We start from the raw sequence: 72,089 nt of genomic DNA, 5'->3' as shown, positions 1-72,089 counted from the left end.
TCTGAACTTTTACCAGCAAGTGGCAAATCATAGACATTTTTAGTGAAATAATGTGAAATTTGGTTGCAAATGCAAATGATTTTCACTCAATGTAGTAGATGGTTGTGCATAGAGTAAAAGATCGATCTAGGTATTTAAGAATCAAAATTGTTCAAATGAAGATGCATCAGAAAATCTATATTTTTTCCTAGTCCTACCAGTTACAATTGTGACCACTTTCACTGACTTAAATTTTGTAAATGCATGTGGTTCGTTTCATTGGGCAATGAGAGTAAAAAAACATGTCTTCACTTAGCAGGGAAAAAAACGTGGGAATTGAAAGAGTTCTGCTCCTCACATAAAGTGATTGTATATGGCTTTAGACGACTTATAAGTTGTATGGACTACTTTTGTGCCTTTTTTTGGGGTCCTTTTTTGACAGCAGTGGTCACTGCCTGTTCTTGTATAGAAAAGAGCTGCGTGACGATGCTTCAAAATGTTTCCTTTTGTGTCCATGTCGCCCTCCAGTTATAATGGTTGCTAAATCCTTCAAAAGATCTTTCAGAATAACAAAGGGTGGTTTTCTGTTTTCACATGCAGTGGAGTTATTTATCTTTAGTGCTGTTTTGGAAGCCCTGAGGGCTATCCTGTGTGGAAAACACTTACACATAACATACCTTAGGAATACCACAGTAGAAGCAGCCAGATGTAGGGGGGAAAAATGCACTCTTGAAGCCCTACCTCAAACGACATAAAAATCTCTTCATACTCAAATTCAAAACCAATCCGTCCAAGAGAGTGTCTGAGAACGGCCAAGCCAGAAAATCCATCAAACTTTTAGATTGCAGCAGATTGTTTGACCTTATTTTGACCTTACTGAAATTTGAGTTTAAGCAAATGTCTGAGCATTCACTGAGCGAGCCATTAGCGGCTTCAACTGGGGAAGTTTTCCGCAGAGGAACAGGTTAATGTGTGAGGTGTTTAGAAGCCAGACCCCTGTGCGGGTACAGGACAGGAAGTCCGAACTCAGTGGCACAAGGGCAGATCTTTGGTACATAAACAGTGTTAAACACCAACTTAGTCTGGCATCCATAAAACCTAACAAGTCATTTGTTAGAAAGGAACATAATAATCTAATTTATGGAGCGAGCTGATTAGAAGGCAGTTACGAAAAAAATGACCGCAACATGCTTGGCTGGGAAAAAACTTTCTCACTGCTCCTCAGCGGTTAACAAGAGATTTAATAGGTGCTTTTGACAAAGTTTGCCTTAATGCTCTTTTATTCAACCAGAGTGTCAAGTTTAGCTTTGTTGTTAAGTAAAACCGGATTTGTCTTAAATATGCTAACTTCAGCCCCTGAGGTATTTACCAGTAGTCAAGTGAAATAATACTGCATTCCAGAATTACAGTCTTAGATGAAGCAAAACCTGGGTGAGGTTGCCTGCAGTGGCTTGTTCAATTATCAGTCGCTGATCTTCCCACACCCAACCTATTCAGCAGCTCATATATATCCTCCTCCACATCTTCCCATGATATGGTCTTCACCTTAATCAAACTGGCATGGAGAATCTAAATAAACAAAAAATAATCCAAAGTGGCTTATTCCCTTTTTCTTCAATGACAGCTATTTCGGATGTGATCTTCAGTCGCCACACACCCACAGCCATTAGGGGCCGTTCACACCAAATATATTTTTGTGTCCGTCCATACTGTTTTCCAATTTTTCTAGGTAAACATAGATGGCACTGGACAGACGTCTTTAATCCTTGTGCTGCTTCTCACTGTTTTTTCAGTGCCTCGCACAGGAACAGCATGTTTTTTTAGACACCGTGTCAGGTTAAACAATGTAAAAGTTTAAGAGAACTTTGAGACACTTGCAATATATTTGTTGTGCTGCATCTTTCAGCGACTTACATAGGAGTGCTGCATTATATTAGAAGCCACGTCAGGTTAAAATTAATGTAAACTTTTAAAAGCTGACACAAGACCTTTTTTCTGTTATATGCTGCGTTGCGTCTACATTTTTTTTAGCAGGTGATTGCTGTTGGTCTGAATGGTCGTTCTTTGACCGCTGTGCCACATCTTTTGTTTATCCAGAGTCTTGCGTAGAAGTACCGCGTTTTTTAGATGCCATGTCAGGTTCAAAAGAACTTCAACTTTTAAAAACATGTCCCAAGACACCTGTGTTCTGTTATATTCATTGATCAGCATCTAGCTTTTTAGCACAAGCACGTGTTCGGTCAGAATGGATATTATTTCACCGTTGTGCATTGTTTTTTCAGCAACTCACGCAGAAATGGCAAGTTTTTTTTACACATCACGTTAAAAAGAATGTAAACTTTTGAAAGTACGTCTCAAGAGACTTGCGTTATGTTATCTTCTGCAGGAGCACCCCATGTCAGCTTACAAAAATTCTATTATAAACACGTTTCAAGTGCTCCGTTATATTCGTTGTTGAGATGTTAATGATTAATCGAAACTCGGGTTAATGATTTGATCGATTTAGCTTATTGATCATCGATTAATACATTTTGGGACAAATACATTCAGTAATCATGCCAGCATATGTTGATACAGTCTATACATTCATCCACCGCTAGAGAGTGCTAGCGCACAGCATGTCATCTTCTTTGCATATTAGAAGACGAAGCACTGACGAAGATGAAGCAGGCTCAATGTAATCAGTGTTGTTTTCTGCATACACCATGATAGTGTGTTAAAATGCAACATGAAAACAAACAATGTTGATATGCTGGTCTTCTTTTCTCATCCCAACCTATAATTACGCCAGTTTAAGCCGGGAAAGCACATTCAGCGGACATCTCGCCATCACCAGAGAGACGGTATGTTATGTCGGCTACACGGTTTATGCAGCATGTTATGATTTGACTTAATTTCAAATAAAAAAAATAAGTCCAAAAGGTCCGAAATATCCCATGATCCACAACGTGTTTTAATGAACTCAAATATGTATATAAGTTATATATATCTTGTGTACAAGTTATTATTAACAGTAATCAAACAATTCACCAATTCGAGCTAAACATAGCCTAAATGTATAAAAATACACTGAACTGAGAATATTTTAAGAGCAAAATGCCAATGCTAGCATTTCTTAAGCGTATTCATTTAAATTATTGTGGCGAGTTGGGCATGGCCGAGCGACGTCTGTAGAGAGCGAGTCCGGGAGAGGAAGAATGGTTAGGATTGACACCTGTGGGAAATTATCTTTTGCAGCTGTTCTCTGTTTCAGTGAAAGCTAGAAGGGTGTCCAGACAGCCGGATGAGAGAGAGAAAGACACACAATGCTGATGGAGTGTGATTCTGTTTGGGATGAAAAGCCATTTGTTTGTGTGTTACACTGAAAGACTGTTGTAAATAAAAGTCTCACGTTGGATTGTTCACCCGGCTCCATCTTCCTCTTTCAGAGTGTTACAGAACCTTGTCATAATTGTATTCAAACAGTAGGCTACATGCGCATATTATTGATGTATTGACGTTAACGATTAATCAATTAATTGATCATTAATTTCCACAACAATCGATTATGAAGACTAGTCTGAAAATGGACATTCCTAATTTTTTGTGCTGCTTCTACAATGTTTTAACGCAATAATGCGTTACATTTTAGCAGCCCCTTATCCTTTATTTGCCATAAGAACAAATAAAAAGACTAAGATCATATTTGGAACAAATTCATATTTGGGGGGGGGGGGGGGGGCAGACAGAATTTTGTCTGACATGAAGACAACCAAAAAGATAGAAAGTGGAGCACAACAACGTGAGTGCAACTGACAGAAGTTGAAAGGGTCACTGTGGCCCAACATGTAGCAGCCATCTTGGTTTCTTTCCAAGCCATACTTGAGAGCCAAGAGAAGAGGGCACAGGACCCAGGATGTGGGCTGACTCAGCAGTGTGGGTGGGCTGACCCAGACTCTCTATATGCCTTGGCCTCCGAGGATAAATGGGCATCAGACTATGTCTATGCTTATCTATTCCTACTTAACCTCTTTTGTCCAATTAGTCACATTTCAGTTAGTTTGTGTGTATTATTTTTCATAATTTAGGGCTCAATAATAAGGATTTTTTTTCTGCTGTTCAGACTTTAACTGGCCCTAATAAGGCATGTATTTTATGCCAGAAAAAAAAAAAGGTATTATATATATATATATAAAATTACATTTGAACTAATAAATATTTAGACAGTAATACTCTCTTGATAATGCATTTAAATAATTTAAGTTGTACAATTTAAATCATTGTACAACTTTTTTACTGTAATACAAAAAAAATGACGAGACTCATCACGGAAAACAGTGGAAATAGTCTAGTAAAAGTTAAACATCCAGACGTGTTACGGTAATTAAAATTGGGGAGTAAAATATTCTTAAGTGTCCTGAAACTTCACAATGTGAAAAACATTATAAATGTAGGCTACATTTTCTTTATGCCAAAAATTTGAAGTTAAAGATGAATGGACATATTCTTAACAGCTTTTGTGAGAAACACACATTTGAATCAATGTTCAGTACATTTAAAGAACAGTACATTTTAAGAAGTTTGCAAGGAATAAAAACGCAAGTCACAGTTCCTTTAACTGGCCCATTTCCTTCAACTATGCACGAATTTGGATGAACAAGAAGCATCGTGCAATTTAGCAATCTTGCCAGCCTTTTGCTTAGGTTTACCCAGAGATAAATTGCTTGTAATTCAATCTGTGAAGAGCTAACTTGATGAAATGTATCCCATGGAACTGCTTTCCTGGCAAAACACACCATATTACTTTCTCATGGGCAGGCAATTCAGCAGCCAGATGCTACTCTCTTGCACTAATCTGAATGTGTGTTTTTAAACAGAGGAATAATTGGGCCAAATTACAAGGGAAGTAGCGTGCTAATGCACAGCTCAGTTGACCAGGAAGTTTACTTCAGTCCATGAACCTCTCACATCACAAATTCCAAAGGCATTAGTTTCATGGCTAGTCAATGCAGGTACAGTTATGAATGAACTAGTACACATCTCATATTAAGAAATCAAAGAACTTTGGCAAAAAGGTCAAATGAAAATTTATAAACTATATTTTAATAGAAATTCAAATCTCTAATTGACTACAAAAATGGTAACAGTGATAGGTTATACATTTGTAATTATGCAAGCTTTGGGAATCTCCTCTGTAAGAAAACAAAATCTAAAATAATTTCTTAACTGTGATTGCTTGATTACCTCTTTTTTTTTGGGACAATGAGGTACAGAAACAGTTAAGGTATGAGTTACAGTATAAAAATGCTAAACAGTCTATCAACTCCTAAAAGTAACCTGAAAGTAAACCTGAGGGTAAATTAATTATCAGGATTAAAGGTGAAGTACATAATTTGTTTTGTGCTTAAATGCTTTCTCCTTTAACATCTTAAAGGGACTAGTTCACCCAAAAATGTAAATTCTCTCAATATTAACTCACCCTCATGATATCCCAGGTGTGTATGACTTTCTTTCTTCACCAGACTTAAATATTGATCTTTTTTTGCACCAAAAGTGATCGTATCACTTTAGAAGACATTAACTTAACCGTTGGAGTCGTATCGATGACGTTTAAGCTCACTGTCTGTGATTTCACATTCACTTGCATTTTAAGGACCTACTGAGCCAAGATGTGTTCTGGCGAAGAAATAAAGTCATACACACCTGGGGGTTCATGAGTGTGAGTAAACAATGAGATAATTTTTGGGTGAACTATCCCTTTAACATACAGAGACATATATATATAGTAAGTCGCATGTAATTTAATTTCCCTGAAATGTGTCAAATCTATGGAGCCCCTTTTGGTACTTTTCCACTGCATGTTACAGTTCGACTCGCCTCAACTCTACTCGCTTTAGGTTTCTGAGCTTGCATTTCCACTGCAGTTTAGTACCAGATTAACGTGGGTGGGATTATAGGCTGATCGTCATAGTTGCGTCGCCTCTACTGCCGTGACATCATCTTAAACACGACACAAACGGATCAAAACAATAACACGACCGCTAGCTGTTAGCTACTAGCTCATTGTGCTGCATAAAGCAGTTGTTGCATGTTGATTTTACACAAGTGTAACAGTTAAATTGGCCTGGTTGTTTTAGAAGCAATCTTCCAGTAGCTGGTCAACTAAATAAAGTGAAGCTTGAACATACCATCCTCCATCTTGGATCAACGCCAATCCAGGACACTCTCCCTCCCATGGCTCGCCGGTTTAGATAGCGTCCATTTGGTCGAATCACTTCCACTTTTCCTTGATGGTTCTGTAGTCATTTTTACGTTTTTTTTTTTAACTTTCCCTACACTGTTGGTGGGTCCGGTGGTAGTCGTGTGCGGCCAACAGCTGATACACTTCCAGAGAGACTTTTTTGTTTCGCTCATCGCTAACGAGTGGACCGTCTACTCCTCGTTTATTGACCATAGCGTGGTTTTGCGCACAGCCATTTATTTTTTCACAATTCTAAAGTCACTTGAACAAATGATACAGTTATCGCTGTTGCTAACTTTAAAACTAGCGGGTTGATGTTGCGTATCGAAAATCTATTGACGCTGGTAGTGACGATTCTCCCTGACCAATCAGTGATCTGCAGGATTTTTACGTCACATATAGTATCTATCTATCTATCTATCTATCTATCTATCTATCTATCTATCTATCTATCAGGTACCAGGTACTATCCACAGTGGAAAACCCCAAAAAACCGAGCAGAGTTGAGTTGACTCAAGTTGTACCGTGCAGTGGAAAAGCCCCATTTGAGGACAGGGAGGATATGTACTTTATATCCTGAAATTGTTTTGCATTCAGCGTTCCCTTGCTACAGGTTTGCATTCTGACTAAATGTTTTGAGCTCCCTTACAATAGGTTCTGCTCCCTCACATTCATTTTTGCATTCCCTTGCAATAGTTTTGTGTTTCCTCACAATTATTTTAGGCTCCCTTGCAATAGCTTTATACATCCCTCATGAAAATGAACCATGGTTTTTACATCAGTAACCACAGCTGAACTATGGTATTTAGTTAAACCATAGTAAATCGAATTTAAAAAAACAAAACAAGAAAAATCTTTTAGAAAGCCTGCAGAATTCTTTTGAAAGTTTTTCTTACATCAGTTTGTTCTTATTTTCATGGCAAGTCATTACTAATGCCTGTTAATCGATTTATATAAATCTACAGTAGGGATTGGCACATGAAAAGGAGGGAGGAAAGGGGTCTGTTTGTACGAGAGGCGAGCAAGGAGGTGTGAGTGGGGGTTTTGGAGAAGCAAGGGTTATCGACAGGCAGAGCGCAACGAATAGCTGGCGCCAGACGAGCTCCACAAGCCTGGGGAAGATTTAGCACCAAAGAGAGCGGAGTGTTGCTGCGAGTGTGTGTGTGTTTGGGAGTGTGTATGAGAGGGTCAGCCTCTGAATGCAGTCCTGTTCAGGGCAGATTTCACGGCTGGCTGATCACAGGCGTCCATGGCTCGACCCTCGCGACAGCTGCAAGGCCCTGCCGTCATGCCCGCTTGCCCCCTCCTCCCTTCTCCGGCACAAAGGGGGTCCTGCCTGGACCAGCGCAGACTCAGCACGGCCCGAACCAATGCGCAGTGGCTGACAGGCTATGGCAACTGTGTGAGGTATGCATGTGTCGTATTGGAGGGGGGTCATGGGGTCATGCTAATGGACCCAGTAAGCGGGAAATGTAGCAGCCTCCCCTGTACAGTTCGAAGGGTCCCATTCCTATGAGATTACTTGTCTTTCTTCTCTCGATTTACTTAGCCCATTTGTTTTACTAGCATTATCTCCTCTCTTTCTCTAATCTTTCATTAAAGACTTTACTCCATCTGCATATCCTCATGCCCACAATTGGCCTTAACCATAAAGCTCCTCATTCCCAATTTATCCAATACACAAATGCAATGGCCTCTGCACAGGGGGGGTTAAACTGTGTCAAAGTTCTCAGAAGAAGGGCTGGTGTCATGGACAGCTAGACTTATTGTGTCTCATCAATGGGGCAGAGCACCAATGAAAGATAGGATGATAAAGATAGGTCATTAATGGCCAAAATAACTGGTAAATGATGACACACATTGCAAATGAGTGGGAACAATCTGAAAAGTGCTGATTAACATTGGATCTAACTTCACACAAATAAGGTTAATAAACGATTTTAGGCTTATTAACTCTAATTCTAATCACACTAATATCATGCAAACATGTGTAGTGTTTATGTCTTGTGGCTAATGTTTATTTTCAGGCCTCATTAATATTTATTGTACTAGTAAGTGCTGTAAAGACACCGCAATTTTAGCTTTTTCAGTAGAAATAATTTCTTCTGGTAATCAACTTTACACCACAAATATTGCTGATGTAACTTGATGTAACTTGTTTTGAATCCGGAACGGAAGACACAAAAAGACCCACATAGAATCTGAATGCCATAGAACTGAGATAATAATATTTAGCCTAATTTAGGCCTAATTCTTTCATCTACAAACAGAAAGGTAGTACACTCAACTTGGTTAAACACATGTTACCCTGTATAAATCCATTCCACAGAATTCAGAAGATTTTCTGCCAAAATCAGAGCAGGAATAGCAAAAACAATTGCAGATTCTCTCAATGGTCTGTCTATGATCCATCTCTACATTCTGACCTTATCCATCTGGAATTAGTTTACTTTCAATCACTAGCTCTAAGAGGAATTCAGTTGGCCCTTCGCTAAGCTCCGCCCCCCCCTGGTTACGGTTGCTTGCTCTGACAAACTCTGCAGAACTCTGCATAGGAATGAATGGGAGATAGCCGTGAATGACACAGTTTTTGGCAAAATATGCACATAAACGTACGTGGGCTGGAATGAATCATGACATTTTTATCTAAAGCTTTTTGTAAAAGAAACTACACTGTTAAATTACACTGGAATAATAATTTGCCTTGATTCTGATTCATAATCACTTGAAAAGTCCAATTTCCAGAAAACAGGGTGGCTGAATGGCTGATATGATACTGATATATCACATATTTTAACATAGCAAGAAAGATACATAAAATTGCTAAAAAAAAAAAAAAATTTAAAAAAAGTTTTATTAACCACAATATTATCTCCAAATTTCACACAAAACTTTAACTTTGTAAATCTTAAAAAAAGATTGTGTGTTTAAAATGGTAGATAGCAGTTGCTTCAGATTTTTGTTTAGTCTTCCATTTTTTGTTATAATGTTTGCACATAAAATATTGTTAATGTTTTAGGAAGAAGGAAACAATAGTGAATGTTTGGCTGAAACATTTATTTATTTATTTATTTTTCTCCCCTTTTTCTCCCCAATTTGGAATGCCCAATTCACATCATGCTCTAGGTTCTCATGGTGGCGTAGTGACTCACCTCAATCTGGGTGGCGGAGGACGAATCTCAGTTGCCTCCACGTCTGAGACAATTAATTCATGCATCTTATGACGTGGCTTGTTGAGCACGTTACCGTGGAGACATACCGCATGTGGAGGCTTCATGCTATTTTCCGCAGCATTCACGCACAACTCACCACGCGCCCCACCGAGAGCGAGAACCACATTATAGCGACCATAAGGAGGTTACACCATGTGACTCTACCCTCCCTAGCAACCGGGCCAATTTGGTTGCTTAGGAGACCTGGATGGAGTCACTCAGCACGCCCTTCGAACTCACAGCTCCAGTGGTGGTAGTCAGCGTCTTTACTCGCTGAGCTACCCAGAATCCTGTTTGGACGATAATTGAAAAATTATGAATATCGCCCACTACTGTTGTCATTTTTACCAATATTATATTTGTATTGAACAAAGTTGTTTATGTTATGTTTCCTGTATAATTTACATCATAAGCTGAGAGATAATTTCTTTCATATGTAAGCAAAATGGACATCATAACTGAAATATACCCAAATTAATCTGAATCAAATCAAGTTATAATTCGAATCAAATAATAGTAAAATCGGTATTGATACCAAGCCCTGTTTTTAAGATCCAGCAGAGGCTTCTATCAACCGGTCATGTTGGCAGTGGACAACAGATATTTGTAGTGGCCACATACAGCCAAGACTACTGGGCGAATATTTCCTCACCCAATTAATATTCATGAGACAAGCTAGAGATTATTTAGCAGAGATGGGGCACTTCTATTAAAATGAATGGGAGTAATTGGAACGCCCAACCAAAAAGCTCTGAGTGCCCAACAGTCAACGGATGTAGAAAGGAAGTCCTGCCTTACAGGTAAAAGAGCCAATCACCTTTTAGATACAGAAATCACCTGTCAATCAACTCGAGAACATGCATGTGCATTAGCTGTATAAGCTGGGAATTGTTTTTGGCGAAATACGTGGTACAAAATGATCATTCATGATTCCATTATTGTCATATTTAAACGCTGATTTGAAAAATTTTCTTTGATCTTAATCTTGACCAATCATTTTTGAGATTTCAGTCTCTCTCCATTCAAGTAGATAGGAGCTGCACTGGCATGACTGGAAATAGCCTCCCAAGAGCATTCCAAAGATGGCTGACTTGCTAAAAAAGACATTGGCCAAGCTGATGAGGTTTATAAATTTCCCCTCTACAAATGTACATAGGTTTCAGATCATTCCTACACCCCTAAATGGTGTTATGAAGTACAGACAGTATTGACTAATTGAATATCCGAATATTGTGATGCATTGTATAAGCATACATACAGTATAATAGGCAGTTTTCGAATTCCATGTTTCGGAAATTGTAACATCAGACAACTTGTTTGCAGAGCACTTTTCAATAATCATACCGAATGGCAGGTTTAAAGGTTTCAAGCACCTCGATACAGTGCAATGGCTGAATTTAAGCTGACACATGCATTCCATACTCTTGGACAGCCTGGATGGGCCGTGAAAGTGGAAAGAGGTGCAGGTAGCTGAGTTTCACTGCTCAATACTGGGCTTATTGTCCTGTCTCTGTGGGAAAGCCACATTACTTCCTTCAAGGGTGATTACCAGGAAACTTAAGATGCTGTATCAATGACACTTCTCATGTTTGCCGCAAGAACACAGAAATCTGCCCCTCATGTCTACACACGTGCACTACAGAACACATGCACAGGGATACACACACACACACACACACACACACACACACTGTTTACACCTGGTAATAATATCCATTTCAGGTGATTTGCTTTCGTGAATATGAGTAAATTGGGATTAAAATGTACAAAAACCTACATACACCCCAGATTTGTTCATTAAACGGGTGTATGTTAGTGAATTCCAAACATTCGTAAATGGGGGCGTGTACACATTTGTTCACAATTATCATAATCCACACCCATGAAAACGGCAATAAGGAAGGCACCAGACTTGCTAGTAAATGCTTTTAACATCTAAGCGGAACAGTAATAAACATTGCATGAAGTTTTTATGAATGAAGGGCATTCACGTCATAAAATCTTGATTAAGCAGACACAATAGCGTCTCCGAGAAAGTGAGGAACTTAATGTAATTGCATGTTTTTGCTGTCATCGGAGGCTCTTTTGTGAATCAAACAGTCCAAGAGGTCAATACAAATAGTTTAACATGACATAACACATCAATTCACACCGGCAGGAGGATGTCCACCACCGTTAACTTTCTCTGGTTCTGTTGAGCACATCGCCAGCATCATTGGTGAAATTCTTGGGTAAATCATTATGGTAACAGTGACATAACTCCCTTGGAACTGGAAGAATCTTAAGAAAATATAAAGCTACACTATGATTTTTTGTTTGAAATGAACATAATTGAATTAATGATCAAGTACTCCAACAATCTGTCTTCCAAATCATGTTTTTGCCATACCCTATTTTTTTGCCTCACCCTAATGATTTATATTTTAGAGCTGTCGGGACAGATCTCTGAGATCTTAAAGGACAGGTCATATATTTTAACGGACCGATAGTTAGTCAGGTAGCTCTTCGGTAGTTCATTAGATAGCCTAGCCAGTCTAAAGGGGCCTTTTATTATGGATTGTGGTACTGCAGACCTTTCAGTTTCATTTTCGACGAAGGAAGTACAATGGAAAATTTTTACTTTATGCTGGTAACAATGCCAATCTTTAAATCAGTTTCTACCTTGGTCTATTTGCCTGCTAGCTAAGTTATAATAGTTTCCACCATTTGACCTTATCTGATATGACTAGCAATTATTATGTCTATGTCATCGTTGCCTTACTTTTGTAATGCTATTGATTTTAAAACCATTGTTTTCAGTAAGTCAAAACAACAGCAGAAGATTTGCTATTCATCTGCTCATAAGACATATTTTTCAGATATCTTTCTGCCTTTCTTTATTGATTGAGGGGAGAGGGTGAGTTTTGTTGTCATTAGTGACATTTGCTCTGACAAGATGATCACCTGTAACTATGGTTACACTGGTACTCCTGAAACAATCAGATATATCTGTGCAGAAGCCCAACTCACATATAAACCAAAACAATGTTCCTTATTCGTCGACCGCTAGAGGACCAAATGTATCATAGTGTAGCTTTAATGTAATGCTCGAAGAATAACTTTTATAGCTGTCAACTAATAAAGATTTTCAAGCTACGACAGGGAGTGGGCATTTTCTATTATTCTCCTCACCTCACACCTGCCCTTATGGTTTAACAGCATTACTATTGGCCATACAATATCAACTTAAATGTATTTTATCGATCTCTACACTGAATATTGAAACATAAATTACAGAGCTCATATCAAATGAAACCAGTCACATCAGAGGGCATACATTTGTTTGAGAAAATCAAAACACAAAGTGCTCCTTTTTACCCCATGCCACTTCTGCTGGAAAAAATCATTTACAATTAAAGAGGCAGAGTTGGGTATAAGCTATACTTAAGAGAAATAAATGCAAGCATCAAAGAAAAAAAAAAAAAATCAATAAAAGGTATATATATATATATATATATATATATATATATATATATATATATATATATATATATATATATATATATATATATATATATATATATATATATAAAACAAAAAACAAACAACAAACCTATTAAACTGATTTGTTAAGGTTAATTTCACTAAATAAATTATTAGTTATTTGTAATACTTATTTAATTTATTTTTATTGAATATGTTAAGATGTAGTCATGGCAGTTTGCCTGAAAGAACACAAACCATTTGGATGGTATGCACACAATTCATGCTTGGTCAGGAACAGGTGCAAACACCACAGGAGTGGTGGTCGCATAGTGGGCTAAAGCACTAAACTGGTAATCAGAAGGTTGCTGGTTTGATCGCCACAGCCACCACCATTGTGTCCTTGAGCAAGCCACTTAACTCCAGGTTGCTCTGGGGGAATTGTCCCTGTAATAAGTGCACTGTAAGTTGCTTTGGATAAAAGCATCTGCCAAATGCATAAATGTAAATGTACATTTTGTTCATACCAACTAACATTTTGAAAATTCGAACACTTTCATGAATCCTATTTAGAGCAGATGTCAGATCAGCTTTACGAAAGATTTACAAAAAAATTGTGTTTGAATGCATTCCAACAACAGTGAAGGAGCGCCTACTTGACTCTCAAGAGTTTTCTGTGCTAGTAATGGCTTAAAAAGCAAATATCCGTCCAATCTGAAAAATGTCTTGCACATCCAAAGTTCAGTTAATACAGTTTCTTCAATACAATATTTGAGAATTCTACTTGTAATGTCACATATGTGCTTTGATTAAAATAAAAGTATAATTAGAAGAAATATTGTGCCAACAATCCCTCAGTCACCATTCATTTACATTTATGCATTTGGCAGACGCTTTTATCCAAAGCGACCTACAGTGCACTTATTACAGGGACAATCCCCCAGAGCAACCTGGAGTTAAGTGCCTTGCTCAAGGACACAATGGTGGTGGCTGTGGGGCTCGAACCAGCATCCTTCTGATTACCAGATTACCAATTATGTACTTTGGACCACTACACCACCACCACTACATTCAGTTTCATTAGTGAATGAATGTTACATTCTGGTCACTATTTAGAGATAAACATTCTGCCTAACATCTCCTTCTGTGCTCCACAGAAGAAATTAATGTCACATGGGTTTGTAGCAACATGAATTTTCAGTTTTGGGTCAACTATCCCTTTAATACCAGGTGTAAACAAGGCCTCACATGTACACACAAATGATGAAGAGCAACTGTGGTTTATCAATTGGCCCAGGTGTGAACATCCATTCTTACAGTGTGGCCTACAGATACAAGCTGTTGCTTCTCAGCAGGGAGGCAGATAAGTCACTCATTCTGATAGGGCGAAAGATGAGAAGATGAGAAGGCAAAAGGTCGCCATTATCTTGACTACATAGTGGGAGATTACGCAGCTCTGCTCTATTATCGCTCAAACCAGCCTGCATTTGCAGTATACTGAGGCTAAATGACTAGTTCAGCAGGATGCAAGAATCAAACGTGAGCTGCATTGGTGGTTTGTTACATAACAGGGTGCACACTTGCAAAGTATGGAGAAGTCAAAAAGTGTTTTGATAGTCTTTGGACACAGAACACTTGCTCAATTAAATCAACCGCCGCCACATGCAACAAAACGTCTTTATTTAGAACAAAGGGAGTGTGTCTTGATTGTCGCACACTTGTTGCTTCTGGCACGGTAAATACTGATCTCTAGTGGCGGCTGGAGTAACAGCATTGTGCATGTGTGAGCCAGAACAGTGCTGACAAGGACTAATGGCCCCCTTTGCAGCTAATGATTGAGCTACTGCATGTAGACAGCTGCTGGGCAGTCTCTTCAAATGCCAGCACTGACCTCGTCTTTTGAGGATGAGAGAAAAAAGAAAATGAAAAAAACTCCCTCTTGTTTTCCCTCTCTCTCTCTCCCGTCCCTGTGTATATAAGTATCACTCTTTTGCTATTCAAAGCTCATCACCCCATTCCCGTCCTTTATCTAGACCTGCTTCTTTCTGGCGTATTCTTCTTCTCACCTGTATGCAAATTGGCCAGCATTCTGTTTCATTAATATGGGAGAGGTAGGGTGAGATAGCAGCAGATTGCTTCCGCTGCCGCAGAATGTTTGCCGCACTTTGGCCACAAGTTAATTTATTACTGGAGCGTTTGGAGCGCCTGGCGCACAGGGGATGTTTGTTAAAGATCCTTTTCACTCCATTCAGGCGGCCGGAGCGCAGCGCTTTGAACCCCAGCTATTCCCCCTAAAGAGTGCCCATTCAGAGAACGCAGGCAACCTGAGGAACGAAGTGAAGGGGCACAGAGCCTGAAAGAAAGAAAGAAAGAAAAGTCTATTGAAGGGGTCATCCCATGTGTTTTTTTATTATTTTAATGTTCCTTGAGGTTATATTATTGAGATTATTGAACATATTATTGAGGAACCGCTGTCAACAAATGCTCTTTTTGCAGTGAGGAGGAAGTTTTGAGTTCTGAAACTTACCATATGTTTCTATAGTACAATGTCCTCTTATATTTTACAACATCAAGGAAAATTTGATTCCTCATGTAATGACCCATTTAAAGGAATAAGTGTCTTGATGCAAAACCCCCTAGTAGTAACATTACTGCAAAGCACGGCCACATGTGGCTTTTAATTTAATACAATTCTGGCAACAGCATTATGACAAAAAACATCAATGATCATTTAATAGTTAACAATTTGAATATGTATTACTGTATGTAAAGGGATTAATGGAAAGGAGGTGGCGAGAACTGGCTTGACAATATAAATAATATTTTAATTAGAAACGTAAACAAAAAGACAACTACACAAAGGTGTCGGACATCCGTCCGTAAATCTCTGTCTCGGTCGCACTGCAGCTTCCAGTCGGCCTTTATCACTCACTTGAGGCTTGATTAGGGGCCGACCAATATTCTGACCAAAAAGAAAAACATCTGACCAACTGCTAAACACCTTACTGTCAATGGTCCACATCATCGGTGGGTGTGACCTTGACAAAGAACTCCAATTAATGCGGTTTACGTTCTTCAGTCAGTCAAAGTCAGACACACCGATCTCATGACCTCATGTGAATTCTAATCATAAAATGAGGCACAAAGTCATCGATAACACATTTTTATTGTCACAGTAGTTTTACATGTCCTCTTGAGTGTCATCATATTTAAATGTACTTCTAAACGCTGTCCCACAGAATGTTCGCACTTCGCAAACATATACCATTGCTCAGCTGTTTCGAACTTCTTTTTACCCCTAAACAAAGAATGAATAAGAACTTCTATAGAACTATATCGGGGCCTTAATAAAGACAGAGTCTATTTTAATGGGAAATTGGAACGTCCAACAGTCAACGAATGTAGAAAGGAAGTCCCACCCTAAAGGTAAAAGAGCCAATCACCTTTTAGATAGAGATATCACCTGTCAATCAATTCGAGAACGCGCATGTGCATTAGCTATACAATCATTTAGTGTGATCTGAGGTACTGAGTTGTTAAAAGAAGATTTACAATACACTCCTTTATATTTTATTTCTTCATTTAATGTCATGTATTGTTTCATAATAACTCTAATGTGGTAGAACACAATGTTTGATATCTTCAACAAAAATGAATGTAATTTAGTGTGTGTCATTTATACATCAATGTTGATGATTAATAACAGCTGCACTTCAATGCGAAAGCTCATTATCGTGTTGCAGGTGATTTAGTCAAAAGTGTCCCAATGTTCAGTGGATGAACACCCTTGCCATTGCCCGAATTTGTGCTCACAATTTACTGATTTACGATATTGCGAGCTAGGGAGCTAATTAATTAGAACGTGTTTGCTCGCCTCCCTCTGACTGGGTTTCCTGATGGTTGCGGTCCCTTGGTGTGTATATGGTAACTCGCATTTTGACAGATATTACGGACATTTTCAACCTGTCCCTCTCCCTGTCTGTAGTCCCCACATGCTTCAAAATGCCCACCATTGTGCCTGTACAAAAGCAAACAAAAATCACTTGTTTAAATTACTGGTGTCCTGTTGCTCTGACCCCCATCATCAGCAAATGCTTTGAGAGGCTAATCAGAGATCACATCTGCTCTGTGCTGCCCACCTCTCTGGACCCATTGCAGTTTACCTACCGCAACAACCGCTCCACTGATGATGCCATTGCATCTACACTACACACTGCTCTCTCCCATCTGGAACACATATGTGAGAATGCTGTTTGTAGACTACAGCTCAGCATTCAACACCATAGTGCCCTCCAAGCTTGATGTGAAACTCTGAGCTCTGCGCTTAAACAGCTCGCTGTGCAGCTGGATCCTGGACTTCCAGGCAGACGTCAGGTGGTTAGAATGGGCAGCAACATCTCCAAATCACTGACCCTCAACACTGGAGCCCCTCAGGGCTGTGTTCTCAGCCCATTCCTGTATTCCCTATACACACGTGACTGTGTGGCAACACATAGCTCCAATGCCATAATTAAGTTTGCTGACGATACGACGGTGGTAGGTCTGATCACTGACAATGATGAAACAGCCTACAGAGAGGAGGTGCACACTCTGACACGCTGGTGTTAGGAGCACAACCTCTCCCTCAATGTCAGTAAGACCAAGAAGCTTGTAGTGGACTTCAGGAAGAAAGACAGAGAACACAGCCCCATCACCATTAATGGAGCACCGGTGGAGAGAGCAGCTTCAAGTTCCTCGGTGTCCACATCACTGAGGAACTCACATGGTCCGTCCACACTGAGGCCGTTGTGAAGAAGGCTCACCAGTGCCTCTTCTTCCTGAGACAGATGAGGAAGTTTGGAATGAACCAACACATCCTCATACGGTTCTACACCAGTACTGTAGAGAGCATCCTGGCTGGCTGCATCACCGCCTGGTACAGCAATAGCACCGCCCACAACCGCAAAGACCTGCAAAGGGTGGTGCGAAATGCCAGACATATCATCGGAGGTGAGCTTCCCTCCCTCCAAGACATCTATAACAGGCGGTGTGTGAAAAAGCTCAGAGGGTCACCAGAGACTCCAGCCACCCGAGTCATAGGCTGCTCTCACTGCTACCATCAGGCAGGAGGTATCGCAGCATCAGGACCTGATGGTAGCAATCAGACTTTTGAACACTTGATCTCTCACAATCTACATCAGCATTGCACATTATTAATCTTATATCTCACACTGGACTGTCATAATTATATTCTCCTCAATACAACTACTGTATATATATTTTTTATGTACTTTTTACGTTTTATTTATATTGTATGTGCATTCTATATTGTGCGAATTGTTTACTGTACATTGTATATTATTGTTGTGTAATTATGTGTACATTTGATATGTAAATTGTGTTGTGTAAATATGTTGTTTACTGTAATTGGTATATGTCTCGTCACAAGACTTTCATCTACTGTTGCACTTGTGTATATGGTTGTGTGACAAAGTGATTTGATTTGATATTTTTTGAGTGTGGGATTTGAGTATGGTTGAATGTAGTGTTGGCTTTCTCTTTCAGACACCTGGAATGCAGTGGGCATGGCTGACGTTGTCTAGCGGACTCTGCCTTACTCTTTAATGAGGAAAGTTTTTTCTTGGTTTCTGTTTTTCTTTTGTGTATTTTGTTTTGTTATGGACTGATCATTTATTGGATCTATAAAGTGACCACTCCAGTCCTGATGTACATTCCTGGCACACTTGAAATCACCATTTTAACTGTGTGTTTATTCTAAGAGTTACTATTTGTATTAACAAGAATTGTTTCATGCCTCATTGCTTTATTATTCTATGCGGGTTATGAGATTAGATCAAAGCGACCATATGCATTGGGTATACTGGGGTCCTTCTTCCCTTTTTCAGAAGGTGGCATAGTTGTCCTTAAGTGTTCAAGTAGTAGTGCTTATAGCCAGCACAACATTTCTGGTGCTGTCGGCAGTATTAATGTTGATCTGAGCATTATTATTTATGTGTTGTTGTTTTCTTCTTTTTTTTGCTTACCAGAAACAGTGGCTGGCACCAGAAGACTGTAGGGGAACAGTTGATCTTCCTCTGCCGGCCTATGAAAAAGACATTTACAACTCGATTGATGATATTTTAATTGGTTTGTGATTAACTGTGTATTTTGTGATATTTTTGAGCGATTTTGTTCACTATGAGTAATGTACAGGAACAGGAGGAACTTTTAACCTTAAGGAAAGAAGTACAAAGGTTACGTGTCTTGAACGAACAGCTTATGGGACTTTATGGTTTGACTCACCTCAACTCTACTCGCATTAGGTTTCTGAGCTTGCATTCCCACTGCAGTTTGGTGCCATCTCAACGTGGGTGGGACTATAGGCTGATCGTCATAGTTGCACCGCCTCTACTGCCATGACTTTATCTTAAACACGACACAAACTGACCAAAACAATAACACGACCGCTTGCATGGTGATTTTACACAAGTGTAACAGCAGAAGGGAGGTGGCAAAGTGGGGTAAAGCAAATAACGGTTAATCAGAAGGTCGCTGGTTCGATCCCCACAGCCACCACCATTGTGTCCTTGAGCAAGGCACTTAACACCAGGTTGCTCCGGGGCTTGTCCCTGTAAAAAGTGCACTGTAAATCGCTTTGGATAAAAGAATCTGCCAAATGTAACAGTTAAATTGGCCTGGTTGTTTTAGAAGCAAGCTTCCAGTAGCTGGTCAACTAAATAAAGTGAAGCTTTCAAGCGGAGTATAAAGTTAACATAACAACACATACCATCCTCCATCATGGATCAACTCCCGTCCAGGGCAGTCTCCCTCCCATTGCTCGCCGGTTTAGGTAGCGTCCATTTGGTCGAACCGGCAAGCGGAGAAAACAAGCCGCAAAAGAGAAGCCCCTGTGTCATTAAGTCTTTTGTCTGGGAAATTTTTCTTTATGCTATGTAGTAATAAATTACAACAGCGATGGTCATAAAACGTTTACAAAATAGGCACGAGTGCCTATATACTGGTAATACATAGATATTTGATTAGCTATTTATGCCGACATCACCAGATTATATATAGTGCAGCAGGTGAGCTCTGTTTACACACACACTCGTGACTATTTTTACCCTTCACGCAGTGCGCAATATTTGAGTGCTACTCACGAACAGCATCTCAGATGTAGATGCTCAAAAGAATGCTTTTTTTTTACCAGAATTTTAATAAGAAGCTAATTAAACTAATGTGAACTTGCCTACAAACAGACACACTTACAGGAATTCCTGGAGAGTTCAGAATGTCAAAATAAAAGCGTAAGGTTTTAAAAGTTAAAGGTGCACGATTGAGATTTATTAAGTCAAGTCAAGTCAATTTTATTTGTATAGCGCCTTTCACAACACACATCGTTTCAAAGCAGCTTTACAGAAGATCAGGAATTAAACCCTGTCAAAGTTACAATCTGTCCTTGACAAATCCATTGCCCGTTCCCCTAAACCTAATTATAAGTTTACAGCAGAGGGTTTGCCTATATGTCTGCGCTGTCATAAACCTGGGTATGTCAATCGCCAGTGTCATCAAGGTCAGAGGACACAGTCGGCTAGCCAGCCCATTGAACAGCACTCAACCCCAGTTTCAACGCCTTCCGAGACAGCACACATCTCTGCTAAATCTTCAGGTATAAAAAAAAAAAAAGTAGAAATAACTTATGACAAATTAACAATGTTGTTAGCGGTTCTAGTCCAAAAATATCACCACGATTGATGGGTAAATGCCCTGTAGTTGGTGGAAGTTGGTGTGAAATTCTTGTTGGGCACAGGATCCATGGTTACAACAATTACTGTGTTTTCTTTTTTAAAGAGTCTTTCCATAACTGGGATACTTTTAAAATTACGTGATTGTGGGTGACTAGCTTTGAAGGCTGCAAATGGCCTCGATATCCCATACCTAGGCTATTTGGAATTGGATATTAAGATTTTGGGTAGAACTATTCCAAAAGTGTGGCATTTTTGTAGTTAGGTATTTTCCATTCTCCTTTAGTTTGAAAAAGAAAGTAGTACATGGGCTTTTGAGGACAAATGTTATAGGGGACTGTTACTGGAAGTTATATGCTCAACAAGGGGAGAATTTGTGGGGATGGGTTTGGGGATAAGTTGGAAGAATGTCCGGTTGTGTCCGAGAGGAGGGTCAGAGTTTTAGAAAAATCTGGTTCATTTATACCAACAGGTTCATGGAAATTTGTTAAGGTTACATGCCCAAAAGTTCCACACTGTCCTCACACCTCCATGCTGCTGGAGCCAGGTGGCTCTAATATTGCCCCTGGTTTATTATTGTCCCCTTCATTAATAACTGTTAACAATGGGGTGGCTTATGTACCAGTGGTTATGTGAGGGTTAAAGGGGCCACGGTACATCCAAAGCAGGTGCTAGGCACTGTGCATAGGGTTGCTGTAGTAGCGGATCATTGGGATTTTGTGGAGACAGAGAAAGAAGTGGCTTACATATCACAAGTTTAGGTTCAATCAGCTGGAGAAACTGTGAGCCCTGTTTTTGAAGCAGTTGCTACCTTGCAGTGGCCTGGACTTTCTCCAGCTGAGGAACAGCAAGTTAAAGATTTATTAAGAAGGTATAGTCAGGTGTTTGCAAAGGCTGAGGGAGATTTAGGCTGTACAGATATAATTGCTCATGAAATCCCCTTATCGATGAGACCCCTGTTAGGCAAAGGTATCAGCGAATCTATCCCACGCAGTGGGAAGCTGTTAAATCTCACATTAAACAGCTCTTTGATAAAGAGGTCATAAAAGGAGAGCAGCAGCCATTATGACTCCCCTATTGTACTAGTGCAGAAAAAAGATGGAGAACTCAGAATGTGTGTCGATTAGGGGTTTAACAGTTCTCAGTAAAAAAAAAAAAAAAAAAAACTTTGTTTCGCCAACAACGGTTCGGTAAGCATTTGCTCCACAGTTCATCTCTAGTTTAATAACGCATCTGGATCATACAGTTTGGCAAAAAAAATAAAAAAAATAACCTGTTTTGACTCTGTAGAGGGACACACTCCACTTGTGTTTCACGTAGGTCTACAGAGAGAAGCTGTCCTATTAACTGTTAGTATGTCAAATCAGTTGATGACATCACAGTTCTGCACACGTTAGTTTTCAAAATGGCAAACGGAGACAGCAAGCCGCAAAAGAGAAGCCCCTGTGTCATCAAGTCTTCTGTCTGGGAACTTTTTCTTTACACTATGTAGTAATAAATTACAACAGCGATGGTTAAAAAACTTTTACAAAACAGGCGAGAGTGCCTGTATACTGGTAATACATAGATATTTGATTAGCTATCAGATGTAGATGCTCAATAGAATGGCAATGGAGGTGTTTTTTTTTTTTTACCAGAATTTGAATAAGAAGCGAATTAAACTTCTGTGAACTTGCCTACAAACAGACACACTTACAGGACTTCCTGGAGAGTTCAGAATGTCAAAATAAAAGCATGAGGTTTTAAAAGTTAAAGGTGCACGATTGAGATTTATTAAGTCAAGTCAATTTTATTTGTATAGCACCTTTCACAACACACATCGTTTCAAAGCAGCTTTACAGAAGATCAGGCATTAACAGATGATAAAACTAATGTCTATAATGTCGATGAATCATCATTGTGTAATTAGATAAAAAAATTGTGTAAATTACTTAAAAATAAGTAATTAAATAATAATTGTACTAATAACCCCAGTGAGCAAGCTGAAGGTGACTGTGGCAAGGAACACAAAACTCCATAAGATGTAGATTAATGGAGAAAAATAACCTTGGGAGAAACCAGACTCACTGTGGGGGTCAGTTCCCCTCTGGCTAACATCATGAATACAATGTAAATATTAATTATGTATAGTTAAAGTCATGGTTTAAAATTATTAAATAAGTGTATTACTATTATAATATATTATTATCATTCGTTTACAAATTATAATAATATTTAAGTTGAATTCTCACACTTAATTTTAATTTTTTTTAAATGTATAGCTCCCTTAAATAGCTTCGCTATAATTCCCTAAATTCTGTTTCAGTATATGGTAGAATGATTGTAGCTTAAAGGAAAAGCTACAATCATACGCTAAAGGATAATCATACACTACATGGATGGGTTAATCCCTGTCACACCCTCTCTGTGTTTACATCAGCGTCTCCCACAGAACACGTTTACATAAGCGCCCTCCCAACTCCCCATGGGACTTCGGGGCTCAAGAATGGGTCAGCCTGTGCATTAATATGGCCTAGGGTTGTGCCGATAGACGATGATATCATAGTTCGACGATAGTCAGAGATATCGCCAATAGCTGATGCCTTTGATAATATCAAGACGATATTTGGCTCGTTTTTCCATTAATGTATTATTATTATTATTATTATTATTATTATTATTATTATTATTATTAATAGGCTATTATTATTATCATCAAATTAATATTACAATTAATTTGTCCTGCCATATTTTCACATCGACATCACTGCATATAACCGACACTTGCAACACCGACACACGCGTCTGAGGATTATAAAAATGAAACATTGAAAAAATTTTAAAAACAGACTACAAAACTACATCCCACCTCATAATTAAATTGCAAGGTGATAGACCTATATTCACAAATTATGTCATTCGTCTGCATTTTGTTTTCTTTGCATAGCACATTAGCATAAAATTGTAATGATACTAATAATAATACTAATAACACTGCAATAACAAGTTGCTGTTATTATAATATGATTAAAAATGATATAACCATCCATACCTCTGCAGTGTGGTTCTCCGGGATGAATGTCATTGAGACATTTTGCCTCCAGTTTCCAATCCTCCGAAATATAATGGACTGTCACAGACATGTGACATGTTTATGTTTGACAACATCTGTGAATGTGTGCCGCATTCAAATCTTTAGTTCCCTCGTTTTATTGTACAGATCGGGGATAGCAGTGTTGGTAAGTACTTGCGCCCTGGCAGCTCGTACTGTTTGTCAAAGGTTTGAAGCAGCTCTCTAAAACTCAACTGTATGATAGGAGACCATCTCCTTTGCGATATTATTGGAGACCGCTGCTGTTCACTGTGCCCACATTTCACTGTTTCGTTTGTACTTCGTACTTTTTGCAAAAGCTCCGATGATAGATGGCTGACTTCGATCTTTGCCGACCACAGCTTCTCTTGGTGCTAGCTTAGCAACATCAGCATGATGGTGGGCACGCAAATGTATATATAGGGTTGAGACTCCTTCACCGGCACAACTCTCGTGCAAAGTTTGCAAATTGCCTGTGTGATATCCACGGGCTCGCCTTTTGCGTCTGGTTTAAAACCGAAATATTGCCAAATAGGTGACGTGACATTTTCTTTATATTTGTTCGCAAAATGATGGGCAACGATAAATGAGCAAATAAGTAAATTATTGACCCCCCGTGATAATATTGTGTATTGGCTATCTCACAGGCTGATTCGATATGAGGTTTTGGGTAAGAAACATCGCCCATCGGCCCTGAAGTACCTTAATGCACCCCTGAGCACTAATAGCAGTAGTATTACAGAGACTATTACATAACTATACAGTTATGTATTTATTAGGGCTGTCAATCGCTAAAAAATGTTAATCAAATTATTTACATGGTATGCCGATTAATCAATCATAATTTTTCCATTGTTTTTAATTTGATAACATCTTTCACAATACTTCAAGGAATTCTAGTTTATTCCCTAATGAAAGACGTTGAGGGACTCATACACAACTATTACAAAAGGTGCAAACATTCATTGATGCTCAAGATGGCAACACACTACATTTAGAACAAAAGGGATGTAAACTTTTGAACATTATTTTGTCTTGTGAAATATGTAACTGTTACATTGTCCAATAGCTTCATCAGGGCAGTACAAAAAAAATAATAACAACAATGTAATGCTCCCTCTTATTTAATTTTTTTAAAAGATACATATGAGGGATGCAAACGTATGCACTCAACTGTGTAGTGTGGCAGTCCGTTTGACAAAATATTTCTCAATCAATCAATCAATTAGAATTAAGTATTCAGAGAGCCACTTAACAAGATAATATTTATATTCAATTATTAAGTGGTCCACGAAGACTTCAGTAGGCTACTACAACTTCACTCACTTTTATAAATGTTTGGCTACTTCACTAAATTCTTTCCAATCACCTAATTTAGAATAATAATTTGAAACTATTGTTCTCACTCCAACACACAGTCTGATATGAAACTCAAAGACACATATACACACCGAAGCAGCTGCTGCTCACAAAAGAATGGGCAGCAGGAAGGTGTGGGCTGAGCAAGAGCTGAAGAGTGTTGAACTTTCTCTCACTCATTGTCTCACACTGTTATTTCCCACCCTTACCCTCAACCAGGCCTGAACGGGGAGCGGCCAGGTGATAAAGCAGCACCTGGCAGACAGGTGTTCAGGACAGTCTTCCAGGGGTCATGAGAGATTAACTGCCCCGGCTCACCTGAGCAGAAGACAACATTGGGCAGGTGCATCTGCTGGGGCCACCATGCACACGGAAAGTCAAAAGGGCCCGACACTGAGGGGACAGCCATCTAATTACAGTTAGGGAGGCGTGCAGAGAGGGCGTTGAATTGCAGCAGTGGAGGAGAAAAGAGGAGGAGCGAGAGGAGTGGATGGTCCAGTCTCTACATGTCAAATCGGGGGACCCTTCTTGATCCGACTGCATTGTGTGGGTGCAGTGACACCCTCTTCCTTTCTTTGCCATGCCCTGACAGTGGGTAAGTTTGGAGGTTTGCTTATTACAGCAGAGCCTGGCCATACGTCTCCTTAATTACAGCCTGGAAAAGGACTAGGGTTCGGGAATGGGGTCCAGGTGCTGGGCAGGCGAGCAGAAAGGGAGGAAGAACAGAATAAGGGGCATCATTAGAGCTAAATTAGGCAGACAGCTCGGTGTATATATACAATTGAAGTCAGATGTTTACATACACTTAGGTTGAAATCATTAAAACTCATTTTAACCACTCCACACATTTCATATTAGCAAACTATACTTTTGGCAAGTGATTTAGGACATCTACTCGGCACAAGACACAAGTAAGTTTTCCAACCAAATTGTTTACAGACAAAAAGCAAATCAATCCCAGAACAACAGCAAAAGGACCATTGTAAGTAAAGAATCTATATCCACAGTAAAACAAGTCCTATATCGACATAACCTGAAAGGCTGCTCAGCGAGGAAGAAGCTCTAAAACCACCATAAAAAAGCCAGACTACAGTTTGCAAGTGCACATGGGGACAAAAGATCTTTTTGGAGAAATGTCCTCTGGTCTGATGAAACAAAAATTGTACTGTTTGTCCATAATGACCATCGTTATGTTTGGAGGAAAAAGGGTGAGGCTTGTAAGTCCAAGAACACCATCCCAACCGTGAAGCATGAGGGTGGCAGTACCATGTTTTGGGGTGCTTTGCTGCAGGAGGGACTGGTGTACTTCACAAACATAATATTAAAATTACAACAACAATAAAATGTGTGTGTGTGTGTGTGTGTGTGTGTGTGTGTGTGAGAGTGATACACACACACACACATTTTATTGTTGTTGTAATTTTAATATTATCTTTCACATAAGATTGATCTTATGATGATTTCATCAATGATGCAACACGTTGCGAGCTGCAGACAGCGGGGGTGAGAGACGAGCGTCTCCGTGTTAGAGTGCGCAACAGCCAGAGGAACACACACACACACACACACACACACACACACACACACACACACACACTAACACACACACACACGCAACAACAGTTTTAGTGGTTTGATTGAGTGAACCACACTTTTTTATCCAGTTTCCTTTTCAAAAGAGTTTATTCAAAGTACGTTACATCTTTCTCCATTGCAGCATCACTCCTTTTATACCCGTATGTCCGGGGGAGTGGCATGCAAATTCCACACGCCAATTTTCATTGGCCTTTTCTCAAGATCAGAGATGTCTGGGCTCCCAAGAAGCGACCTCTAGTGTCAACTCAGACACAACATTGAATGAGTGACAGATAGGGAACCTGACATTTTTTAACTTGTGGGTCCCCATGAGGAAAACAGCTTATAAATCATACTAAATTCTGTTGTTTGAAAATGTAAAAATGCAGAAAGTTTTCTGTGAGGGTTAGGTTTAGGGGTAGGGGTAGGGTTAGGGGATATGTGTGTGTGTGTGTGTGTGTGTGTGTGTGTGTGTTCACTAGGTAGCCAGTGTGTCATGACAATCTTTGAGAGCGACAACAGAACAGATCATATCTTCTTTCTATATTTGGCAATAAATATAGACATTTCACAAAAAGTAATATTTTGATTAATTAGTCATTAATTATTTATTTATTTATTTTTGCAGTGGTATATAGCCTACTTTTAAAAGAGAGGATCTAAAAAAAACATATACTGTACAGGCCTATATATGATCATTATTTTAATATCACAGTTTTTATTTTGCAAAGAACCACACTTTCACAATAATTAAGCTATATTTCTATTAAAGTTTTATTTTATTATTGTTAATTACATATGCCATAATGTATTAAATAGCAAATTTAGCATAATCTACTCACCTCATTAATATAAAAAAAAGTTATAAAATCTTTTATATTTATTTTTTATTATTAAATAAAAACAATTATGAGTGCGGCCCTCGAGGCAAAAGGGACCCTGCTTTCCGGCCCCCCGGCTTTCCAAAGTTAAGTACCTCTGCTCTAGCGCATCCTGGAGCTCGCACCCTCACAGCTCTCCCTCTCTCCATAGACAAGCGCTACACATTTCTATTACTCTTCACAAGTTTGCGTCTGCTCTACATCTGTAACACTTACTGAAACATTCTGAGCAGCTTTCCAAATCTTTCAAGCACCTTATTTCTGATATCTCCTCTGGATGGCCACTATCTTATGAGCAAATGACAGCTCACAAAAGCACTCGTCACGGGTCACGTTCAAACCATTTGATAAAGCTGCCAAGTTGCTGCGTGGCCATTACAAGGTCTCAAATTAAGGAGAGCTTGGGGCAAAAATGCCTTTAAAAATCATAAAAATGCTCCCGAAATGTAAAACGTGGAAGCAAATATTGCCCTCGTAATGAATTCTTCTTTTTTTATTTGTAACCTCTGATATAGTTGACGTTGATGTAATTTTTTGGTAAAGACATATACATTCTCAGACTTCAAGAATTTGTTAACAAATGAATTAAATTGACATTTTGACATAAACGGATCAGACAGTATTTGTTTTAATTTGTTTGACAAAATGAATCACTCGTAAAAAAATGCACCTGAAAATCAAATAGAAGGGAAAAATATTGATCATAAACATAAATATTAATTTCTGAAACTACTGAAATAAAGTGATTTAATTGTGAGGTAACTCATTAAGCTATTATTTTCTGTATGATAAAATAGTGCCATTTTACTGGTATCATTGTTTAATTGGGGACTTGATGTGCAGAAAACATCCAAATTTAAGTCATAAATATGATTTCTTTTCTCTTTTCTTTGAAACTGAATGTAGTAAAATGATGTTACATTAATTTTGTAATATCAAAATTCTCGTGATATCAAATAATTTATAATTCTATGTAGGAAAACTATTTCACTCTACACAGAAAAGCACATAATATTACACAAATAAAAATAAAAATAAATTTTTAGGCTTTATATGGTAATACAAGATAACGTGTTAACGTGAACATTACTACACTCATATTAATGCTTAACAGTTTATTGCGTATTATGAATTAGTTTATTAGTTAGAATAATAATGAAGAATTAACTATTTTCATAGTAGCATAATAAAAGGAACAATAATGACACCTATTAATTTCAATACATATTTAACATGAAGTTACTATACCATTGAACCCAAAGATTTACTACAGTAATATTGTAGTAGTAATATTGTAGTAGTAACCGTGGTTAATTGTGTGGTAACTATGGTTTAACTAAATACCATGGTTAAACTATACTGTATTACTCTAGTGAAATGGTTAATTTTTGTAAGATTAAACAAAACAGAAGTCTAATAATTTTCTGTTTAGGCAAAAAAATAAAATAATAATAACGACTTTAAAAAAAAATATTTAACAGAAGTATCGGTATTGGTATCGACGATATTGGACTTGAAAATATTGGTATCGGATCGAAAAGAAAATAAGTGTCATCACCCATCCCTAGTTGTCAGAATTACAATGTAAAAAATACGGTAACTATGTTTAAGGCTTTACAGGATGTAATTTTGATGCCTGAATATTTTATGGTGCATTACCATCATTTATATTATAAAATTATAAACTTGATATATGAACCTTCTGAAACTGTAAAAATCTGCTTTTTACTTTATAAGGTATAGTTAATCACTGTGGTAATTACAGAAGAGCACAAGATGACATGAAGTTAATCACGAGTGACCCTCCCAGGAGCAATGATCAATAAACATGTAGAGACAGTCACACAAACACTAAACACCATCAGGGTAACACATGTGAAATTATGCAGTAAACATTAACTACATTAAATATAACAGAACACCCCAGTGTACATAACTGATATTAAAAATTAATTACTAAATAAAATAGTTTAATAAAAACTATTCGCATTCAATATAATTAATTGTGATGGGTCATGCAGGGAATTCTGGGAACACCCGATTATTGTTTTTTACTGAAATTTTTATAATAATTTACCTAAAAAGTACATATACTCGCTTGTTAAACATTATATACATTTTTACCGTTAATTATACAGGAAAATCTGACTTTTTAAACGTAAAACTGCATGTATTGTCTTTTTAAATATATACAAATTGTGTTCCATATATTTTAAGGTAACTACATGTTTACCAATTAAGTTTTTTTTACTGTAGCATTTTTACAGTCTTTTACCTTTCAAATTATGGACATTTTTTACAGTGTATTGGCACATTGTACTATTGTTGCATTCCAAGTAGCCTGTATGTACAGTACATGTACAGTACTGTGATTCTTTCAAGTTACTTTGGTGGAATAAACATTCTTTTGCCTTTCTTTTTATTGCTTAAGACACATTAGGGGAAGTATTTAAAAAAATATTATAAATGCATTTTTTAAAAATTGAATCGTTAATCGAATAGAAATTCATTGTGAATCGAATTTAATCATTTTTAATTTGCAAAAATCATTCTTGAATCAAAAACCTGTACATTTCAACCCGAAGATTCACATCCCTAACACCCCTCTGTATAAGCTGGAGTTTTACTTACTGCCCCCTGGAGAACACAGGTGGTACTTCAAACTTGAATTGCTCTGATGGTAGGACTATTCCTAATAATTTTTTACACTTAAATTTTTTATATAATTTATCACATTGAATGAACACATTAAATTGACAGCCCTAGTATTTACATTTATATATTTCTGTCATCCTTTTTTCATTTACTTTGAAGTGTGCAGCACATGCAGACTTTATATTTATTTCATTAAATTGCAGCTTTTGGGGAGTAATAATCACACTAGCATATATCATGATTTAAATTTTTGTGCTGAATGTTTACGCAAAAACATTTATATTCAGAAAGTTTTTAGTATCAAAGCATTTTAAGAGTACATCAAGACACCCAAAGTATGCCCAATTATTTTGACATAATAATGACCCTTCTGACATCAGCTTTGAATGTCTGTATTGCCTAAAAAAACACCATCAATCCATGAAGCAAACATTATTGGGCACAAACAGCTGTAAGCTGACAGAAAAGAAATGGGACACTTGAAATACAGCGCTGCGTAATGAGAACTCAGTGTGTTTGCAAGTATAGAATGTGGTGGGAGGCAAGGCCTTACAAGCAAATTCCACATGCAAACACCTCAAAAAAAAGTAGTACTGGGAAAAATCTCAAACATCAAACAAGCAGCTCACAGAGTAAGATAAGCATGGGAGAACTAACAGACAGCCACATTGCTCACATACCACTCTGCCTGACTTTTTTCAGCTGTCAATGTTCTAACCTGTTTATCGGCAAATGATGGGGGAATCCAACCCATTGACATCCAACTGTTTGAGAAGAACACTAATGGACTGAGTAAGCCAAGATACTCACACACCATAACACAGAAAGTACTGCCACCTGTTGAGCTTGAGTCAAAGGGATAGTTCACCCAAACATTACAATTCTCTCAATATTAACTCATGCCATCCCAGATGTGTGTGACTTTCTTTCTTCTGCTGAACACAAATAAACAGGAGAACATCTCAGCTCTGTAGTTCCTCAAAATGAAAGTTAATGGTGATCAAATCTTTGAATCTTTATAAATCACATTAAGTCAGCATAAAAGTATTCTATATGACTCCAGTGGTTAAATTTACAGTTGAAGTTAGAAGTTTACATACACCTTAGCCAAATACTTTTAAACTCAACAATTTCTGACATTTAATTGTAGAAAAAATAAAAATAAATCCCTGTCTTAGGTCAGTTAGGTTCACTATATTTTAAGAATGTGAAATGTCAGGGCCTGGGTAGTTCAGCGAGTATTGACCCTGACTATCACACCTGGATTTGCGAGTTCGAATCCAGGGCATGCTGAGTGACTCCAGCCAGGTCTCCTAAGCAACCAAATTGTCCCGGTTGCTAGGGAGGGTAGTCACATGGGGTAACCTCCTCGCGGTCATGATTAGGGGTTCTCGCTCTCAGTGGGGCATGTGGTAAAGTTGTGCGTGGATCGTGGAGAGTAGCATGAGCCTCCTGTGCTGTGAGTCGCCGCGGTGTCATGCACAACTAGCCACGTGATAAGATGTATGGATTGACGGTCTCACAAGTGGAGGCAACGGTGACCTGTCTCAGTACTTCCTGTAAAAGTGTAGTACCCCCCAAATAAAACACTGTAAATTTAAACGAGAGGGAAAATGCCAATGTGGAGCTGCAGTGAGAGAGAGAGAGAGAGAGAGAAGTGAAAAAAAAAAAAACGTACTCGCCAGTTCTCCGATACGCCACAGCTTGTTGCTCGCCCACTCCTCCATCCTCAAACGGATGACAGCTGTGGCTCTCCGGGTGGATCAGAGGCAGTCCTTCAGCCACTGGCGGACGTAACGCCCTGCCGCGTTCTCAGGGAACAAAAGGGGTCTCCCCCGCCCCTGGCAACGGTTCTACCGCTCCAGGCGGTCAGCAGCGAGCCCCTCCCCGCTCGCGGTCGGCGGTCTCAGACCCCGCCGCGTTTCAGCAGCTGGTAGGGGACTCCTCCGTCCCTGGCAACGGCCCCGACCGCTCCAGGCAGTCAGTTAGGAGCCCTAACTTCCATCATGGTCAGCCGCCTCCGCCTCCTCGTCCCCCGGCAGATGGACGGTAGTGGCGAGAACTCTTACTAAGGCATATCCCTCCTCCTTCCCGGATTTCGGCACCAGTGTAACGTAGTTCCATGGAAAGGAGGAGGCGAGAACCGGCTTGTCAATGTAAATAATATTTGAATTACAAACTTAAAAGACACAAACACACACATGACGGACATGTCCGTAAACGATTTCTCTCTCCCGCACCACCGCCCGCAATCGGCCTTTATCCCTCTCGGAGGCTTAATTAGCCTGATAAGGGACCAGGTGTGTATTATAATCATGACACGGCCCCGCCCTCTGCCCTGCCATACTGTCCAAAGCCATTTTGCAACAACGTTGGAGGTATGCTTGGGGTAATTTTCCATTTGGAAAACCCATTTGCAAGCTTTAACTTCCTGGCTGATGTCTTGAGATGTTGCTTCAATATATCCACATAATTTTTTCTATCATAAATAGTCTGTCACATGTTTTCACTGGGACTCTTATTTTGAAGTGTTCTCCCAGACTACATCTCCCATAGTGCACTGCCCTCATTATCCTCACCTGTCTTCCACCCACCTTGTTTGTTCAGATGAGCGTGGTACCTTCAAGCATTTGGAAGAGCCAGACTTGCTAAGGTCCACCATTTTTTTGAGGTCTTGGCTGATTTCCCCATGATGTCAAGCAAAGAGGAACTGAGTTTGAAGGTAGGCCTTAAACTACATCTGCAGGTACACCTGCAGTTGACTCCAATTAGCCCATCAGAAACTAATTGCCTAAAGGCTTGATATCATTTTCTGGAATTTTCCAAGCTTCTTAAAGGCACAGTTAACTTGCCAAATCTATAGTTTGCTAATATGAAAAAAAAAAAATTAATGACTTCAACCTAAGTGTATGTAAGCTTCTGTCTGTCTTCAAAAGTGATATGACAGGTGTGGTTGTGAAACAGATCAATATTTAAGTCCTTTTTTACTATAAAGTCTCTTTCCTGCTAGTAGGTGGCAGTTTGAAACAAAAGAAGAATGTGAAAGTGGACATTTATAGTAAAATAGGACTTAAAATTGATCTGTTTTTACCCACACTTATCATATTGATATGGATTTAACCATTAAAGTCGTATGGATTACTTTTATGGTGCCTTTATGTGCTTTTGGAGATTCCAAATTTTGGCACCATTCACTTGCTTTGTATGGACATACAGAGCCAAAATATTCTTTTAAAATGTTTTATTGTGTTCAGAAGAAAGAAAGTCATATACACATATGGGATGGCATGAGGGTGAAAAATTACTTTTAAGCTTAAAGAGAAGCCTAAACATGTTTCCTGGTCTTTAGAAGCTTACATGAAAGGCCTACTACAGTATGCTTGAGATTTAGAAGCAGAATGGTTCCGTTCAGTCTGTAGCCTACTCAATTTTATGAGTTTGGTAGTACAGTTTTGCTGGTGAGAAACAAACAAGATGTGCATACTGTACTGTACAGTACAATAGTTACTCTTAAAATTACCTTTCGAAAATGTAACCTATTGTGGTTGGACCATCATGATAGTATTGATGGTATATCGATGGTATTGCAAATTAAGAAAACGGTCATGCCTGCTTTAAATGTTTTTCGTGTAATGTTTTGATAGTGTTTTTGCAGAAAAAAAAAGTCCTTACCTTAAGTAGTGTCGTTGACAAACTGCACGTGCAGGTGTTTGAAGACTTCATGGCTGCCAGTCGATAGAATGTTTGGGTTCAAATTTCCAGTTTCTGTTTACTATGAGAAAACGCGCCAAACGATTCGGTTATTCAGTGAGCTGTATGAATGATGTAGACTGAATCCCGATCCAATTTAGACAGTTTTGTTCACCCGTTTTATCGATTAATTGACCAGAACCTTCTCAAAAGAGTGATTCATTCTCCGGAATGTAATTTAATTCACGTGAAACCGAAGTGGCGCGAATCACGTCATACAATTCACGTACTGGATGCAATCAATCATATTTATTCATACTTTTTAGTATTTCATTAAATATATATGTAGAATTTTCTCTACACTTCAGATGACATTTTTTAACCGTATGTTGAGATGTGTATATTGGCCTTAAGCAATAGCATATTTCAGAAATGTTATTAAATGTAAAGGAAGCGTTCACCCATAATTATAATTATAATTTACTCACTCTCATGCCATCCCAGATGTGTATGACTTTCATCTGCTGAACACAAGTTAAGATTTTTAGAAGAATACAGCAGCTCTGTTGGTCCATTCAATGCATTTGAATGGGTTGCCAGAACTTTGAAGCTCCAAAAAAAAAAGAGCATAAAAAGGCAGCATAAATGTAATCCATCCGATTTCAGTGTTTTAATCCATGTCTTAAGAGATTTGATAGGTGGGTGAGAAACAGATCAAATATCGGGGGGCAGTGGTGGCTCAGTGGTTGAGGCTCAGGGTTACTGACCAGAAGGTCAGGGGTTCAAGCCCCAGCACCACCAAGATGCCACTGTTGGGCCCTTGAGCAAGGCACTTAACTCCAGGTTGCTCTGGGGGGATTGTCCCTGTAATAAGTGCACTGTAAGTCGCTTTGGATAAAAGCGTCTGCCAAATGCATAAATGTAAATGTAAATATTCTTTTCTCCTTATATTCTTTTTTTACTATAATTTCTCCTCCCTGCCCAGTAGATGGCGATATGCATGAAGAATGTGAATTGCCAAAAACAAAAGAATAAAAACACTTGGGAGAGAAGAGCACTTACGAGAGCTGTTTGAAAGTGGATATTTATAGTAAAAAAAAAAGGACTTAAAAAGTGATCTGTTTCTCATGACACCTATCATATACCTTCATAGGACGTTCATTTATCCACTGGAGTCGTATGGATTACATTTGTGCTGCCTTTTGTGTACTTTTTTGAGCTTCAAAATGTTGGACAATAATGGACAACAAATGTTGTTTTTCTAAAAAAAAAAAAAAAAATGTCATTTGTGTTTACAGAAGAAAGTCATCCACATCATCCAAGTCATCTGGGATGGCATGAGGGTGAGTAAATGATGAGAGAATTTTTATTTTAGGGTGAACTAATTCTTTAGATCATTGGTCCCTCAGGGGGGCGCCAGAGTACACGGGGGTTGGGGGGTGGAGCGGATATGCTTTGAGGTGAATAAAGATGCATAAAATGTTCCACTAATAATTTTATATAAAAATAATTTTGCAAAGTTTTTAAAAAAAATCATATGCTTACAATGCCAAGATAAGGCAGTCAAAAATTATCTCTTATATAAAATAATTATTAAAATTTTGCGCGCACACCGTCACTTGCCCAATGTGCTTGTTGTCATAGTAACGGCAAAATCAAAAGGAAAATGGCAGAGAAACGTAAATGCAGTGATTCTTCATCAGAGGCGAAGAAAAAGTTAAGACACTATGACAAAACCTACATAAATTTTGGTTTTATTGAAGGCCAAGACAAGTCTTGGCCAGAATGTGTCTTTTGTGGTGAAAAACTGGCAAACGACAGCATGAAACCAAGCAAGATGAAAAGACACCAGGAAACGAAGCACCCAGAGACAATCGGCAAAGATAAGGAATTCTTAGAGAGGAAAAAGAGATGGCTCTGTCAAAAAGATCGACAGACATAAGAAAAGTATTCGAAAGAGCAGGTACTGATTTACAGAAGGCCACTAAAGTTTCCTTTGAGTGTTCACTGTTGATTGCCAAGGCAAAAAAGCCGCATAATATTGGAAACCCGCCTGCATTAAAATAGTGGAGGGACTATGTGGCCCGCTAGCAGCTGAAAAGGTTAAATCTGTCCCACTTTCTAATAACATTGTTAAAGACAGAATTGATAAAATGGCAGAAAACTGCAAAAAACAGTTGCACAAAAAGCTTAGAGAAGTCCAATTTGCTATACAGCTGGATGAAACGACCACAGTAGCGGGAGAGTCTGTGCTTATCGTATATGTACAGTATGTGGACGGAGATGAGTTGAAACGGGACATACTTATGGCTACCAATTTACCCACAACAACAACAGGTCAGGATATTTTTACGGCTGTTGATTCATACCTCACATCGTACAATCTGCCCTACACAAATATAGTCGCTTGCTGCACGGATGGAGCTGCCGCGATGATGGGTAGAAATAAGGGGTTTAACAGCCATTTGATGGAAAAGGCTCCAGACTGTAATTTTCCACTGTATGATACATCGCCAGGCACACGCCAGTAAAAAACTGTCCAGAGACCTTGGTGACACACTGGCAACAGTTGTAAAAGTCGTAAACTTCATTAAAGCTCGCCCTACCAACAAGAGATTATTTGCACAACTGTGTGCACCAAACTCTACTGCTACACATGGAGGTGCGCTGGCTTTCGCGTGGCAAATGCTTGTGCACTTTCTAGAACTGCAGGATAAAATCCTGGAATTTCAGCGAAATCAAAACACACTGTTGGAGCAGCTGACTGATGTGTTCTGGATCAAAACTGCATACCTTGCTGACATATTCACTCTTTATAATGAGACCAATAAGGATCTGTGCATGCATGTAAGTAGGCTACATACAGCATTCTACCGTGCATATTTAACATTACGTCATAACATTCAGTATTCTATGTTTATACACAAAATCCTGAAAAAAGGAGAAACAACATTTTTACTAGTTGTGTAAAAATAAAAATATTAGGCTAAAAGGAAACATTTGAAGTTGAAAGGAACATTTCCTGTGTATTCATGTAATAAAATGTCATTAAAAACTTAAAACTAAATTTAGTTACTATATATACAGTGTGTGTGTGTGTTTATGTGCATAGCATTAATATATATATACACTCACCTAAAGGATTATTAGGAACACCATACTAATACTGTGTTTGACCCCCTTTCGCCTTCAGAACTGCCTTAATTCTACGTGGCATTGATTCAACAAGGTGCTGAAAGCATTCTTTAGAAATGTTGGCCCATATTGATAGGATAGCATCTTGCAGTTGATGGAGATTTGTGGGATGCACATCCAGGGCACGAAGCTCCCGTTCCACCACATCCCAAAGATGCTCTATTGGGTTGAGATCTGGTGACTGTGGGGGCCATTTTAGTACAGTGAACTCATTGTCATGTTCAAGAAACCAATTTGAAATGATTCGAGCTTTGTGACATGGTGCATTATCCTGCTGGAAGTAGCCATCAGAGGATGGGTACATGGTGGCCATAAAGGAATGGACATGGTCAGAAACAATGCTCAGGTAGGCCGTGGCATTTAAACGATGCCCAATTGGCACTAAGGGGCCTAAAGTGTGCCAAGAAAACATCTCCCACACCATTACACCACCACCACCACCAGCCTGCACAGTGGTAACAAGGCATGATGGATCCATGATCTCATTCTGTTTACGCCAAATTCTGACTCTACCATCTGAATGTCTCAACAGAAATCGAGACTCATCAGACCAGGCAACATTTTTCCAGTCTTCAACTATCCAATTTTGGTGAGCTCTTGCAAATTGTAGCCTCTTTTTCCTATTTGTAGTGGAGATGAGTGGTACCCGGTGGGGTCTTCTGCTGTTGTAGCCCATCCGCCTCAAGGTTGTGCGTGTTGTGGCTTCACAAATGCTTTGCTGCATACCTCGGTTGTAACGAGTGGTTATTTCAGGCAAAGTTGCTCTTCTATCAGCTTGAATCAGTCGGCCCATTCTCCTCTGACCTCTAGCATCAACAAGGCATTTTCGCCCACAGGACTGCCGCATACTGGATGTTTTTCCCTTTTCACACCATTCTTTGTAAACCGTAGAAATGGTATTGCGTGAAAATCCCAGTAACTGAGCAGATTGTGAAATACTCAGACCGGCCCGTCTGGCACCAACAACCATGCCACGCTCAAAATTGCTTAAATCACCTTTCTTTCCCATTCTGACATTCAGTTTGGAGTTCAGGAGATTGTCTTGACCAGGACCACACCCCTAAATGCATTGAAGCAACTGCCATGTGATTGGTTGATTAGATAATTGCATTAATGAGAAATTGAACAGGTGTTCCTAATAATCCTTTAGGTGAGTGTGTGTGTGTGTGTGTGTGTGTGTGTGTGTGTGTGTGTGTATATATATATTACACACCTCGGCTACTCAGACCACATCTCTGTTATGTTAATTCCAGCATACAGACCGCTCGTCAGACGCACAAAACCGCTTCAGAAGCAGGTGAAAACCTGGCCAGCAGGAGCAATCTCTGCTCTTCAGGACTGTTTTGAGTGTACTGACTGGCACATGTTCAGGAAGGCTGCAACATATTGCGATTCTACCAACTTGGAGGAATACACAGCATCAGTGACCAGCTACATCAGCAAGTGCATTGATGATGTCACTTTCTCCAAGACCATCACCACACGCTCCAACCAGAAGCCGTGGATGACTGCGGAGGTGCGCACGCTGCTGAGGTCCCGAGACTCCGCCTTCAGAGCAGGCGATAAGGCAGCCCTAAGAACAGCTAGGGCCAAACTGTCACGGGCAATCAGAGAGGCAAAGCGCGCACACGCCCAGAGAATCCACAGTCACTTCCAGGACAGCGGTGACACGTGGCGCATGTGGCAGGGCATCCAGGCCATCACCAACTACAGGACAACATCAGTTGCCTGTGACAAAGATGCCTCCCTTCCAGATGCGCTGAACGACTTACACGCTCTGTTTGAAGTGCAGAACGACGTGATGGCGAGGAAGTCCACCCCTCCTCCCAACGACCAGGTGCTCTGTCTTACCACGGCAGATGTGAGGAAAACTCTACGTAGAGTCAACCCACGGAAGGCTGCTGGACCAGACAACATTCCTGGCAGAGTGCTCAGAGGATGTGCAGACCAGCTAGCAGATGTTCTTACCGACATCTTCAAAATCTCTCTGAGCAGCGCCGTCGTTCCAACATGCTTCAAGGCCACCACCATCATCCCCATGCCAAAGAAATCTTCAGTGTCCTGCCTCAACGACTACCGTCCCGTCGCACTTACACTCATCATCATGAAGTGCTTCGAGAGGCTCGTCATGAGGCAGATTAAGACCCAGCTGCCCCCTCACTAGACCCACTGCAGTTTGCGTGATCGTTCAAACCGCTCAACGGACGATGCCATCACCACAACCCTCCATCTGGCCCTCACCCACCTAGACAATAAGGACTCATACGCTCGAATGCTGTTCATAGATTTCAGCTCAGCATTCAACACAATAATTCCCCAGCACCTGATTGGAAAGCTGAACCTGCTGGGCCTGGACACCTCCCTCTGCAACTGGATCCTGGACTTCCTGACTGGGAGACCTCAGTCAGTCCGGATCGGGAACAGCATCTCCACCACCACCACACTGAGCACTGGGGCCCCCCAGGGCTGTGTGCTCAGTCCACTGCTGTTCACTCTGCTGACTCACGACTGTGCAGCAATGCACAGCTTGAATCACATCATCAAGTTCGCCGATGACACGACCGTGGTGGGTCTCATCAGCAAGAACGACGAGTCAGCATACAGAGAGGAGGAGCAGCGGCTGACGAACTGGTGTAGAGCCAACAACCTGTCCCTGAATGTCGACAAAACAAAAGAGATGGTTGTTGACTTTAGGAGAGCACAAGGTGAACACACTCCGCTGAACATCGACGGCTCCTGTGTGGAGATCGTCAAAAGCACCAAATTCCTTTGTGTTCACTTGGCGGAGAACCTCACCTGGTCCCTCAACACCAGCTCTATCACCAAGAAAGCCCAGCAGCATCTCTACTTTCTTCGAAGGCTGAGGAAAGCACATCTCCCAACCCCCATCCTCACTACATTCTATAGAGGGACTATTGAGAGCATCCTGAGCAGCTGCATCACTGCCTGGTTTGGGACTTGCACCGTTTCGGACCGCAAAGCCCTGCAGAGGATAGTGAGGACAGCTGAGGAGATCATTGGGGCTCTCTTCCCTCCATCAAAGACATTTACAAAAAACACTGTATCCGCAAAGCAACCAGCATTGTGGACGACCCCACACACCCCTCACACAAACTCTTTACCCTCCTCCCGTCTGGCAAGAGGTACCGAAGCATTCGGGCCCTCACGGCCAGACTGTGTAACAGCTTCTTCCCCCAAGCCATCAGACTCCTCAATACTCAGAGACTGGTTTGACACACACGTGTCCTGAGTTGCACTTTAATTACTGTCACTTTATAACTGTCTGCTACCTCAATAACTGCTATGTGCATAGAACATTATCTCATAGTATGTTATGTTTACATTTTTAGAAACTGTCATCTTTTTGCACTACTGAGTACTGGTCGGCGCTGCACTGTCTATTGTCCTGTTCATTGTCAGAAATGTGTTGTACTGTCCCGTACTTTTTGCAAATGTTTGCACGTGCACTTTATATAGGTGTATATATAGGTTTTTTTATATAGGTATTTTATTTCGTTGTGTTGTCTCATGTGGTCCTGTGTTGGTCCTTTGTTGTTTTTATGTAGCACCATGGTCCTGGAGGAACGTTGTCTTGTTTGGCTGTGTCCTGTACTAACTGTATATGGTTGAAACGACAATAAAAACCACTTGACTTGATATATATAGATATATATAGATATAGATATATAGATATATATAGATATGGGGGGAGGGGTCACGGATTGTTAAATATGTACATAGGGGGGGCCCCCAAGGAAAAAGGTTTGGAACCACTGCTTTAGATCATACAGCAAATGTGTACCATTTAGAGCCATATAATATTTATGCAAAGTATCTAGGCAAACAGTTCTTTCATAAGAAGCAATATTTGACAACTGAGGTGAAACAATTTTTGGCAGCTCCAAACATTCCAAAATGGATCTTCTCATCGCTGTCCAGAGCATTTTTGGACATAACAGTCTGTTTATAGTTTATAGGCTGCACAATCAGGCCCTGTAAACTATACTCAAAATGAACAACAACCTAGTTTTGAATGTCATCAGTGAAGGCCATTGATGAAACTGCAATTCTGTCCAGCCAGTTTCTGAGTTAAGATTTGATATCCTCAGTGCTAGAGGGATGATTAGTATGGAGTAGAGGTGTTTAGTAAAGTTCATCCACATTAAACCATTGCAAACAGAGTTTTTCACCCTTAAGGACATTTGTATCTCTCAAACTTTCACAAATTATCAGTTGTGATTCATTCAAGCATCAACTTTGTCTCAGAAAGCTTCTTTAAATATAACATTATAGGGGAAAAATAAAACCAAATGAAATAAAACTGATGACATACAGTAAGAGTATACAATTATTGTGGATGGCATTGTGATGAATGAAATATAGCAGAAAATAACAAGTACTTCCTACAATAAATACATTTGCTTAAGCGCGATCTTGAAAATATAAAGTCAAATTCTACATTTGTACTAAATTCAAACATGTAAAAATGAACGCTCTATTATTTCTGATTGTTTATTATATGTATCAGTCCTAAAAAATATATATATATATATATATATATATATATATATATATAAAATCTTAGTCATATTTAGTTGCTAATTTGAGTATATTTCATAGGTAAATGAAATGAGTAAATTGATTATTTCATGTTTTTTTTTATTATTATTATGGGATTTTTATAGATTTTTTGCAGAGGTGGTTAGTAAAATCCTATTTAGTGATGGAGCTTAAAACACGTATTATATAGTGAAGCAGTGGGAGAACCCCTCACTAAAGCTAAAGTAAACAGACCGTATGTAAGGAAGATTGGGGGAATGATTGTGTGTGTGTGTGTGTGTGTGTGTGTGTGTGTGTGTGTGTGCATGGGGAATCGGAGGTTGCCTTGTTACTTTGATGCATGTTTAACACAAGGTCAGGCAGACCACAACATTCGATTTAGGGAAAACTTGCACAGTGTGAGAGGGTATGTTTGTATGTTTAGCTCTAAATCAACTGTTGAAAGATTGTGTGAGTTTGTGTGCATGTGTGTTCATCTTGAAATGATCTCAACTTTCCTGTAGACTGAGGAACACCATAGGATCACCAGGGAGTTTCCACAAATAGGCTACGGGGTAATGGGATAGTTATGTAAGAAGTCAAGTACAATATATGCCTGTGCGGTCTTTTGGTAACATGTGATGTCATCTAAAGTTTATTTGATGCAAAGCATGCTCCAGAAAGGTAAATCATGATAAAAACCTGATGTGCCTGCAGACTATTAACCATGTAACAAGTACTAAAAAATAAAGAAACCAACACAATGGTTTTCCACAATCTATTAAGCCAAATATTAAGTTGCACAGCAAAACACTATCTGTTGATAACTAGAATAAAACATTGCAAATATAGCTACTGTGCCACTAAGTTTCCAGCTGAGAGTTACAATAATAACCAAGGTCATAGAAATGTGCATGAAGTATCCATTAAGATCTCTATAAAATACACCGTAAAATTGTAAATAAAAGATATGGCACACAGTCAAAAATAGAATCAAAGCCTTAATAAAACAGTCCAAAAATATATATTACATTTAACACATTAATGTGCATTTTCCCTTTGTTTTCCATGGTTAAAAAAAGCTCATTGCTGCAGACCGACCTGTGAGCTTTTCTAAAAATCTTCCATTAACTGTATTTTGTTGTTCGATTTTAACAGGCTCAAGAAAAGAAATGAAAGAATATTTGGTACTGCAATATTGTGACTGCTTTCAAACAAAACAAAGACTTTTGACCAGCGAACTCCTTCCAATAGTCAAGGTAAGCCAAAACATATTGCTACTGATAGTGAGAACTGAAACCTAGTGTAATCTAAAGGTTGACCCGAGGATAAAGCCAGATCTCTGCAGTCACTTTACTCTTGAGCTACAGCCTCTTTTTAAATTAAAGCTACACATATATCCATTCACAAGCAAGCCTGAAGCACCACAGATCCTATAATGGGAAACAGGTCCTCAGAAATGGATGGATATGTAAACATGAGGCCTACACAGACGTGATGGAGTCCTGGAGGATTCTGGGTGTGTTTTGGTGCAATTATGTCCTTAAATAAAAGGCACCACATGAGATGGAAATGAGGGTGTATATGCTAAAGGTCACCAGCCGAGGTGGAGATGAGGGTGTTGTTGGAGTTTAGCAAGTAATTCTTCTTCTGTCGGCTCTTGGACATGGTCTCTGCAGAGAGAAAATAACAATTCTGAAGTAAGATAGATAGCATAATGCCAAAGATATGCTGTTCCAAAACCATAACATGATTTTTTTCCAAGTAGGACATGTTTCGGGAACAACATTCCTATCAACCAATCAGATTTCTGGTTAGGTCTAGGTTTGCGGTTAGGGTTTGGCCAATTATTTTTTATAGGAATGCTGTACCTGGACCAACAGGAATATGTCAAATTTGCCAAATCACATTGAAATTTTTGAGTTTTACAGAAATATTAGAATGTGAGGATTTGTACGATCGTGAAATGCGATAATACTCAAAATGCAAGAATAAAAGCTAAACCACATCCAATTCCACCAAATTCTGAGCTATTAAAGGAACATTTCACCCAAAAATTTAAATTCTGTTATAAGTTATAAATTATACTATTTAATATTCAACAGTTAGTTCCGGTCCTTGAATCTGATTGGATGAGAGATGTTCCATGAGCACTGATGGTCTGACACCATCATACTCGGACGCTTCACTGAGCGTGTATCACTCCGCTTGTGTTCGTGCCGTTCTAAACTAAAGTGTCAGAGTAGTGCATGTGTGTTAAGAGCTACTATGTCTTTTTATTTTTTTGACATTACATATGTTAACCAGCAGGTGGTGGCAAAAGATAATTTTTGTGTGTAATATGAGCCAGTTGGGTGACGTGAAGTGAATCAGTGTCAGCTAGTGTTTACATACAACAGGTCTTCGTGATCGCTTGTATTCCAACTACACTACTAAAGCTAGAAAATAGCTTTAAACGGCATTAAACGAACAACTTCAGCATTACGGCTCATCACAGATGAGAGACAAAACAGACTGATTAATTAGACAATGGGTGCTGTTTAAAATGGCAGAGGACATTGCAGTTTCTATAGTGAGCGACTATTGCACACCGGCTACCGCGAAATAGGGAGAAATACCCCCGCTTGGGTATTTCGCTTCGCTTCAGAAAGCTGACAGCATCTCTGCTTGGGAGTGGCAACATGTGATCCCACACACTCCGTCTCTCTCTCTCTCTCTCTCTCTCTCTCACTCTCTCTCTCTCTCTCTCTCTCACACACACACATCCTTGTTTATCCAATAACTTGTTAGAAACAGCACAAGCCATGATACTATTTCTAAAGTGACATTTTTGAATTACTAACGGAGGTTTGGACGCATCATTTGTGTTGAACCAGCAACGGCTGATTCGGATCAGTCGCGTAAGAATGAGTAAAGAAAGAGTAAAGTTTTTTTATCATGTTTCAATAAATTTGTTTAATTTATCAAAATCGACCAGTAGAAGTGAAGTGAAGTAACAATCCTTGCATTCTCTGTAATTTAACAGAGCCTACATCCAAATTCGGACGAGAATCACACTTTCCATGCGTTGTACAGGAGCGTGTCACTGTCATAGAAATATGCCTGTCAATCATCAAGGATGCGTTTAATGCACATTTTCTATTCTTCTAATTCATTGCATACTGTCCATTTACACAACCAACTTCTTATGAATGTGCTGTCTTTGTTTATATTGCTGGTGCTTGAGGGTATTAACTATGTAATAGGATGCAGATGGTGAAATAATAACCGGGGAAAACCTCAGAATGAAATTGCACTTAATCCAGCAAATTTGTACGTTGCACGTGCGATTACGCCAAAACTATTTGCGCCTAGACTTAGCGAATGATTACACGAATATACCAAAACTTCATGGCCATTCCCACAGACTTTGCGCTTATGACATACGGCATAGTGCTACGCTTAACGCTGGCGCTCTTAAAATAGGGCCATAGGTCCTTTAGTCCGACTATACAAAAATCAGACTGTCCTATTTCAGTATGTAAAGCGTTTACATACCTTTTTTAAAAAGACAAATTGTCCAACTGAATTCGAACTTTTAAAGTGCATGTAAACATACTGCGTGTGAATAAGCTTCTCTCATAAAGCTCATGAATGTGTAACGGAAGTCAAGATTTAAAAAAAAATTATTAAAAAAAAAGATTTGAATTTCGAGTTGTTTCTCATCATACGCCTTCAGAAGACTTGAAATATGATGCACAAGCTGCATGGACTACTTGTATGACACTTTTGGGTCCTTTTAAAACCTTCAAGTGAGTCACTATCCTCTGCCATTGTCCTGAGATTACAGACTGGGATTTTTTAATTCGATTTTCTTTTGTTTTCCACATACAGTAAGAAAGTCATACGGGTTAACAACGACATGAGGGTGAGTAAATGATGACATCATTTCCATTACTGGGTGAACTATTCCTATAAGCAGATTATCTGGTATTTTCTGAGTATCAGAGCTCTTGCTCACTCACATACGACCACATTAACAAATAGGAAACATCAAAACACAAAGCAAAATGATAAATCCTACCTGAACATCAGCTGGACTGTGCTTTGATAAGCAATCATCTCCACTTCCGCAACAGATAATGCATTACTTCTGTCCCATTTATATGTGAAGTTCTGAAAACAGGAGAAAGCATCAAGGTTAACGTATTTCATTGATAATTTGATAACTAATTCAGTAGTTCATCAGACTTCTAAAAACAGACCTTTAAGAGATCATGTATAATGTGAATAAAAATGGCAGTGTGTTTATTATAAAAACATGTATTTAATTTTCTACATCATACCTCAAGAATGAGGGCCACAAACAAGTTGACCCACATGACTGACGATGTTAACCACCAAGCCACAAAGTACACCAAAGACCACCTGACATGGGGATATTATGGTAAGAAGATGATGAAACACTCCCCAGCCAATGTAAACAAAATTGTTGAATGAGACAGAGAGGTGTTTGTGTTTTGGTGGAGCTGCTGGCTTACTCTGTTGTGTATCTGGTGTATGCGTCTGTGAAGACATGCCAGTTATTCACCACCATGATGTTATAAAGCAGGACCATAGACGACTGGAAGAGACGTGGAACGTGATAGGGAGTTACTATACACATTTAACCGCACACACCAAAGACATTGGTTTCTGTTCTTTTATCCTTTTTCAAAACAATGTCTCTAAATGTGCATTTTCCATTTGATTCAAGTGTATTTTCCTTACCCCGCCAGTCTTGTTTAAAGCATAAACCTCACTAAATTTAGTTACTGAAAACAAGACAAAATATGCAGTTTTGCTTGACAAGTACATTTATCTTGCTTTAAGAATTTTTCTAAAATACTACATTAAAAATATTAATTAAGTAAAATATTTTTTTGCAGTGTAAAACCCCTCGGAAATAAAGTAGAAGAGAGCCAATCAGAATGGAGCTCATGGCAGGGTCTAAGGGGATGTTACCCCAGTCGGATGGCCAAACGAACAAGAGGGACCCCCCGGTCAGACACGAGTAAGCCTAATGCCTGCCCTAAAGGTCAAAATGCCCTCCCTTAAAGATCATATCGTAGTACCGGCCCTGTCAGAGCTTGCAATTTTGGAAAAGCTTTTGCCCATTTTTGTGTGTAATATGCATCAGATAAGCTAATAAGTTTATGTGTCATCTGGGGCTGAGACTTTTCTCTGTGCAACTTACAGCAAAATCGTCAAAGTTATTTGGCCAGTACTCCAGCTGTTCAAAAGATCCACAAACCATGGTGAAAGCGCCTGTGGCATTCTCCATGCTGGAGTTAGAGATCATGCTGAGAGATCACAGAGTGGGAAGAGGTTCACATTCATTAGAGATTCATGACAAAATGAGTAACATTACCACAAAGCATATAATATGACAATTCTGTAATCTTTTACTCACCCAAACTCATATGACATGTGACTTTCTTTCCTCTGTGGAACGCAAAAGCAGGTTTTAGGCAGAATGTTTGCCTCAGTCGCCATTCATTTTCATTGCATATACAATATAAGTGAATGGTGACTGAGGCTAACATTCTGCCTTACATATGCTCTTGTGTACTATGGAGGGGAAAAAAGTCATACAGGTTTGGATCTATATGAGGGTGAGTAAATGATGACAGAATTTTCATTTTGGTGTGAACTATCTCTTTAAGTATTATGTTGCTACTCATAACATCAACTATCCACAATAATGTAGCAACACTTTAATATGAATAGTTATCCCCAAAATGATTTACTCACCCTCATGCCATACCAGATGTGAATGACTGGCTTTCTTCTGCAGAACACAAATGAAGATTTTCAGAAGAATATCTCAGCTCTGTTGGTCCATACAATGCAAGTGAATTGTGACCAAATCTTTGAAGCTCCAAAAAGCACATAAAGGCAGCATAAAAGTAATCCATATGAGTCGAGTGGTTAAATCCATGTCTTCTGAAGCGATATGATAGGTGTGGGTGAGAAACAGATCAATATTTAAGTCCTTTCTTTGCTTGAAATTCTCCTCCCTGCCCAGTAGGTGGTGATATGCATAAAGAATATGAATCACCAGAAAAAAAGAAGAACTCTTAGGAGAGAAGAGTGCTTAGGAGGGCTGTTTGAAATTGGAGATTGATAGTAAAAAAGAAGGTAAATACTGATCTGTTTCTCACCCACATCTATCACATCACTTCTGAATACATGGATTTTTATGCTGCCTTTAGATGCTTTTTGAGCTTCAAAGATTTAGACCCTATTGACTTGCATTGTGAGGAACTACAGAGCTGAAATATTCTTCTTAAAATCGTATTTGTATTTTGAAGTAAACGTAAGGCATGCACATCTGGAATGGCATGAGGGTGAGTAAATGATGAAAGAATTTTCATTTTTGGGTGAACTTTCCCATTAAACTAGATGGTAATATACAATACCTCATATTTTTTGGAGCAGTTATAGCTCCCTGGAAAAGCCAGATTCCAAGAACTGCATACACATAGTATACCACCTGCAGCAGAAAGGACATAAAGATATTAGAATGACCTAACAATCAATAATAATGTCCGCCGGTGACACTGTAAAAGGAGTCTGTTCACTCACCAACAGAATACCAGCAAATGCCCGTAAGTTCTTCACCAGGTCTACAAGAGTGCTGGCCACCACAGCCATCAACTAAAGGGAAAGCAAGCAAATAATCTAACTCAAATTGTCCCATAGATATTAAGACTTCAATGCCAGGGTGTTATGGGTGATTACCAGGTTGAGCCAGTCACCTATTTGTTTATTCAAGAATGCACATATGTATTAGCAGGACTAGCCTAAAAATATTTTTTGTTGCATGGTTTGAGCTAAAGAAGCACAGTTTACATTTACATGTATTCATTTGGCAGACGCTTTTATCCAAAGCGACTAACAAAAGAGGAAAACATAAGCGAATCATCTTAAGGAGACAGTGGTATGAAAAGTGCCATACTATAAAGTTTCACTAGCATCAGATTAGTATTCAAAACAGATTTAAGTGCAGCAAGAAGGATTTTTTTAAAAAAAATTAAGATTTTATTATTATTGTGTTTCTGATTTGAAGTATGCAATTTAAACCTAATCTTGACCAACAGTCTTTAAAGGGATAGTTCAACCAAATATGAAAATTCTCTCATTATTTACTCACCCTCATGCCATTCCAGATGTGTATGACTTTCTTTCATCTGCTGAACACAAAGATTTTTAGAAGAATATCTCCGCTCTATTGGTCCATACAATGCAAAGTGAATGGTGATCAGACCTTTGTAGCTCCAAATATCACATAATGGAAACATCAAAGTAATCAATACGACTCCAGTGATTAAATTCATATTTTCAGAAGCGATATTAAAAGTGTGGCTGAGAAACAGTTAAAAAATTAAGTTCTTTTTTTTTTATTACTCTAAATCTCCACTTTCACTTTTACTTTAATGTCTGAGAGACACATGTGTTGCCTGTTTAATTTCTCTCTCACATCTGAGAGCGAAAGTGGAGATTTAGTGTAAAAAAAGGACTTAAATATTGTTCTGTTTCTAAACCATGTGATATTTGGAGCTACAAAGGTCTGATCACCATTCACTTGCATTGTATGGACCTACAGAGCGGAGATATTTTTCTAAAAATCTTTGAGTTCAGCAGATGAAATACAAAGTCATACACATCTGGAATGGCATGAGGGTGAGTAAATGATGAGAGAATTTATATTTTGGGGTGAACTACCCCTTTAACCACTTAGGTAGATACTGTAGTCTGTAGTTGCATAAGTGAAAATAAGTTAAAAATATGACTGATTAGTGACCTGAATTGCCTTAAAGGGACTTTAATGTGTCATTCATGTCCTTAGCACAAATCATGCAGAACAGGTTACACACCGCTGTTTAAAACTTATCATTAGGGGTTTGTTCAAATCCCTAACCCCAAGTACAAGCAATAATAATAATAATTGAGGCAGCTGTGGCTCAGTTGATAGAGCGGGTTGGCCACTAATCGCAGGATTGGTGGTTCGAATCCTGGCCCACACGACTCCACGTCCTTGGGGAAGACACTGAACCCCAAGTTGCTCCCAATGGCAGGCTAGTGCCTTGCATGGCAGTATGGTGTATGAATGGGTGAATGTGTCACAACAGAATACCGTTAAGTTTAAAAAGGTGCTATATAAGTGCAGACCATTTACCATAAAAGGGATGCTTTTCTTAGAAACCTCCACTTAGTGTCCCTATGTGTGCATTTATTAACATGGTGATTCATTTGAGGACCAAGATGCCAACCTTGATTTCTGGAATTATCCTGAGGAAGCGGAAAACAATCAACATGTTCACCAATCGAACCATCTCCCACAAAGACATCAAATGCTGTGGAACCAGATCCCTGTGATGAGGAAAATCAGATGATTTTAATAAAACCTCAAACCAAAGCATTTATTCAACAGCTGACATTGTTTCTAAAATCAAGACAGTATGTACTGTATATCAGTATATAACAAATTCCACACACTTACACTTTATTATTGGGAATTTTGAATTTGATGAATGTGGCAATCTGAAGTGCCTGTTGAGGATAAAAGAACAGAAAACTGTTCTTGACCTGAGCATCCGAGGACAAACTTTAAAATGATGTTAAATGTCATTAAACCACAAAGGAAGTCCCATATAAAATGTCTTACCAGCAGGAGAACAGTGAGAAATCCATCAAATATATTATTTATGTAAGAGACATAACCTTTCCAACCAAAAGCCACTATTTTCAGTATCATCTCTGTTAAATAGTAGAGGACGAAAACAAAGTTGATGATCTAAAATAGAAAAGATACAGGTATTTGCATTTATGCTTCAGCAGTATTTTGTACTATACACTGAATATACAGAAAACACAACAGTAGTATTAAAATGTAATATGAACAATATTAAAAACTGACATGAAAGAAAAGTTTAGTTACACTTAAAAGGCTAATTCAAAACTACACTCATTCTGCAGTGATTAATGTGTTCAATGTATGAGACTGTCACCTCCATGTAGTAGTAATCTCTCTCAAACGAGGATTTCTCTGAATCCAGAACCAAAACGGTCTGCAGAAAGAGTTCAACATATATCAAATATGAACTTAAAGTCTCAAAGCACCAAAACAATCACTTAGTATACTGTGTCAGGTGGATAGCATAGACTACTTCTACTCAAAATGTCCCATCCAAACTTCTAGTCAAGTGTTAATCATATGCTGTCCACAAGATGGCACCCCTGCACAATTAAACAGAAAGTTCTATGTCCTACACACAGTATGTGAGTGGAGTGGCATGATTTTGCCTGGAATGAGGAGCGGGTATTTAAAATCATTGTTTTGTCCCGCTTCAAGAGCGCTCCACTAATGCTCCATCATGAGCACAACACCTGTTAACGGCCCTCAGTGCAATAATTCACTACGTGTTATGCAGAGTTAAACACTATTGGCATGAAGGAAAGATTGGTAATATTCCAGCACAAGAGTTACTTTCACTTTCACTCTCTGTATTCTGTTCAAGCTCCCTATTATTGAGGTAAGCTTGTGGTAAAGCTTGAGTTAACTATATGCTCTTACCTCGTCTATTTATTCCTACATCAGCTGCCATATATTGAAAATGAATGACGGGACGGCGAAGGAGAACACAAGTGGGGAGGTGATTGCCACGATCAAAGGTTCGTTGTGAAATCCTAAAAGATCCGTACAATATTTTAAATACTCATATAATCATTCTAATCTAATGCATCTCAATCTTAACTGTAGGCTATTATGCCATTAAATAGAATTGAACTTTTAACGACCTAAAACACCAACTGAACTAATCGATATGTTAATATTGCCTAGTTTGACTTTGATGAATTGCCGTATTAGCATAGATAGAATTAGTGCCGTAGACTAATTTATGCATTATACATTTGCAGATTGAAGAAGCTCAGCAAACGCAAACAGAGAGAGGTAGATTTAAAATCTTTAAAAAATCCAAAAGCTAGCATTTCTAAAGTGAACTCTGCATTAGACATATAGTTTTGATAGTCTTATCTTGTTTTGATTTTAAAAAGTGGAGAACAGGGGGCCTGGGTAGCTCAGCGAGTATTGACGCTGACTAACACCCCTGGAGTTGTGAGTTTGAATCCAGGGCGTGCTGAGTGACTCCAGCCAGGTCTCCTAGCAACCTAGGGAGGGTAGAGTCACATGGGGTAACCTCCTCGTGGTCATGATTAGTGGTTCTCGCTCTCAATGGGGCACTTGGCAAGTTGTGCGTGGATCGAGTTGCATGAGCCTCCACATGCTGTGAGTCTCCGTGGTGTCATACACAATGAGAAGTGGAGGCAACTGAGACTTGTACTTGTAACTGCGCCACCATGAGGACCTTCTAAGTAGTGGGAATTGGGCATTTCAAATTGGGAGAAAAGGGGATATATATATATATATATATATATATATATATATATATATATATATATATATATATATATATTTTTTTTTTAATAATTTATATTTTTAATTGAACGTTTTTTTCATCTTGTAATTTTTTTTTATTTATTGAATTATTTTCATTTAATACATTGATACATGATATTTAAAAGCATCCTGAAATAACTACAGTGGAGAGGTAGTTTGGTGCTAATTTTGCCATGGAGCGGACACGGAGCAGGGTGTCTCTAATCCAGGAGCGTGGAGCGAGCGAGGAGCAGGACAGCCCGGAGTGAAGCTGGAGAGGAATGATTAAAGAATGCTCGGAGGGGAGATTGTTGCCACTCCACTCACATACTATTTATAGATTAGAGATGAAGATACATTTTGCCCTATAAGAGGTTCCCACTCCCTTTGTCAAGGGGAAACCTAAGACCTAAATTGTTTACATTAAGTACTCCCCAAGATTAAAACAAGAAGGTTAAAATATGGTTTAAATTAATAAAATGAATAATAATGAAAAAAAATTATAAGATTAGAGTAAAATGTTATGTTTTTATTTTACACAATTTATTATTATTATTTATTTATTTATATTATTTGTAGGGCTGTCAATCGATTAAAATGTTTAATCTAATTAATGACATGGTGTCCCGATTGATTAATCACATTTAATCACATATATATTTGCTGAGACAGCCCCTCATATAAATATAATTCAATATATAATGCTGAAATAATTATACATAGTTATCTTTAAATATAAATATATATATATATATATATATATATATATATATATATATATAAATAAAATAAAAAAATATTCAGATAATTAAAATGCGAGTTTAGAGTTAATCATTGATAAGACAATACAAAAAGAAGCTTTAGAATACAATATATTGTTTACTACCATATTATTGATCATAAGTCAATCATTGGCACACAGTTCACAGCAATCCATTTCACAAGTGACTTTGTCAATCAGAGATTTATTATGAGGGCTTGTTTAAGGACCCGTCAATGTACAGCTGCATCAGACATGCTTGTGTAGCGTCTCGGGTGCGTTGCATCATAAACATAAACATTTTAGGTCACTGTGTCAAGTTAAATATAGTTTAATACTTAGAACACATCTTGAGATCCCTTAGTTCGGATTTGTGCTCCATCAAGTGTTTTGAAGGCAAGAACGTAACGAATGTTTGTGTCGTGCTGCTGCTGAAGGGTTTTCTTCTCTGTATAAACTGTGCGTTGCCATGCAGCTGAAGGTTCACTTACTGCCCTCTGGAGTAAACAGGTGGTACTACAAGCTTGCATTTCTCAGGAATCTTACGGTGCGGGGGGGCATTGCGATTAATGGCGTTAATTTTTTTAACGCGTTATTTTTAGTCAAATTAATTGCACTGAATTAATGCGTTAAATCGACAGCCCTAATTATTTGGTAATGGGATTTGTATTTTAAATACACCCTTGCAGTCCCATCACAAACCCCTAGGGGTCTGCGAACCTCACAGTTGGAAAACCTGGTTTAATCCACTTATAATCTATAAATAATCTATTTAAGTTTATAGGTTTGTATGTGTAGGATGGCGTATGTGGTGGGTAAGGAAAAGGAAATCAGGTTTCTTACACAGATGCACAAGACATTAGCCAAACCGACAACGTTTCCCAGCACAGTAATATAGTGGTGACTGAAGATATACTGGATTTTCTGCAGGACTGAAGAACTGTACACTGGTTTTGGTGGATGCTGCAGGAAAAACACAACATTAGAACATGTTTGGACACAAACAATGAGTTTCTATGAATCATCAGAACATGTGAACAGAGAGCTCGCAAAAACGTCCCAAAGATTCAGCTCGGCTACCTTGATAAAGTTGCATAGCCAATGGTATCTCCCGTTAGTGGTGTTTACTGTGTGTAAAGACCCAGATGCTCCACCACATCACTTTGATGTTACTTTCCTCAAGACTTATTCTCAAAATACTACTACTTTATTCCCATAATGCTACGATTTTATTCTCGTAACTTGAATATATTCTCAAAAAATTATATTAATCTCCTAATGCTACAACTTTATTCTCATAATTTTGACTTTATTCTCAATTTATTTCAGCTTTATTCTCAAATTATTATGATTGTATTCTTGAAATCTTTGATTTAGTTTATTTTATATTTTTACATGGCACTAAAACAGCGCCGAAGATACCATCACCAACATACCATGAAACCTTTTTGTAAAGGTTCCTTTAAGATTCTGAATTGAAATTTAGACTTTGATGTAAACTGATGCACATGTTTCTGGGATCCTGAGAGAGGAGAGGCAAACCTCTTTGAGAAAGTCCTTGTCCAGCTCATTGAAAAGCCTCTTGAAGGCCTCACCGTTGATGAAGCCATCTGGGAACTGCTGAGCAGCCTAAGAGTGACAAAAACACAGGTCAAACAAGCACCCATGACATACACTACACACATCAAAAAACTATCCTGAGATCTCTTTACCTTAATGATAGCTTGTCTGTAGTAAGACTTCATTTGCACTCTACCCATGACCTGCAGAAACATGTTTACAGCCACTCGCTCCCTGAACAGCAACAGGAGAAATACAATCACAAGGCGTGAAACCCCTCAAATAAATGTGAGTAGATGTTTGCACAAAACACTTTAAGGTTGAAAAGTGAAATCTTACACATGGCCTTCAGATTGACTACTGGTGTGTCCTCGTCCCGGACAGCATAGCACCTCAAAAGCAGCACGGATACCCACACGCCTCCGAATTATAGATGTCTGAACTGACATCTAAATTGACAGAGATGATACCATAATTTATTAAAGTTTTATCCTCATTTATTCACCCTCATGCTGTTTCAAACCAATATTACTTTCTTTTTTCCATGGAACACAAGAAAGTCTGCAGAATGTACAAAAAGGTCCTAACAGGACCATAAAATATAAAAAAAGTAGCCCATATGACTCTTGCGTTATATTCCGGGAATACCTATGAGGAACAAACTGAAATTTAAACTGTTATGAGTTGAAAATCTTCTTGACCTCTGTAGCTCTTAAATATAATTTGTGAAAATTCAAACTTTACATGCAAAAGACCTGTTGCAATATAGATTTTGGGGCTATAGCAAAAGGGAAGATGTTTAGTGAATAACGACTGAAATAACGGTCTGTTTCTCACAAAAGATATCGTGTAGCTTCAGAAGACTTGGAATATTGTGCATGAGTCATTTGAACTAATTTCCATTTTTGGACACGGTTTTTGTGATTTTTAAAGCTCAACCAACATCACATGGGAAGAGTTCTGGTACCCTAGGATTGGAAACATTATGCTGACTCAGCCATGTTTACATCAACTCCTTCCTCTGTGGCATGACCAGATCAGCATTGCGTCAACAGCATGGGAGACCCGGGTTCAGATCCCACGTTGAACCCAGGAAGTAATCACGTTCACATAATCAGTAATGTACGTGATTCAGTATTTGCATTTTTTTCCCTCTAACATGCCACTTTTACTCCACTGACGGTTAGGTTTAGTTTTGGGGTTTGGATATTAAGCCTGTACAGCTTCACAACTCTCTTTTGGAACCCCTTCGTGGACATTTAACAAGGAAAATGGATCTCACACGTGCGTATATGCTCAACAACACTTACCGCTTTGGCCACTGGAGGCAGTGTTTCGCATTTCGGTATGCATAGAATGATTTTAGCTGAAAAAAGTAAACTTAGGGCCTATTTACACTTATTGCGTTTTGACTGTATGGATTGCTATCTGATGGAATAAACACAAAACGTGTGTCTTCCAAATGGATATAAATCCGATCTTAATTTCCCGTGCATTATGCTATATTCACTTCTGTGAATTGAAAAGGTGGGATGTATTATTTGATTCCAAGTGACTTTGTCCAGAGCGCTTGTGTGTCAGTGTGTGTGCATGCGTGCTGTGTATTTTTTACCCTCTGGGCTTGCCGCAGGTAAGACATGTCATGCACACCAACGAGAAATCTGCTTAAAATAAATGAAGAAAAAAGATTTGTCTCCCCTAAAACATGCATCCGTTTCTTTCTTTGATATTATTTACTGAGCAACGCAAGTCCTGGATAAATCCTCTGCAACAGCTGTTATGGTTCTAATTTTCCCTATGCTAACGTAGCGCTTTTTAGGTGGAGTAAAATTTACATATGCTACTTGAACAGCCAGAAGCCTTTACACTTTACTGAGTTTCGTCTGGAATGTGTCTCAAACCACCACCTCATGGAGGGCATTTATACATGGTCTATTCATGTTATTCACTGTGAGATCATTCTGGCTCAACAGCCCCTGGTCACTATTTGCTTTAATTGTATGGAAAAGAGCAATGTGAACATTCTTCACAATTTCTCTCTTTGTGTTCGACAGAAGAAAGAAAGTCTTGCAAGTTAGGAAAAACATGAGGGTTAGTATATGGCAAAATTGTAATTTTTTAAAGAACTTTCCCTTTAACAAGCAAGTATAATATTCCTAAAACAATGTCTAAGGGGGCCTAGGTAGCTCAGCGAGTATTGACGCTGACTACCATCCCAGTCCAGAGTTCAAATCTAGGGCATGCTGAGAGACTCCAGCCAGGTCTCCTAAACAACCAAACTGGCCCGGTTGCTAGGGAGGGTAGAGTTACAAGGGGTAACCTCCTCGTTGTCGCTATAATGTGGTTTTTAGTCTCAGTGGGGCGCGTGGTGAGTTGTGTGTGGATGCCACAGAGATTAGCGTGAAGCCTCCACACGAGCTATGTCTCCGTGGTAATGTGCTCAACAAGCCACGTGATAAGATGTGCGGATTGACATCTCAGACGCAGAGGCAACTGAGATTCGTCACTATGCCACCACGAGGACTTTAGAGCACATTGGGAATTGAGAAAAAACAAAACAAAACTAAAAAACAATGTCTAATGTATGTCACTCACCAGAAGATATCCTCTGAACTGGTTATAAATAATAGCAGTCATTAAATTCATCAGTAAATACGTTCCTGAAAGAAACAAATCCAAATGTACGGTTTACTTCAGGTTACCTCAGGTTTTATATAACGCATTCTGCATAAGTGGGTGAATAAAGAACACCATATGTCTGGGTCATACTTCATCCCAAAATCAAAAGAAAGAAATAATAAATTACATTTTGCATAAAGAGGAAGCTCATTTTTGACCATTAATACTTTTTGCATCATGATAATTGCATTATTACTATGACAATTAAGCACCCTTCCCCCAATCTCTTCACTCTATTTAAATTGGAAATTCATGGCTGTATATTTGATACTGAAATGTATGTATGCTTAGTAAATACAAATAATCATTTTATTACATTAATGAGAATCACCATTAAGAATTATAGAGAGTAATAAAAATTGTTTATGCAAAATGTAATTTTATTTATTTATTTACATCAAGGAATAGTTCACTTTCTTTTTTTTGCAAAACACAAAGGAAGATACAATGAAAGTGAATGGTGACCAAACATTTAAGCGCCAAAAATGATTGGATTACTTCAGAAGACATGGATTAAACCACTGGAGTCATATGGATTAACTTTATGCTGCATTTATGTCCTTTTCTGGAGCTTTACATTTGGTCACCATTCGTTTGCAGTGTATGGATAAACAGACATTAAAATATCTTTCTTTGTTGTCCGCAGAAGAAAGATGACGTTAGGGTGAGTAAATGAGAGAATTATCATTTTTGGGTGAACTATTCCTTTAATGGTTAAAAGTGACCTAGACATGTTTTCAAGAGATTTACCCACTAAAATAATTTAAGTGCTATAAAACTTACCAAACACACTAAAGATTATGAAAAATATAGAATAGCCGCGGTTCAGAGAGTACGCTGGAATCATGACTGTTGAGAGAGAGAGAGAGAGATTGTGAGAGGTGATGGGTCATTGGTGCAGTCTCATGTTTAAAATACATACCTGTGAAAGTTTAACAGGCCGTTGTAACAAGTCACAAGACATCTTGACATGTGATTAAACCAAATGACTCACAGTGTCTACAGCAATGAGCCAGAGATGTCAGAACATTCGACACAACAGTGCCACAATGTCATTAGTGTCACTGAGCATCTGAAACTCTTCTGACTCATTGAGAGACTCACACCTTCCGAGAAACATTAACAGCAGTTATTGTGGTAACCGATCAAAGGCAAACCTAGACGCACCATCAGGGTTGTTGGCTGTGGTGAGCAGCACTAGCAGAGAGGACAAGGCCTTAGGCAGGTTTTTGAAGTATGTTTCCCATTCTCCATTCTTCGTAGAATCCTACAGAAACAGATCAATTGGTTAGAGAGCTCTAAAATTACTTTGCATTAAAAGTATAGTTCACCCCCCCAAAAAAAAAAAAAATCTGTTATCATTTACTCACTTTCATGTTGTTCCAAACTCATTTGACTTACTTTCTTTTGTGAAACACAAAGGAGATGTCAGGCAGAATATTAGTCTCAGTCACCATTCACTCTCATTGTATGGAGAGAAAAAAAAAAACATTAAAAGTGAATGGTGACTGAGGCTGTCATTCAAGATCTCATTTTGAGTTCCGCAGAAGAAAGAAAGTCAAATCAGTTTGGAACAACATAAGGATGAATAAATCATGACAGAATTTTCATTTTGGGTGAACTATCCCATATAAGGACACAGAACTGATAAGCGCACGATAACGTACATCTGATTTGGAAAAGAGCAGCATTCCGATCATAGTGAACAAACAAATGTGTAGCGCTAGAAGTAGGATAACACTGAAACAGAAGGAGAAAGAGAGTGCTTTGTGTTAATGTTTATTTCATAACCCTTCATTTTACAATATCATAATAAGTCTGCAGACATTGAGAAGTGCAAATAATCTCATGGGGAAAAACACTTCTTACAGAGGTGATGTTATTACCTTGCTATCTCTGGAAGAGTCCTTTTGATACATTTTAGAGTTTTCTTCATGAGAGAGGAGTTTTGCAAGAGGAAAAATGGACGAATCAGTCTCCTGACTCTTAAACTCTGTGGATTAAATTGACAATATTACAACCAGTGAATCTGGTGCTTAACTCTTTCCCCGCCAGCGTTTTTAAAAAAAAAGTTGCCAGCCACCACCAGGGTTTTTGACGATTTTCGCTAAACTTTAATGGCCCGCAGAATATTTTCTTCCATGAATATATGAAGATGCTATATATCACAATAAAGATCTGAGCCTCTGCTTTTAGGCAAAAAAAAAACCGATTTTATTTTATCTTCATTTGTTCTTTTTTTATTGCGACTTGAACAGAGGTCGGTTTTGTCAAAAAACAACATTTCAGACAAAAAGCTGATAAAAAGGCATGTTTATGTCTGATATTTTGAGCCTCTCAATACTCCACTTCTTCATGTTTGAGACGATCACAGTCTGTTTCTTTGATCAAAGAGTTGCGTACTCTTTCAAAACATGCGGAGGGGTCTTCCTTACCATATAACACCTAAAACACGGAAACCCGGAAAATTCTGTGTTTGGCGGGGAAGCGTTTTTTCATAAAACACGGAAAATTCCGTGTTTGGTGGGGAAAGAGTTAATGCTGACTGATACAATTCTGCTTCATATCTTAAAATATTCCGGGTTCAATACAAGTTAAGTTCAATTGACAGCATTTGTGGCATAACATTGATTATCACAAATAGAATTTTTTTTTGCCCCTCCTATTCTTGAAAAAAATAAATAAATAAATCTGGGTTATGGTGAGGCACTCACAATGGAAGTGAATGGGGACCAATTTTTAAACATTACAATACTCACTGTTTCAAAAGTACAGTCACAAGAAATAAAGGATATCCATGTAAACATGACTTTAATGTGATAAAATCACTTACTAACCTTTTCTTTTTAAAGTTATAGACAATTTTACAACTTTGTTGCCATGACAACGAATGTCAATAAGCCCTAAAACCCTAAATTGACAGTTAAAATGATGATTCAAACAACTTCACAGCTCAAATAATAGACTAGTTTTAACAGAATATTGAATGCAAGTGCTTTTATAATATTATAAGCTTCAGATTTCTGCCTTTAAACCCTCTAAAAATTTGGCCCCATTCACTTCCATTGTAAGTGCCTGACTGTAAACCAGATATTTTTTTTTTTTTTTTCAGAGTCCTGCACATGAGCGGATACCCGACAGGTGAACCGTTAATATTTGAGATGATGGGTTGAAAAATATTTACATTGTCATTTGCGGTGCGGGTCGGTAATCAATGGGCACGGCTATTTTTTTAAATGCCGAATAATGTTCATATTTCTCATCTTTTTTCTATTAATTGTCACCACAATGTTAGGCTAATGTATGTTTCTTATATGCAGAGTGCCTAATGTTTGTTTGATACTTTGTGTGATGTGAGCAAATAAACTATTTTTGTCTACCTGATGTAGTAGATTAATCTTAATGTGGGTGTGGTGCCTTTGTGTTAAACGGGTCAGGTTAGGTACAGAATTAAATTTGTGCTACTGTCGCATAACATGTCGGGAGTTCTGATAAGTGCTGTGGGTGTGGGGCGGGTGCGGCTTTTCAAAACAGGACTGTGCAGGACTCTATTTCATAGAGTGACAGTTTTCAGATCCTGAAACTATCGTATATTTTTGCTACATTTTGTTGCATAACTTTATAGGGTTTTATTTTTATTTCAGATGCTCTTAAAATATATTTTAAAACAGTTTAGAAGTCTTAAAGGTACAGCAGCAAAAAGAAAAACTCTAAGGAACAAAGAAAGTTATAAAAAAATAAAAATAGTGGTAAATAGTCATTAAAAACTACATTATGAGGTTTTTGGTGCAGAAAAAGCCTTAATCTGCATTATTAGTGGACCTCAGGATAATAAATTAATTAATTAATTACACACACACACACACACACACACACACACACACACATATATATATCATTTTGCATTACTTGCCATGTAAACGGAGACATTTATCATTTATTTGTTTTGTTAATATCCAAAAAGGTCAGTTGTAAACAGTTTTGTAATACAGTTATCATTAACTCACCTCATCACACATCATGCTAACACTCAACATCCAATCAATAACTGATGCTACAATGACTATTAAATAGCCAATCAGCCATTTGTTCATCCGGAACCCCTCCCATCCTATCAAGTAGCTCTGCAGAATGAAATAGAGGACTTATATTACATCATATTATTTGCTTATGCCACATTACAAGATTAGCCTTAACAGAAACAGAAACAGCAGTAACTATTTAAAGGTGCACTGAGTATGATTTTAGCTTGCTCCTCCTCGTCCCATCGGTCCCAGTAGTACTTGTAGTATTGGCACCTGTCATCCTGACACCTGTCATCCTGGAGACTGGAAGTTTGTTTACCAAATGCTGCCACTTTACACATAATGTATGTTTATCCTCTGTTTTGTTACTAATAGTCCGTGTTTTTATCTGTCTCATACTACACAGTACACAAAACCCTATTATGGACGTTCTTATATTGGTCCCTAGGCTGTGACCGTGTAGCCGCCGCTGGCAAGCTCTGCCTCAGCTGTACACTGCCGTGTGCTCACGCTTGACTTTCGAGGTTGCACTGTTTATCTGACTGCAGGTAGAAGAGGTTTGTTTCAGATGTCCAGTAGGGACATCGTCTTTGGACATTTTATCTTTCCCCTTGCACTCATTCTGTTCAGACTGTCTGGTAGATCATACTCCTGTTGATCAATACCATCACTTTGGACTATACTGTTGATTTGGGCTCCATTATTGTCTGTAGTAAGTATATTGTGTTTGTTGTTTTATTGTATGGTTTACCTGGTTTGATTATTGGCTGAAAGCACTACATAAAGTAAACATGTTATTATTATTGTCATTATAAGTGGTAGTTACTCGGCCAATTGCAACATGGCAGCACCCATTAGGGGTGACCCGCTCCATGTCAAATTAGACAGCTTTTATTGATTTTCTGAGTCATTTTCACCGTATTTCTAAAAATTGCTCTTCATGTCTTTATGTGTAAAACGTTTTTAATGAGCAAAACCTTAGTGCACCTTTAAGGCTATCTCAACAGTCAAATTAAATGAACGTTTCAGAACTTCTACCTTCACAGTGACATCTAGGATGAAGATACAAAGGCAGACCATCTCGATACCCTCCGTTAGTCCACAGGGTGGCTGCCAGGGCTCGGGTTTGAAACGTATGTCTGAGGTGTAGGTCAGAGAGGAGGGTCTCTCAATGAAGGCCAGAGCAAGCACAACAGCAATGGTGAATCCCAGACCCCTTAGAGAGAGAGAGAGAGAGAGAGAGAGAGAGAGAGAGAGAGAGAGAGAGAGAGGGAGTGTATGGAAGCAATTCAAATAACAAATCTGTGTTTAGCTCAAGTAGGCAAATAGAAACATGTTTTATCAATGACAGAAGCAGCTTCAGGATGAAAGTCATTAATATTACTGGAATGTTCTAGGTTTAATACAAGTAAAGCTCCATCCACAGCATTTGTGTTATGCTGTTGTTTACCACAGAAATACATTTTCTGTGACTTGTGCTGCTATTTGAAAATACTAAAATAAAGTAATGTATTACAGGGCAAGCAACTTCACTGGGATATACTCTAAAATACACACGCTTTCGAAATTCACAAGATTCACATCTGTTAAGATGACGTTTATATGACAGAACTGCTTATCATACTTATCTATGCAACGTTATACCCTGTTTTTCAACTCCTGTCATAATCGTGCAAAGCCGGTAAACCACAACTTTGGTATAGCACATGCAAGGATAACAGAACGGGATATTTAGAATATTTACACTTTACAGCTCAAATAACACATTAATACATGGAAGAATTGCTAGAAGCACTTTAACAAAGCAACAAACTGCACAATTCTGCGTACAATGCTTTACCCCATAGACGTCCATTGTAAGCGCATTACTGTTAATACGTTTTGGATTGTTTTTACGAATAGAGAAACAAGTCATGATTATTTTCTGTGGTGACTGACAGCATCTGTGAAATGCAGCTTAGCTTGTATCAAACACAAAGTATTCCTGTAAGTGGTAGTCTAAACAACAATTTATAATAAAAGACTAGCCTTAAACTTGTGTAACTTTATGGTGTTAAATTACTTTCTCCTATCCCAGCTTAATGCATTCAGTAGGGATAGTGGCTCAGATATTACACACTTCAGCTTTAAACCTCATCACTTCTTCTTTGCTTACCACTGACATATGCTCGAGTAATACCATCGATATAATCGCAACGATCCAGAGTCAACTCTGTGATTGATGGACCGATACTGTGGAAATGACATTGCAAACATAGGAAAATTAGAAATTCCAGCAATAAATATAATATTAAATGTATTACAAAATTATAATATATATATATATTTATTTTTATTTTTTTTTACCTGAATTGCATCCTCGATAAATACAACCGCCTGTTGGACATAGAGGTCTCCATCTAGTAAAAGGGGAAAACAACATAAAAAAACAGTATTTTACATGGAAACATTTCTTATGATTGTGTAAACAAATCCCTGAAAAAGATCCCTGTCAAAACCTTAATGAGTTCTGTCTGTCAGTGACAAAAACACCTCAAGCTCTGTGGAAGATCAAAATCTCTGTAATCTAAACTGAACTATTGCCAAATACATCATTCTCACAATAAACTGAATGTCCCAGCCAGGGGTGGACTGGGAAGAGAAATCAGCCTGGGATTTTACATAGAAACTGGCCTAAAAGTTCGGGGGGGGTGGGGGTGTATGTCGCTGTCCTTTTATGCATATCGCTGCCCCCTTCGGCATATCGTGGCACCGTTTTGTGGCCCGTTCTGCATAACGCGCCGACTCATTTCAGCTTAGTCCCTGTTCTCCCGATGGCCAGTCCCGCCCCTGATCGGCCCCAAAGTGTGTTGGCCCACCAGGCCAGATTACCAATCCAGCCCTGTACCCAGCACAGAGCAAAATGTGGGTCAAAACCAATTGGAGAGTGGAATGTTGAAATCTTTTGAAAATATGGTTCAACATTTTAGGATTCCCTGATCTCAGTTCTTCAGGTACTTACAGTTGCGCCATCTGCTCTGTACTATTTTTGGGAGTAGCATACACCCCTCTAAAGTGGCAGATCCTCTGGAAGTGGTGATTACTGCTTATGGAAAAGGTCTTGAGGCATCAGTGTATTACTCTCTGCTCATTCAGAGTCTGGGGGACGGAGCTTCAACTTCTCTCAAGAGATTATGGGAGAAAGATTTAAACTGGGGGGGGGGGGGTCGGAAGTAATCCATAAGACTCCAGTGGATAAATCAATATATTCTGAAGCAATATGATAGGTGTGGGTGAGAAACAGATCAATATTTAAGTCTTTTTTTACTATAAATCTACATTTTCACTTCCACATTCTGGTGTGGAATTGACTTTCACTTTCTCATCCGGCCACCTACTGGTTGGGGCTGGTCAAAAGTGGAGATTTATAGTAAAAAATGAATTAAATATTGATCTGTTTCTCACCATCACCATTCATATCACTTCTGAAGACATGGATCAAACCACTAAAGTTGTATGGATTTCTTTTATGCTGCCTTTATGTCCTGAGTTCTGGTCACCATTCACTCGCATTGTATGGACCTGCAGAGCTTAAATATTCTTCTAAAAATCTTTGTTTTCAGCAGATGAAAAAAAGTCATACACATAAGGGAACGCATGAGGGTGAGTAAATGATGAGATCATTTAAATTTTTGGATGAACTATTCCTTTAATCGTAACAGGATATCCATGAGTCCCTTGAGCTTCTCAACAGGATATGACCTAGCAAATCCAAACCATGCTTGAGTGATTTCGTTGTGTGAAACAGACCCTAAGAAAGTTTGCTTAGACTTTGGATGTACAGTGAAGCTCCAACTGCAACAAAAGAAGTTAGAAATGCTATAATGGAACATTATTTAGCTTAAAATAAAGGTTAGCCTAACATTTTGTTCACAAAACAAGTGTTGCGTAACAAAATCCAAACAAGTCTTATCAAGACTACCTATTCCTCACACACATACATTCCTTCTGTTAGTTTTCCCTAACATCTCAAAATGTGAAACACAGTATTGGACTAGTATTAACAGAACTTTTATAACACAAGATGTTCTTCCAGATAGAAAAGATACCTGATTAAAATGCACTGTGTATCATATTAATAGCAAAAACAGCTTTCTGCTTTGTTTTAACACAGCAGTACTGCATGTATCACCATCTGCCCTCGACCTGTCCTGTTCAATAATCTCCATTTGTTATTTGATACATGCAACAAAGCCAAAGCAACATATTTTGAAGTCAAAGATTAACTGAACAGAAACTCTGTTTCAGCAGACAATGGCATGTTTGTCTGAGAGCACAATAACACACAATACAGGTTGAGACCAGTCCAAGTACAACAGGCCATACACCTTATATGCTTTAATGAACATAACCACAGAAGAACACTATTTGACTTTCTGACAGTGTTCAGAGTAATCACAGACAATGTTCAACTTTATGATAAGCTTTACTGCTGACCTGAGTCATTAACCAGGCCTGTGACATCTAATTATATCTTATAATAAAAATATAACATCTACACCGATCAGCCACAACATTAAATCCACCCACCTATTATTGTGTAGGTCCCCCTCGTGCCACCAAAACAGCATTCTGAGAAAATATTCTTCCACCACAATTGTACAGAGCTGTTATCTGAGTTACCGTAGACTTTGTCGAACCAGTCTTCTCTCTCATCAACAAGACATTTCCACACACAGAACTGCCGCTCACTGGATCTTTTTTGGTTCTAGCACCATTCTGAGTAAATTCTAGAGACTGTTGTATGCGAAAATCAGCAGGTTACAGAAATACTCAAACCAGTCCGTCTGGCACCAACAATCATGCCACGGTTCAAATCACTGAGATCGCATTTTTTCCCCATTCTGATGGTTGATATGAACAATAACTGAAGCTCCTGACCCGCATCTGCATGATTTTATGCACTGCACTACTGCCACACGATTGGCTGATTAGATATTCGCATGGATGATTGTTGGTGCCGGACGGGCTGGTTTGAGTATTTCTGTAACTGCTGAACTCCTGGGATTTTCACACACAACAGTCTCTAGAATTTACCAAAAAACATCCAGTGAGTGGCAGTTCTGTGGATGAAAATGCCTTGTTGATGAGAGGTCAACAGAGAATGGCCACACTGGTTTGAACTGACAAAGTCTACAGTAACTCGGAAAACCACTCTGTACAATTGTGGTGAGAAGAATATCATCTCAGAATGCAATTCTATAATGTGGGTTTGTGCTGTTTTGGCGGCACGAGGGTGACCTACACAATAATAGGCAGGTGGTTTTAATGTTCTGGCTGATCGATGTATATCTAGATTTCTTTCTCTATATACATACAGTATATCACTCTATGTATCGTTCTATCTATCTATCTATCTATCTATCTATCTATAGTTCTATCTGTCTGTCTGTCTATCTGTCTGTCTATCTGTCTGTCTGTCTATCTGTCTGTCTGTCTATCTATCTATCTATCTGTCTATCTATCTATCTGTCTGTCTGTCTGTCTATCTGTCTATCTATCTATCATATATCTGTCTGTCTATCGTTCTGTCTATCTATCTATCTGTCTGTCTGTCTGTCTGTCTGTCTATCTGTCTGTCTATCTATCATATATCTGTCTGTCTATCGTTCTATCTATCTATCTATCTGTCTGTCTATCTATATGTCTATCTATCGATCTATCTATCTATCTATCTATCTATCTATCTATCTATCTATCTATCTATCTGTCTGTCTATCTATCTGTCTGTCTGTCTATCTATCTATCTATCATATATCTGTCTGTCTATCGTTCTATCTATCTATCTATCTGTCTGTCTATCTATATGTCTATCTATCTATCTATCTATCTATCTATCTATCTATCTATCTATCTGTCTGTCTGTCTGTCTATCTATCTATCTATCGTTCTATCTATCATATATCTGTCTGTCTGTCTGTCTATCTATCTATCTATCTATTGTTCTATCTATCGGTCTGTCTGTCTGTCTGTCTGTCTGTCTATCTATCTACATGATATATATATATATATATATACATACATACAAACACACACTGTATATATATATTAGGGCTGACGATTTTAAAATTATTAAAAATAACGCATTAAAAAATTTACGCAATTAATCGAAATGACCCCGGACTGTAATAAGGAAGATTCCTGAGAAATGCGAGCTTGTGGTACCACCTGTTTACTCCAGAGGGCAGTAAGTGAAACTTCAGCTGTGTGGCAACATGCAGTTTATACAGAGAAGAAAACAACCATCCACAACACAAACATTCGTTACGTTCTTGCATTCAAAACACTTGATGGAGCGCAAATTCGAACTAAGATATCTCAAGATGTGTTTAAAGATTGAGTATTAAACTATATTTAACTTGACACAGTGACCTAAAAATATTATGCTTATGATGCAACGCACCCGAGACGCTACTCAAGCATGTCTGATGCAGGTGTACATTGACGGGTCCTTAAACAAGCCCTCATAATAAATCTCTGATTGAAAAAGTCACTTGTGAAATGGATTGCTGTGAACTGTGTGCCAATGATTGACTTATGATCAATAATATGGTAGTAAACAATACATTGTATTCTAAAGCCAGTATTTGTATTGTCTTATCAATAATTAACTCTTCTGCTACAGGAATGTAAAGCATTTTAATTATCTGAATATATATATATATATATAATTTTGTACACATTTAAAGATAACTATGTATAATTATTTCATCATTATATATTGAATTATTGTTATATGAGGGGCTTTCTCAGCAAATATTTGTATATGCGATTAAATGCGATTAAACATGATTAATTAAATGGGACACCATGTAATTAATTCGATAAAAATTTGTAATCGATTGACAGCCCTAATATATAGAGAGAGAGAGAGAGAGAGAGAGAGAGAGAGAGAGAGAGAGAGAGAGAAGGGTTTAAATACACTCAAAAAATGATTTTAAGATATACCCATTTCAGTTTTATAACAAAATCCCATTCAACTGAATTGAGTAATTTAAAAGTGAAATAATTCTTTTTTTTTTTGCCTACTTTTAACAAAATTACATTATATATATAAATTCACAGTATGTAATGTACAGTAAATACTGCCTACAAAAACCTTCTTTTTAATTCAGCAGCTTTTAAGAATCAGCACTAATACAGTCGCTCTATTATCAAATAGAAAAAGTTGTATCAACTTTGATGGAAACTTTAACAGCACGTGGTTGTAAAATCCTGATGACATTTACATGAAAGACAAGCACGAACAGTGACATGAATGGAGATAACATAAAACCGAAACTACAGGTACAACACGCCTATAGAAAGCAAAGTCTGTTCATGTATAACAGAAAATGACACTAATTGTGCATTTACAGGCTATGTCTGGACACAACAGTTGTGTCAGGCTGAATGCAGAACATACCCTCTTCAATGGGACGGGAGTCGTCAGTAGCGGAGTAGGACAGTCGTCTTGATCTTGGCGACTCTTCGTGTTGCTGAACACTCTCGTGAGATCCATAATCACCTGAATCCCGGTGTATGCCCCCTGTCAATAGCGGCTCACCTTCCATACAGGAAATATTTACAGAGTCGCCCGATATTCAGAGAAATCCTGCCAGTGGCGTCAGAGTGTTTCAGAAGTGACGAGGGACGAACTTAAAAACACGTATGACCTTTGTCCATGTTTGTTAATGAAGCGACTGCAGACTTAATAAGCGGAGCGACAGTAAACATACCGGGAACGCACTTGGTTTCATATCCACCTCGCCGACTCGGTGACTGTAACGTTTCGAAGGGGACAACAACAAAACGATCTGTTTAAGAAGACGTCAACTCCTCCCATATCCTACTTACATCAAACTTTCTGCTCGCTCGGGGCAGAGCACCAGAATTGGGAAGTGTGAGTCATTTGACGGAATCGGTTCGTTCGGACTATTCATTTTAATGAACAGATTTAATTTGATTCACCAATTCTTTTCACTGAAAACTCAAATGCGTGCAAATCCAATTTACTGTTATTATTATTATTATTGCAGGTGAGTCATTGTTGTTTATTAACCTCTCCTAAGATTTATGAAAAATAATTAATTATATAATCATGAATACTAATGAATAATGTGAACCATTTAAACCTAACATTAAGCTTTATAAAACGTTCAGGTTAGGTTTTTTAGGTTGACCTCCCTGCAACATTCTGGGATGGTTAGTTTATGGTTATCTTATAATAATAAAAACTAATAAAAAATAAAAACGTCTCTAGAGCGAGGAAACGTGCAGGTAGAATCACTTGGGACCCCACACACCCTGCCCAATTCCTCTTTGAACTGTTGCCCTCTGGCCGACGCTACAGAGCACTCAACGCCAGGACATCCAGTGACAAGAACAGTTTTTACCCTCAGGCCATTTACCACATGAACAATTAAACTAACCATAGTGCAATAATGTATATTTCATGTACATATGTAAATTCACTCATATTTAATTAAATAACTGTACATATCCCCTACCTTGCACATACGTTACCACTTGCACGTGTACATATGCCATTCTGTTATATGTTTTATTATTTTAAGTCTGTTTATACTCTTACCTTGTTTTATATTCTGTGTCCCACTGTAATATTCTGTGTGCAATTGCTTCTCCTATCACAAAAAACAAACAAAAAAACATGAGTTGTGTACATTAGAACATTTGGCAATAAAGTTCATTCTGATTCTGATAATAACCATTAGAGATTGTTCAAAGTTCTCTTTCAGTTGCCCCATAAAAACCTCTCAGCAACGTTCTGGGAATGTTAGTTTATCGCTATAAAATAAAACCTAAATGTGATCATTAGAGAATCTTCTGTATAAGTTCTCTATATTCATCAATTCTGTTTAAGGTTGTCACAAAAAATCTCCATGCAATGTTCTGGCAACATCAATTCATTTAATGGGGTGTTTAACCTAAAGGGAACATTCCTAGAACGTTAGGAATTGGTTAAAAACGGGAACCATACGCTAATAATAGGGGAATGGTCTGTGTTTCCTGGGGTGTCCCCAAAACCTCTCAGAGGAAGTTTACATTGAATTTGTGTTGAAATTAAATTTTAGTAAGTGTAAATAATTTATTTATGACTATGCTTCAAACTTCAGTTTGTACAGGCAAACTTGCTTTGTTGTTGTTTATGGTAGCATATCATTATAAAGAACCAAATGAAAAGAATGATTTTGACATTGCTACAGACCACTTTCCTTTCAGGCAGATATTGGTGTAGCATAGCGATGCTTAAATTATATATACAGTAATTAATACATTATAAATTTAATTAGATATAAAGCATATATATATATATATATACATACAGTGTTGGCCAAAAATATTGGCACCCTTGGTAAATATGAGAAATAAGGGCTGTGAAAAACAAATCTGCATTGTTTATCCTTTTGATCCTTCATTAAAAAAAAATCTTCTCCAAAATGCATTGGCCATAATTACTGGCACCCTTTTATTCAATACTTTTTGCAGCCTTCCTTTGCCAAGATAACAGCTCTGAGTCTTCTACTATAATGCCTAATGAGGTTGGAGAACACCTGGCAAGGGATCTGAGATCCAGAGTCTCTCCAGATCCTTCAAACTCAGAGGTCCATGTTGGTGGACTCTCCTCTTTAGTTCACCCCACAAATATTCTATGGGGTTCAGGTCAGGGGACTGGGATGGCCATGGCAGAACCTCGATTTTGTGGGCAGTGAACCATTTTTGTGTTGATTTTGATGTTTATTTTGGATCATTGTCCTGTTGGAAGATCCAGCCATGGCCCATTTTAAGCTTTCTGGCAGAGGCAGTCAGGTTTAGATTTTCTATCTGTTGGTATATGATAGAGTCCATGATACCATGTATCCGGACAAGATGTACAGGACCTCTGGCAGAAAAACAGCCCCACAACATGAAAGATCCAGCACCATATTTAATCATTGACATTGGGTACTTCTTCATCTCTGTGTGCGCCAAACCCATCTCTGGTGTTTGCTGCCAAAAAGCTCTGTTTTTGTTTCATCTGACCACAGAACCTGGTCGCATTTGAAGTTCCAGCAGTGTCTGGCAAACTGAAGATGCTTGAGTTTGTTGTTGGATGAGAGCAGAGGCTTTATATCTTGAAACTCTCCCAAACAACTAGTGGTGATGTAGGTGATGTCTGATATTTTTTTGAGACTTTCTGACTCCAAGACCCAACAAATTTCTGCAGTTCTCCAGCTGTGAGGCTTGGATATTTTTTGGCCACTTGAATCATCCTCCTCACTGTGCATGGAGACAGTATAGACACACGTCCTTTTCCAGGCCGATTCTTAAGATCTTCAGTTGATTGGAACATGTTAATTATTGCACTGATGCTGGAAATGGGCATTTTTAATGACCCATTTTGTTAACCTCAACAACCTTTTTCCGCACATCATATTCTTTAGTCTAGCCCGCTGTGACTGATGATCAAGGGAACTTTACCTGTGTGTTACCTCATATTTATACCCCTGTGAAACAGGAAATCATGACTGAACACATTCTTGTTCCTAGTCACACAGGTGTACTAAAATAATTTAAAATATGAATGGGAATATACTTCAGATATATTTTACTTTTAATTTTTAGGGGTGCCAATAATTGTGGCCAATGTGTTTTGGAGAAAAATATTTATTTAATAATGAGATATATCAATTGTTTTACTCCAATTAAATGTTAGATTTTTGTGAATTTTTTGAATGAAGGATCAAAAGCATAAACAATGAAGATTTTTTTTCACAGCTTTCTTTGCTCATATTGGCCACCACTGTGTGTGTGAGTGTGTGTGTGTAGGGGTATATATATATATATATTAAATGTAATCTTTCAGGGGATAACAGCTACAATGTTTAGTTTGCCCGTAATTTTCCAATGATGCATTAATTTGCGATTTATTTTACATGCGGTTTTAAAAACTGGTCTGAAAATCATACTATTTAATAGCCATAAAGCTATGAAAACTTTTTTCTTCTTATTTATAGATAAAA

General features: G+C 38.4%; 1 protein-coding gene across 1 annotated transcript; it reads right to left on the bottom strand.

Moving 5' to 3' along the window:
• Nucleotides 1-41,865: 41,865 nt before the first annotated feature.
• On the bottom strand, nt 41,866-68,927 carry tpcn2 (two pore segment channel 2). The gene is made up of 25 exons (XM_052141439.1): nt 68,492-68,927; nt 63,394-63,446; nt 63,203-63,279; nt 62,086-62,263; nt 61,030-61,146; nt 58,909-59,015; nt 58,690-58,762; nt 58,190-58,289; nt 57,806-57,871; nt 56,939-57,003; nt 54,683-54,792; nt 54,496-54,577; nt 54,326-54,412; nt 53,627-53,746; nt 50,594-50,653; nt 50,251-50,379; nt 50,086-50,135; nt 49,856-49,955; nt 48,168-48,239; nt 48,002-48,075; nt 46,777-46,882; nt 46,082-46,164; nt 45,887-45,968; nt 45,625-45,716; nt 41,866-43,234 (listed from the first exon to the last, which is right to left on the bottom strand). The coding sequence occupies exons 1-25, from the start codon at nt 68,637-68,639 to the stop codon at nt 43,156-43,158; spliced, it is 2,310 nt and encodes a 769-aa protein (XP_051997399.1). The 5' UTR covers nt 68,640-68,927; the 3' UTR covers nt 41,866-43,155.
• Between the last annotated feature and the right edge of the window lie 3,162 nt (nt 68,928-72,089).

This window comes from Xyrauchen texanus, chromosome 1 (genome assembly GCF_025860055.1).
Source record: "Xyrauchen texanus isolate HMW12.3.18 chromosome 1, RBS_HiC_50CHRs, whole genome shotgun sequence".
In the NCBI taxonomy this organism is placed as follows: Eukaryota; Metazoa; Chordata; class Actinopteri; order Cypriniformes; family Catostomidae; genus Xyrauchen; species Xyrauchen texanus.
Note: the sequence above shows the minus strand (reverse complement) of the source record. Positions and strands in the feature narration are given on the sequence as shown.

Coding starts and splice junctions, on each gene's coding strand:
- tpcn2 (XM_052141439.1), bottom strand. CDS start 68,639: ATGGAAGGTGAGCCGCTATTGACAGGGGGCATACACCGGGATTCAGGT. Junction 54,413..54,495: donor ACAGACAAGCTATCATTAAG/GTAAAGAGATCT, acceptor TGTCACTCTTAG/GCTGCTCAGCAGTTCCCAGA. Junction 48,076..48,167: donor CATTTGCTGGTATTCTGTTG/GTGAGTGAACAG, acceptor TTTCTGCTGCAG/GTGGTATACTATGTGTATGC.